The sequence below is a fragment of the Ambystoma mexicanum genome, chromosome 5q (genome assembly GCF_040938575.1).
Source record: "Ambystoma mexicanum isolate Mex_15411 chromosome 5q, UKY_AmexF1_1, whole genome shotgun sequence".
Lineage (NCBI taxonomy): Eukaryota > Metazoa > Chordata > Amphibia > Caudata > Ambystomatidae > Ambystoma > Ambystoma mexicanum.
The window spans coordinates 443075816-443147904 of record NC_090933.1 but is presented as its reverse complement, the minus strand read 5'-3'; positions in this window follow the sequence as shown (position 1 = coordinate 443147904).

Genomic DNA, 72089 nt, shown 5'->3' with positions numbered 1-72089 from the left:
GCTTACCTACCTTTGGAATACAACCCTACCAAGGTCCTCCAAGACGAAATTGCAAGCCTCACTCAACACACCCTCACGCAAGGTTGGATATGTGAAGATGAGAAGATGTTCTTGAACAAAACCAACCCACACATCCCAGCCTTCTATATCATCCCAAAGATGCATAAAAATCCAGAAAAACCGCCCGGTAGAACGATTGTATCGGCGTGCGAATCCCTCCTGGAACCTTTGTCCCTTTACACAGACTATTTTCTAAAACCTTTTGTAATCAAAATGCCCTCCTACCTAAAGGATACCACAAACACTATTAACTTACTTGACGACATCATCCTCACTACCGATAGCCTCCTTGTCACAATGGATGTCGAGGCTCTATATACATCGATACCACAACAAGAAGGTCTAGAAGCCATTTGTGACATCCTGAACACCAGAGAAGACTTACATTCTACCCCCACAAATTTCATCCTTGAGTGCACTAGATTGGCAATGTCTGAAAATGTCTTCCTGTTTCAGAACCAAATCTACAAACAAACTAAAGGTGTGTGTATGGGCGCTACTTTCGCCCCGGACATTGCCAATCTATATATGGCCCGCTACGAAAAGAACCATGTCTTCACGCCAGACAACCCCTTCCTAGGAAACATCTCATTATGGAAGAGATACATTGACGACGTGATTATTATATGGCAGGGGACACCTTTGGAACTACAACAGTTCCACAGTTGGATCAACTTAAGAAAAACTCACATTAATTTTACCATGCATTGGGACCACCACCAAATAGATTTCTTGGATCTGCATATCTACAAGACCGGGGATCGACTAAAAACTGAGTTGTTTCGAAAACCCACGGACCGCAACACTTTGTTGCACTTCCAAAGTTATCATCCGATGGGATTAAAGTACAATTTACCTTACGGACAATTTTTGCGTATACGAAGAAATTGTTCAGACCTGGAAAAATTCCAACAACATGCGGAAGGACTAACCCAACGACTTGCAGAGAGAGGCTATCCAAAAAAGGCCAACAACCAAGCCAAAAAGAGAGCCAAACATACACCTAGAGAAATCTGTTTGGAAAACAAACCGAAAAAAGATTTCGGAAGACTGGTATGTGTCACCACTTTTGGACCCTTGAGCCTATTGATCCAGAAAACCATCAAGAAGAACTGGCATTTGGTGAAACACCCCGGCACTCTGCACAATGTGCCATGTTTTGCTTTCAAGAAAAACAGAAATCTAAGAGAAGCTCTAGTACACACCTTCCTAGAGCCACCCCCACAAAAACAGAACACACTATGGGATTTACCTCCGATAGTTGGACATCACAAATGTGGTCAATGTGTGGCATGCCCTTTGACCCTACAAAAGAAATCTTTCGAACATGCACAAGTTAAATGGATAATGAAAGATTTTACAAACTGTAACACGAAGGGTGTCATATATGTAATACAATGCCCTTGTAAACTCCTCTACATAGGAAAAACCACACGTGGCATCAAAATGCGCATCTCTGAACATTGTTCCTGTATCAGGAACAAGGTAGCAGACAAGCCCCTAGTAGAGCATTTTATCAGTAAGAACCATAGTGATACTGATATAAGATGGTTTGTCCTCCAAAAAGTGAGACCAGCAAAGCGTGGGGGGGATCTGAACAAAACGCTGACCCAATTAGAACAACGGTGGGTCAACAGACTTAACTCGGTTCAGGCTGGTCTAAATGTGTCAGTTGAATGGAAGTCTTTCCTGTAATGACATGTGCCCAATGATTGACTATGAGCTATGAACTTCTTAACACTATGATCATTTTTCATTTCATGAAATGCAGAAGTCAGTAGACATTATGGCACTGTGTGTGTTTTTTTGGTCAATGTATGAAATCACCTACATGAAAAACTATACTTTCTTTGTTAATTCCAAATGTTTTCTGTCATTATGAAACTATGTATTAAGTTTCCAGGCGACACGCCCTAATTCTCACCCTCTCGGGCTGTTAGTAATACAATACAAACTGTCCACTTACTTAATTATGGTTTTTCTCTGCTGAGATTCCTGAGACACATACACATTTTGTGATCCATGCCACAACATATTGAAATGAAGTATTTTCGGTAATCACAACCTCATGGGGCCATTAGCTATGTTGTTTCAGAGTATAAAAAACCAATGCCACTCCGCAATGCTTACGGTTACCATGACAACTGTTTGTCAACAATATTATCTAAATTAACTTTTTAGACACACGTTGACACTAATCACACCCAAAATTGATTGAGCTTTTTTTGTGCCCCCCGGATGGAGCAGAATCCATCATTTTGTTTCCCACTCAATCCTAGGGCCATTCCAAGATGGCCGACATATAAATACCTACAGGGACCTAGCAACAGCGTTACCAACGCTTTGCAGTCAGGCCCCTGCAGTCTCATCTGTGACTCAGCAGCCTCAGGAGCTCCAGCTCGTACTTTTTTGCAGACAGGCTGCCCATGCAGCAACCTTCACAGGTACTTTAAAATAAACCCTGCACTTACGGCTATATATATGAGACAGTTGTTACTAGGTAACCACACTCACCTTGAGCCATATATATTTTTTAGCTGTGCAAGCCGTGTCTGTTTCCCACTGATACCACCCTGGATCAGCATTTTTCGAACTCCAGCGAGAGGTAAGACTTTTTTCCCTGAACTTTTTTTCATGCCTTTTTAAACGGGGACATGTTTAGCTTCAACCTCCCTTTGCTTCTCTCGTTCTCTGTTATTTGCAACAGGATCATACAGAGACCAGCCCATGCGGCTAGCAGATCTCAAATTTAGCACCTGTGAAATCTATTAACCCATAGGTAAGTTATGTGCTTTTTGATTTTACATCAACCACACGTGATTCACTCAAACTAAATAATTTTGGCTCAGACACCCCCCTGACTGTAGTCTCCTTCCCCTGCAGCACAGACGTCAATCTACACAGAACTCCGTCCTGATGAAGGCCGTGTTAAAGATGAGGCACACCTAGCCCACCTAGAAAGGCTGAAACACCTGGTGTAGACGCACTACTCCCCCCAAAACTACAACACATTAATGCTGTTTACGCAAGAAAAATAATTTTGTGTACCCACCATTGTTCTATGTGTTTTCCACAAATGTTGACTTGAATATGTACACTGTAATATGTGAATTTCTTGGCAAATCCTAATAGGAGTCGGGTTTGTTGCACACACACAATTTGGAGATTGTCCCAAAAAATGTTTTTTTGGCACTGTGTGTTGTAAATATCTTTCTGTTTTTTTGTCTGATTGTTCTGTTTTAGCAAACCATTTTGATGTCTTAATTTCTCTAAATGTTGGATTTATGTCTTTTTGCACACAACTCTAATATAAAAAAATGAGATTTATCTCTACAACATACTATTGAAGAGTGATTCCTTCCTTAGCAATGCAGAGTTTGATAATACATGTGGAGGTGTTGTTCTGAGCCTAGCATCCTTGGACCTATTCATTTGTATCTTTTGTTTTCCTAGTTAACCCTCCTGGGTAGAATAGGTTCCACACCAGGAGCCCTATTTTTTGATTCTTTGAGTTATTCTGCAGACACAGAAATCACAAATCTGTGCTTTACAGTGGAAGTGCTGGCATATAGTGTGGGCACCATCATGTGCATCTTTCACAGTGGCGATGGTGCCATATATTTGGAAACTGGTTCGGGAAGATATCTCGCGCTCACACCTGTATTTTAACACAAATCCTCTACAGTTTGTGATCAGAACAACATCAATTCAAAAAAATCTCAATATAATGAATCCAAAAATTAGAACTGCGGAAATTCTTCAGAAATGTACGTTTGAAACATTTTTTTGAAGTTTACTTACCTTCGTGCAGAGACACTGGACAAGAACAACCACAGAATAAGTCAGACAACACCACAGGTTTAAAAGAACAATCCAAGTTCTATCCTCCACCTGGCTCGACTCCCGTCAAGATCATAACTTTTGAGAAGATAGTCACCAAGACCATACTAGCTGGTTTTGAAAAAGACAACTTCTACAGCGATAACCTTGACAAAGAAGAAAGGATTGCTATGAGAAATTTGGAAACCGACAGATCAATCACAATCAAGCCCGCAGACAAAGGGGGCGGCATAGTCGTTTGGGATACCTCTGATTACAACATTGAGTGCCTACGACTACTGGGCGATCGAGAAGCTTACCTACCTTTGGAATACAACCCTACCAAGGTCCTCCAAGACGAAATTGCAAGCCTCACTCAACACACCCTCACGCAAGGTTGGATATGTGAAGATGAGAAGATGTTCTTGAACAAAACCAACCCACACATCCCAGCCTTCTATATCATCCCAAAGATGCATAAAAATCCAGAAAAACCGCCCGGTAGAACGATTGTATCGGCGTGCGAATCCCTCCTGGAACCTTTGTCCCTTTACACAGACTATTTTCTAAAACCTTTTGTAATCAAAATGCCCTCCTACCTAAAGGATACCACAAACACTATTAACTTACTTGACGACATCATCCTCACTACCGATAGCCTCCTTGTCACAATGGATGTCGAGGCTCTATATACATCGATACCACAACAAGAAGGTCTAGAAGCCATTTGTGACATCCTGAACACCAGAGAAGACTTACATTCTACCCCCACAAATTTCATCCTTGAGTGCACTAGATTGGCAATGTCTGAAAATTTCTTCCTGTTTCAGAACCAAATCTACAAACAAACTAAAGGTGTGTGTATGGGCGCTACTTTCGCCCCGGACATTGCCAATCTATATATGGCCCGCTACGAAAAGAACCATGTCTTCACGCCAGACAACCCCTTCCTAGGAAACATCTCATTATGGAAGAGATACATTGACGACGTGATTATTATATGGCAGGGGACACCTTTGGAACTACAACAGTTCCACAGTTGGATCAACTTAAGAAAAACTCACATTAATTTTACCATGCATTGGGACCACCACCAAATAGATTTCTTGGATCTGCATATCTACAAGACCGGGGATCGACTAAAAACTGAGTTGTTTCGAAAACCCACGGACCGCAACACTTTGTTGCACTTCCAAAGTTATCATCCGATGGGATTAAAGTACAATTTACCTTACGGACAATTTTTGCGTATACGAAGAAATTGTTCAGACCTGGAAAAATTCCAACAACATGCGGAAGGACTAACCCAACGACTTGCAGAGAGAGGCTATCCAAAAAAGGCCAACAACCAAGCCAAAAAGAGAGCCAAACATACACCTAGAGAAATCTGTTTGGAAAACAAACCGAAAAAAGATTTCGGAAGACTGGTATGTGTCACCACTTTTGGACCCTTGAGCCTATTGATCCAGAAAACCATCAAGAAGAACTGGCATTTGGTGAAACACCCCGGCACTCTGCACAATGTGCCATGTTTTGCTTTCAAGAAAAACAGAAATCTAAGAGAAGCTCTAGTACACACCTTCCTAGAGCCACCCCCACAAAAACAGAACACACTATGGGATTTACCTCCGATAGTTGGACATCACAAATGTGGTCAATGTGTGGCATGCCCTTTGACCCTACAAAAGAAATCTTTCGAACATGCACAAGTTAAATGGATAATGAAAGATTTTACAAACTGTAACACGAAGGGTGTCATATATGTAATACAATGCCCTTGTAAACTCCTCTACATAGGAAAAACCACACGTGGCATCAAAATGCGCATCTCTGAACATTGTTCCTGTATCAGGAACAAGGTAGCAGACAAGCCCCTAGTAGAGCATTTTATCAGTAAGAACCATAGTGATACTGATATAAGATGGTTTGTCCTCCAAAAAGTGAGACCAGCAAAGCGTGGGGGGGATCTGAACAAAACGCTGACCCAATTAGAACAACGGTGGGTCAACAGACTTAACTCGGTTCAGGCTGGTCTAAATGTGTCAGTTGAATGGAAGTCTTTCCTGTAATGACATGTGCCCAATGATTGACTATGAGCTATGAACTTCTTAACACTATGATCATTTTTCATTTCATGAAATGCAGAAGTCAGTAGACATTATGGCACTGTGTGTGTTTTTTTGGTCAATGTATGAAATCACCTACATGAAAAACTATACTTTCTTTGTTAATTCCAAATGTTTTCTGTCATTATGAAACTATGTATTAAGTTTCCAGGCGACACGCCCTAATTCTCGCCCTCTCGGGCTGTTAGTAATACAATACAAACTGTCCACTTACTTAATTATGGTTTTTCTCTGCTGAGATTCCTGAGACACATACACATTTTGTGATCCATGCCACAACATATTGAAATGAAGTATTTTCGGTAATCACAACCTCATGGGGCCATTAGCTATGTTGTTTCAGAGTATAAAAAACCAATGCCACTCCGCAATGCTTACGGTTACCATGACAACTGTTTGTCAACAATATTATCTAAATTAACTTTTTAGACACACGTTGACACTAATCACACCCAAAATTGATTGAGCTTTTTTTGTGCCCTCCGGATGGAGCAGAATCCATCATTTTGTTTCCCACTCAATCCTAGGGCCATTCCAAGATGGCCGACATATAAATACCTACAGGGACCTAGCAACAGCGTTACCAACGCTTTGCAGTCAGGCCCCTGCAGTCTCATCTGTGACTCAGCAGCCTCAGGAGCTCCAGCTCGTACTTTTTTGCAGACAGGCTGCCCATGCAGCAACCTTCACAGGTACTTTAAAATAAACCCTGCACTTACGGCTATATATATGAGACAGTTGTTACTAGGTAACCACACTCACCTTGAGCCATATATATTTTTTAGCTGTGCAAGCCGTGTCTGTTTCCCACTGATACCACCCTGGATCAGCATTTTTCGAACTCCAGCGAGAGGTAAGACTTTTTTCCCTGAACTTTTTTTCATGCCTTTTTAAACGGGGACATGTTTAGCTTCAACCTCCCTTTGCTTCTCTCGTTCTCTGTTATTTGCAACAGGATCATACAGAGACCAGCCCATGCGGCTAGCAGATCTCAAATTTAGCACCTGTGAAATCTATTAACCCATAGGTAAGTTATGTGCTTTTTGATTTTACATCAACCACACGTGATTCACTCAAACTAAATAATTTTGGCTCAGACACCCCCCTGACTGTAGTCTCCTTCCCCTGCAGCACAGACGTCAATCTACACAGAACTCCGTCCTGATGAAGGCCGTGTTAAAGATGAGGCACACCTAGCCCACCTAGAAAGGCTGAAACACCTGGTGTAGACGCACTACTCCCCCCAAAACTACAACACATTAATGCTGTTTACGCAAGAAAAATAATTTTGTGTACCCACCATTGTTCTATGTGTTTTCCACAAATGTTGACTTGAATATGTACACTGTAATATGTGAATTTCTTGGCAAATCCTAATAGGAGTCGGGTTTGTTGCACACACACAATTTGGAGATTGTCCCAAAAAATGTTTTTTTGGCACTGTGTGTTGTAAATATCTTTCTGTTTTTTTGTCTGATTGTTCTGTTTTAGCAAACCATTTTGATGTCTTAATTTCTCTAAATGTTGGATTTATGTCTTTTTGCACACAACTCTAATATAAAAAAATGAGATTTATCTCTACAACATACTATTGAAGAGTGATTCCTTCCTTAGCAATGCAGAGTTTGATAATACATGTGGAGGTGTTGTTCTGAGCCTAGCATCCTTGGACCTATTCATTTGTATCTTTTGTTTTCCTAGTTAACCCTCCTGGGTAGAATAGGTTCCACACCAGGAGCCCTATTTTTTGATTCTTTGAGTTATTCTGCAGACACAGAAATCACAAATCTGTGCTTTACAGTGGAAGTGCTGGCATATAGTGTGGGCACCATCATGTGCATCTTTCACAGTGGCGATGGTGCCATATATTTGGAAACTGGTTCGGGAAGATATCTCGCGCTCACACCTGTATTTTAACACAAATCCTCTACAGTTTGTGATCAGAACAACATCAATTCAAAAAAATCTCAATATAATGAATCCAAAACAATGTTTTATGATTTGTCAAAGAAAAAAACGACTTTTAATTTGTCAAAGAAAGAACTGCCGAACAGCCGACACGTGTTTCGACCCTAGGTCGTCATCAAGGCCCATTTGCAAATCTCTATAATTCTCCTATGTGGAAGTATAACAGATCACTCGATTATTCCTGGTCCTGAGTTATCAGTTCAATTATTCCAATCAGCTTTTAACGATTTAAACTTCTTGAAAGAATTCTTATTATATAGCTCAATGCTATCACCAAACTTTTTAACACATAAATGTGTATTTCATAAACAAAGTTCACCATTCAAGGGGTTCGAGTTGCAAAATATTTCTTTAATTTCAACTTTCTTATGAATTTGAAAATATCAATTTGAAAATTCACAAAATCTGTTTTAACACTCGGTGCAAAAGACAAACCTTTATTCAACACGGCAATTTCCACCTCTGTGAGGTGTTTGTCCGATAAATTAATAACCAAATTACATTTCATTGGTTCCCCTGTCGTTTCTTGGTGCTGGACCTGGTCAGAATTCCAGGACGACCCTGATCTTCGTCGGAGCTTCCACTCCCGCTTCCGCTTACCCCCTCTCCTGCCCCTTGTGTGGAACCTGGTATTGGTATAAATGCTGCTGGAGGTGTTGTGAATCTGACTTGTTTTTGATTTATGAATCTGATATTTCCCTTTTTGTGTCTCCGTATTTGCTCTAAAAAACCTTTGCCTCCATTAGCCACAGTATCAGTGACTTCTTTAGTGTTGTCTGAGAGTTCCATATTGTCTAAAACATCTTCCTCTGAATCTGGATCTGAGCTGGCAGGTGTAGAATTAAATGCACTAGCTCTCAATTGTGGTGTTATATTGTCATACTTAGGTTGAAAAGTATATACCCGTTGTAATCTATAATCTTTATCATCTCTGAAAAACTTTCTAAATTTTCTTAATTTAATGTCATCTTGATATTCTCGCAGGATTTCATTCATTTTCTCATAATTATTTCTTTTGTACTTTCTGCATTAGGCATACCTGTAATTTCTTCTTTAACTTTATTGATTTGTTCTATAACCCTCTTATGCTCTCTTGTAGCATGTGTTATTAATAATTCTAACATAGTCCTAGAACTTTGGTTAAGATTCTTTTCCCAATTTTCTGCCAGATCAGCATCTTCATCCTTGTCGAAGTTTGGGAATATCAAGATTCTCAGACCTCGGGGAATGATGTTATTTTCTAAATAATTTACTAAGGATGCATTCTCCCAATATTTATTAATTTCCTTTTTTGACAATCTTTCCAATTTAACAAATTTCTGTCTGAGTGTTTCTGTTGCAGTATAACTACTCCTAAAAGGATTGGATGTACTTCCCCTAGGTGCAAATAGTGCAGCTCTATCCTCATCCCTATTACTCATATAACTCGCCATCTCTGGTGGTGGATCTCAGCAAGCACAGAAGCGAAAATAACAAATTTCCAAACACTTGTGGGATCGCTATTAAGTCATGTGCGCTATTTACCACCAAAATTTTTGAAAAAACGGGTCGGCAGCAAGTGATATCTTACCCTCAAACTTCCCACAAAGTTTGTAGCAATAATAGAAATTGAAAAAACTGGTTCGGGAAGATATCTCGCGCTCACACCTGTATTTTAACACAAATCCTCTACAGTTTGTGATCAGAACAACATCAATTCAAAAAAATCTCAATATAATGAATCCAAAACAATGTTTTATGATTTGTCAAAGAAAAAAACGACTTTTAATTTGTCAAAGAAAGAACTGCCGAACAGCCGACACGTGTTTCGACCCTAGGTCGTCATCAAGGCCCATTTGCAAATCTCTATAATTCTCCTATGTGGAAGTATAACAGATCACTCGATTATTCCTGGTCCTGAGTTATCAGTTCAATTATTCCAATCAGCTTTTAACGATTTAAACTTCTTGAAAGAATTCTTATTATATAGCTCAATGCTATCACCAAACTTTTTAACACATAAATGTGTATTTCATAAACAAAGTTCACCATTCAAGGGGTTCGAGTTGCAAAATATTTCTTTAATTTCAACTTTCTTATGAATTTGAAAATATCAATTTGAAAATTCACAAAATCTGTTTTAACACTCGGTGCAAAAGACAAACCTTTATTCAACACGGCAATTTCCACCTCTGTGAGGTGTTTGTCCGATAAATTAATAACCAAATTACATTTCATTGGTTCCCCTGTCGTTTCTTGGTGCTGGACCTGGTCAGAATTCCAGGACGACCCTGATCTTCGTCGGAGCTTCCACTCCCGCTTCCGCTTACCCCCTCTCCTGCCCCTTGTGTGGAACCTGGTATTGGTATAAATGCTGCTGGAGGTGTTGTGAATCTGACTTGTTTTTGATTTATGAATCTGATATTTCCCTTTTTGTGTCTCCGTATTTGCTCTAAAAAACCTTTGCCTCCATTAGCCACAGTATCAGTGACTTCTTTAGTGTTGTCTGAGAGTTCCATATTGTCTAAAACATCTTCCTCTGAATCTGGATCTGAGCTGGCAGGTGTAGAATTAAATGAACTAGCTCTCAATTGTGGTGTTATATTGTCATACTTAGGTTGAAAAGTATATACCCGTTGTAATCTATAATCTTTATCATCTCTGAAAAACTTTCTAAATTTTCTTAATTTAATGTCATCTTGATATTCTCGCAGGATTTCATTCATTTTCTCATAATTTTTTCCTTTTGTACTTTCTGCATTAGGCATACCTGTAATTTCTTCTTTAACTTTATTGATTTGTTCTATAACCCTCTTATGCTCTCTTGTAGCATGTGTTATTAATAATTCTAACATAGGCCTAATGCAGAAAGTACAAAAGGAAAAAATTATGAGAAAATGAATGAAATCCTGCGAGAATATCAAGATGACATTAAATTAAGAAAATTTAGAAAGTTTTTCAGAGATGATAAAGATTATAGATTACAACGGGTATATACTTTTCAACCTAAGTATGACAATATAACACCACAATTGAGAGCTAGTTCATTTAATTCTACACCTGCCAGCTCAGATCCAGATTCAGAGGAAGATGTTTTAGACAATATGGAACTCTCAGACAACACTAAAGAAGTCACTGATACTGTGGCTAATGGAGGCAAAGGTTTTTTAGAGCAAATACGGAGACACAAAAAGGGAAATATCAGATTCATAAATCAAAAACAAGTCAGATTCACAACACCTCCAGCAGCATTTATACCAATACCAGGTTCCACACAAGGGGCAGGAGAGGGGGTAAGCGGAAGCGGGAGTGGAAGCTCCGACGAAGATCAGGGTCGTCCTGGAATTCTGACCAGGTCCAGCACCAAGAAACGACAGGGGAACCAATGAAATGTAATTTGGTTATTAATTTATCGGACAAACACCTCACAGAGGTGGAAATTGCCGTGTTGAATAAAGGTTTGTCTTTTGCACCGAGTGTTAAAACAGATTTTGTGAATTTTCAAATTGATATTTTCAAATTCATAAGAAAGTTGAAATTAAAGAAATATTTTGCAACTCGAACCCCTTGAATGGTGAACTTTGTTTATGAAATACACATTTATGTGTTAAAAAGTTTGGTGATAGCATTGAGCTATATAATAAGAATTCTTTCAAGAAGTTTAAATCGTTAAAAGCTGATTGGAATAATTGAACTGATAACTCAGGACCAGGAATAATCGAGTGATCTGTTATACTTCCACATAGGAGAATTATAGAGATTTGCAAATGGGCCTTGATGACGACCTAGGGTCGAAACACGTGTCGGCTGTTCGGCAGTTCTTTCTTTGACAAATTAAAAGTCGTTTTTTTCTTTGACAAATCATAAAACATTGTTTTGGATTCATTATATTGAGATTTTTTTGAATTGATGTTGTTCTGATCACAAACTGTAGAGGATTTGTGTTAAAATACAGGTGTGAGCGCGAGATATCTTCCCGAACCAGTTTTTTCAATTTCTATTATTGCTACAAACTTTGTGGGAAGTTTGAGGGTAAGATATCACTTGCTGCCGACCCGTTTTTTCAAAAATTTTGGTGGTAAATAGCGCACATGACTTAATAGCGATCCCACAAGTGTTTGGAAATTTGTTATTTTAGCTTCTGTGCTTGCTGAGATCCACCACCAGAGATGGCGAGTTATATGAGTAATAGGGATGAGGATAGAGCTGCACTATTTGCACCTAGGGGAAGTACATCCAATCCTTTTAGGAGTAGTTATACTGCAACAGAAACACTCAGACAGAAATTTGTTAAATTGGAAAGATTGTCAAAAAAGGAAATTAATAAATATTGGGAGAATGCATCCTTAGTAAATTATTTAGAAAATAACATCATTCCCCGAGGTCTGAGAATCTTGATATTCCCAAACTTCGACAAGGATGAAGATGCTGATCTGGCAGAAAATTGGGAAAAGAATCTTAACCAAAGTTCTAGGACTATGTTAGAATTATTAATAACACATGCTACAAGAGAGCATAAGAGGGTTATAGAACAAATCAATAAAGTTAAAGAAGAAATTACAGGTATGCCTAATGCAGAAAGTACAAAAGGAAAAAATTATGAGAAAATGAATGAAATCCTGCGAGAATATCAAGATGACATTAAATTAAGAAAATTTAGAAAGTTTTTCAGAGATGATAAAGATTATAGATTACAACGGGTATATACTTTTCAACCTAAGTATGACAATATAACACCACAATTGAGAGCTAGTTCATTTAATTCTACACCTGCCAGCTCAGATCCAGATTCAGAGGAAGATGTTTTAGACAATATGGAACTCTCAGACAACACTAAAGAAGTCACTGATACTGTGGCTAATGGAGGCAAAGGTTTTTTAGAGCAAATACGGAGACACAAAAAGGGAAATATCAGATTCATAAATCAAAAACAAGTCAGATTCACAACACCTCCAGCAGCATTTATACCAATACCAGGTTCCACACAAGGGGCAGGAGAGGGGGTAAGCGGAAGCGGGAGTGGAAGCTCCGACGAAGATCAGGGTCGTCCTGGAATTCTGACCAGGTCCAGCACCAAGAAACGACAGGGGAACCAATGAAATGTAATTTGGTTATTAATTTATCGGACAAACACCTCACAGAGGTGGAAATTGCCGTGTTGAATAAAGGTTTGTCTTTTGCACCGAGTGTTAAAACAGATTTTGTGAATTTTCAAATTGATATTTTCAAATTCATAAGAAAGTTGAAATTAAAGAAATATTTTGCAACTTGAACCCCTTGAATGGTGAACTTTGTTTATGAAATACACATTTATGTGTTAAAAAGTTTGGTGATAGCATTGAGCTATATAATAAGAATTCTTTCAAGAAGTTTAAATCGTTAAAAGCTGATTGGAATAATTGAACTGATAACTCAGGACCAGGAATAATCGAGTGATCTGTTATACTTCCACATAGGAGAATTATAGAGATTTGCAAATGGGCCTTGATGACGACCTAGGGTCGAAACACGTGTCGGCTGTTCGGCAGTTCTTTCTTTGACAAATTAAAAGTCGTTTTTTTCTTTGACAAATCATAAAACATTGTTTTGGATTCATTATATTGAGATTTTTTTGAATTGATGTTGTTCTGATCACAAACTGTAGAGGATTTGTGTTAAAATACAGGTGTGAGCGCGAGATATCTTCCCGAACCAGTTTTTTCAATTTCTATTATTGCTACAAACTTTGTGGGAAGTTTGAGGGTAAGATATCACTTGCTGCCGACCCGTTTTTTCAAAAATTTTGGTGGTAAATAGCGCACATGACTTAATAGCGATCCCACAAGTGTTTGGAAATTTGTTATTTTCGCTTCTGTGCTTGCTGAGATCCACCACCAGAGATGGCGAGTTATATGAGTAATAGGGATGAGGATAGAGCTGCACTATTTGCACCTAGGGGAAGTACATCCAATCCTTTTAGGAGTAGTTATACTGCAACAGAAACACTCAGACAGAAATTTGTTAAATTGGAAAGATTGTCAAAAAAGGAAATTAATAAATATTGGGAGAATGCATCCTTAGTAAATTATTTAGAAAATAACATCATTCCCCGAGGTCTGAGAATCTTGATATTCCCAAACTTCGACAAGGATGAAGATGCTGATCTGGCAGAAAATTGGGAAAAGAATCTTAACCAAAGTTCTAGGACTATGTTAGAATTATTAATAACACATGCTACAAGAGAGCATAAGAGGGTTATAGAACAAATCAATAAAGTTAAAGAAGAAATTACAGGTATGCCTAATGCAGAAAGTACAAAAGGAAAAAATTATGAGAAAATGAATGAAATCCTGCGAGAATATCAAGATGACATTAAATTAAGAAAATTTAGAAAGTTTTTCAGAGATGATAAAGATTATAGATTACAACGGGTATATACTTTTCAACCTAAGTATGACAATATAACACCACAATTGAGAGCTAGTTCATTTAATTCTACACCTGCCAGCTCAGATCCAGATTCAGAGGAAGATGTTTTAGACAATATGGAACTCTCAGACAACACTAAAGAAGTCACTGATACTGTGGCTAATGGAGGCAAAGGTTTTTTAGAGCAAATACGGAGACACAAAAAGGGAAATATCAGATTCATAAATCAAAAACAAGTCAGATTCACAACACCTCCAGCAGCATTTATACCAATACCAGGTTCCACACAAGGGGCAGGAGAGGGGGTAAGCGGAAGCGGGAGTGGAAGCTCCGACGAAGATCAGGGTCGTCCTGGAATTCTGACCAGGTCCAGCACCAAGAAACGACAGGGGAACCAATGAAATGTAATTTGGTTATTAATTTATCGGACAAACACCTCACAGAGGTGGAAATTGCCGTGTTGAATAAAGGTTTGTCTTTTGCACCGAGTGTTAAAACAGATTTTGTGAATTTTCAAATTGATATTTTCAAATTCATAAGAAAGTTGAAATTAAAGAAATATTTTGCAACTTGAACCCCTTGAATGGTGAACTTTGTTTATGAAATACACATTTATGTGTTAAAAAGTTTGGTGATAGCATTGAGCTATATAATAAGAATTCTTTCAAGAAGTTTAAATCGTTAAAAGCTGATTGGAATAATTGAACTGATAACTCAGGACCAGGAATAATCGAGTGATCTGTTATACTTCCACATAGGAGAATTATAGAGATTTGCAAATGGGCCTTGATGACGACCTAGGGTCGAAACACGTGTCGGCTGTTCGGCAGTTCTTTCTTTGACAAATTAAAAGTCGTTTTTTTCTTTGACAAATCATAAAACATTGTTTTGGATTCATTATATTGAGATTTTTTTGAATTGATGTTGTTCTGATCACAAACTGTAGAGGATTTGTGTTAAAATACAGGTGTGAGCGCGAGATATCTTCCCGAACCAGTTTTTTCAATTTCTATTATTGCTACAAACTTTGTGGGAAGTTTGAGGGTAAGATATCACTTGCTGCCGACCCGTTTTTTCAAAAATTTTGGTGGTAAATAGCGCACATGACTTAATAGCGATCCCACAAGTGTTTGGAAATTTGTTATTTTCGCTTCTGTGCTTGCTGAGATCCACCACCAGAGATGGCGAGTTATATGAGTAATAGGGATGAGGATAGAGCTGCACTATTTGCACCTAGGGGAAGTACATCCAATCCTTTTAGGAGTAGTTATACTGCAACAGAAACACTCAGACAGAAATTTGTTAAATTGGAAAGATTGTCAAAAAAGGAAATTAATAAATATTGGGAGAATGCATCCTTAGTAAATTATTTAGAAAATAACATCATTCCCCGAGGTCTGAGAATCTTGATATTCCCAAACTTCGACAAGGATGAAGATGCTGATCTGGCAGAAAATTGGGAAAAGAATCTTAACCAAAGTTCTAGGACTATGTTAGAATTATTAATAACACATGCTACAAGAGAACATAAGAGGGTTATAGAACAAATCAATAAAGTTAAAGAAGAAATTACAGGTATGCCTAATGCAGAAAGTACAAAAGGAAAAAATTATGAGAAAATGAATGAAATCCTGCGAGAATATCAAGATGACATTAAATTAAGAAAATTTAGAAAGTTTTTCAGAGATGATAAAGATTATAGATTACAACGGGTATATACTTTTCAACCTAAGTATGACAATATAACACCACAATTGAGAGCTAGTTCATTTAATTCTACACCTGCCAGCTCAGATCCAGATTCAGAGGAAGATGTTTTAGACAATATGGAACTCTCAGACAACACTAAAGAAGTCACTGATACTGTGGCTAATGGAGGCAAAGGTTTTTTAGAGCAAATACGGAGACACAAAAAGGGAAATATCAGATTCATAAATCAAAAACAAGTCAGATTCACAACACCTCCAGCAGCATTTATACCAATACCAGGTTCCACACAAGGGGCAGGAGAGGGGGTAAGCGGAAGCGGGAGTGGAAGCTCCGACGAAGATCAGGGTCGTCCTGGAATTCTGACCAGGTCCAGCACCAAGAAACGACAGGGGAACCAATGAAATGTAATTTGGTTATTAATTTATCGGACAAACACCTCACAGAGGTGGAAATTGCCGTGTTGAATAAAGGTTTGTCTTTTGCACCGAGTGTTAAAACAGATTTTGTGAATTTTCAAATTGATATTTTCAAATTCATAAGAAAGTTGAAATTAAAGAAATATTTTGCAACTCGAACCCCTTGAATGGTGAACTTTGTTTATGAAATACACATTTATGTGTTAAAAAGTTTGGTGATAGCATTGAGCTATATAATAAGAATTCTTTCAAGAAGTTTAAATCGTTAAAAGCTGATTGGAATAATTGAACTGATAACTCAGGACCAGGAATAATCGAGTGATCTGTTATACTTCCACATAGGAGAATTATAGAGATTTGCAAATGGGCCTTGATGACGACCTAGGGTCGAAACACGTGTCGGCTGTTCGGCAGTTCTTTCTTTGACAAATTAAAAGTCGTTTTTTTCTTTGACAAATCATAAAACATTGTTTTGGATTCATTATATTGAGATTTTTTTGAATTGATGTTGTTCTGATCACAAACTGTAGAGGATTTGTGTTAAAATACAGGTGTGAGCGCGAGATATCTTCCCGAACCAGTTTTTTCAATTTCTATTATTGCTACAAACTTTGTGGGAAGTTTGAGGGTAAGATATCACTTGCTGCCGACCCGTTTTTTCAAAAATTTTGGTGGTAAATAGCGCACATGACTTGATAGCGATCCCACAAGTGTTTGGAAATATATTTGGAAACAGCCAGCTACAAAAAAGTGCTATACAGGGCATGCGGACATACACTGTGAACCAAAGCATCATGATGAACGCATGCTTTTCAATGGCCATGCTGGCATATATTGCTGGCACAATCATAAAAGTGTTTTATAGTGGCAATGCTGGCATATGTTTGAGCACATTTAGCATGAAAAGGCTTTACAGGACCACCATCACATATATTGTGGACCAAAGCATCAAAAATATGTTTAATAAGGGCAAATCTTGAATACATTGTGGGAACTGTCATGAAAGTGTTTATAGTAGCAATGCTAGGATGTATTTGGGCACAGGCAGTATGGAAACCTTTTACAGTGACATGATGGCCTATAATAGTGATCAAAATATCATGAATATTTTATTTATGGTGGCCGCACTGGCATATGCTGTGGTCCCGTCATGAATGTGTTTTACAGTGGCCATACTAGCGTATGTTATTATTGGGGGCACAGACATAATGAAAATGTTTTACAATGAATACATCTATTGCATTCTTTCATGTTACTATGGCCCTCATTACGACCCTGGCGGAAATCGAAAATCTACGGTGCGATTATGACCCGTCACCGTAAAGTACGATGCCATTAGCGACACCGTAGTGAACGCCAACGCTAACTGCACCAAGTACGCGCACGCGCGCCATGCCAAACCGTAATTACCACCATGGCGCAACGGTACACGAATTCTGACCCTAGCGGACATGTACCTAACGCCATCAAGCATGGCGGAAAGTACCATTCCGCCATGGTGAGAAGTACGGCATCGCGAACCAACCGTAAACGGCCCTACTGAGTGCCTGTACACCACTCCCTGGCCACATTGCACAACTCCTCGTAGGTGCAATGAAGTCACACAATGCAACCAGTGAAATGTACAAGTCACCCATGCATGCCAACGAACAAATGAATCTAGGGGCTCTAAGTGCCTTGTGAGTGGCCATCCATATTTGCCATGGCACCATTGCCGCACTGATGCAGCACAGGCATGTGAAGGTTCAAGTACAGCAACATGAACTGAAATATGAGACAAACAAAAACAGCCCCCCCCATCGACTGACACCAGTGTAAGGCAACATTCAAAGCAGTATCCTGAGTGAGACTGCACCAGCCCTGTACTCCTGCCAGTAAACAAACCAACCATCAGCATAAGCATGTACCACACAAGTTGGCAGAGTGACTGAGCAGCCAGGCTCATCTCAAGAGGGGCCAATGGGAGCTGCAGGGCACAGATGGCACGAATACAGAAGCTATTCCAATGGACATGACCTCAGTCTCCCTCCAAGAAACGCACGCAAACACAGGCACCTGTGACCAGCCATATTCTGATAATCACATCATTCCACCAATCCACCTGGCTGACCGGCATCTGTTACACAAAAGCTAATCCCCCGCCCCTGAGCATGACATCATTAAAACAGTCATAATGGTAGCCCCTATCCCTGACCACACTGGGCTTCGTAGGCAAACGCGGCCAGTACCGTACCACGCAACTATACTCAGAAGCCGGAACCCAATGCAGATCTTCTCACAATACATCGCTCCACAAATAGGAATATGCTACATTACTTGCAAAGAAGAACGCTACACGGTTAATATCAGAATAGAAATTTAATGCACAACAAAATCACCAAGCCCATACAGCCATTAGGACATGAACTCCAAAATATATTTCATTATTGTGGGCTGCATCCGCAATAAATGACCAGCTTCTTCTTGTGTGACGCCCTGTTCCTTCATGGTACACAGGGGCTACATTCACGTTCAAAAAGGCAACATGGAAGCGCCTAGAACAACAGGGCCGTCCCATTAGGTAGGCACTAGTCCAGCTGAAAGGTCCATATGTTGCTCCTAGCCACTAGTACTGCGTAAGGGCATGTGGCCCATTGGCGATCGTCCCATAAGATCGTAATGGTGCTCCACTGATTAACACAAAGCAGCAGGTGTCGGGAGTAAAAGCCATCTGCAGGAGTGGCATACAGATGGCAGCGGCAAAAGGGGAGGAGATACCTGTCACCCAAATGAAATGAAAAAGAATAGTATGGGCATTTGAATTACTCACTTCAATGATCACACTAAATCCACAGCCATATGCATGCTAGCCCACTCAAAAGGATTATTCCCACCCAAAAATCACTTGCGAATCATAACTATAAAAATCGAGGTGAAAACACTATTACAAACGAGTGTTTGTGTGCATGCGTCTGTCAAAACAGAATCCATTAGATGGGATTAGTAACGTGCATAGACACAAGTGTTTGAAGGCGTGTCGAGACAGGGAGGGTTCAACAAGGGCAGATAGACGATGGTCCCACTATGGCAGCTCTGCATCACATAGCGCAGGGGAGGTGGATAGATTCCAAAAAGCCCTGTACATGGCAAACTCTCCATTAAATCATCTGTCCATGCATCCATACATCATTCCCTCATCCCGGAATGAAAGCGCCTGATTATTTACTCACATAACATGTGAAATTTCCATTGAGTCTGTGCGTTATGCAGTCTGCAAAATCCACTGTGCTCCAGCCCGGAATTCCAGTGTTGTGAAGTAACATGTATTTGGGAACGTCCTGCCTTATCGTCCACTACGCTATTGCGCATCCCATACTATTCATATCAATCATTGCATTCTCGCCATGGCCCCTGTCCCAAGGACATTAAACAATAGAACGTTATATTTGCAGTCAGACCTGTGGGCGTCTCCTCGCCGCTAGCTGAAAACCGAAAGCGCTGTCCTTCGAATTCCTCATTTGCAACATCACGTCGAAAAGGCATCTGTGACCGCTTGAAATCACAAATTCATCCATGTAGTGCGGCAGTGTGTGAAAATGGCAACTGGCTTCACTCACAAATGGGACGCCCCGCCCGTCGGTGAACCTCGGTACAGTGCTGCATGAGGGTCCAGCGTTAATCGAGTACTACATTCCACTGACCCTTCACAAGTTTGTTCGCGACTGCAAAGATAGTATGTGAAACAATGGGACCATAGCAGAATGAACATATGAACCAATATTTCACTGCCATCGGGATCAAATACATGATTGTAATAGCAAGATGCCATGCGTCGAATTGCAGCGTTGTGTGCGGGACGTGCTCGCCCAAAGGGGATTGCAGCTTGCACAGGTGGAATGAATCACCACAGGTGGAGGCTATACAGCCTGAAAACACATAAATTGCACACCCAACCCCCTCCCACAACCACACCCACTCCAAAATGCTACCGGCAGGACTAGCGATGTTGGCCCTGGGGGACCTGATAGCACTGCAAGTACTCCAACTTCAAGAATAAGACGAACACCAACTACTACAACAACCGGCCGCACAGAGGAGACGGAGGAGGAGGAGGAGGGCAAGGCAGGGCCAGCAAGGCCCACCAGCACAGCCACTACCACCACGCAGGCAGCCCGCAATCCCACACCTCCGAGCTCATCCGTTCAACTTCACTGCTGAGCAGATCCACACCCTCTACCGTTTGGACCGGGACACCATAACCGCCATTGTGGACATGACACACGCTGACCTTGTCAGCATGATAGATAGCCCAACCGCCATCCCACCCCTACTGAAGGTGGTGTCTGTACTCCACTTCCTGGCCACAGGCACCTACCAGCACACAGTCGGACAGTTGCATGGCATTTCACAGCCAGTGTTCTCACGGACACTATTGCAAGTGCTCGATGCCCTCCTGAAGCACGCAGACGACTACATCTCTCTACCACGCTCGGAGCAGGAAATTACGAACACAAAAGTGGGATTCCATGCACTTGGCGGCATACCGGGTTGCATTGGTGCCATCGACTGCACCCATGTGGAATTGGTCGTCCCACATGCCATGGAGGCCCAGTACCGCAACCGAAAACAATTTCATTCTCTTAATGTACAAATGGTGTGTGACTCCAACAGGATCATTACACATTGTTGTGCCCGATTTCCTGGATCAACCCATGATTCTATGGTCTTGAGGAACTCTACAATACCACGCTACATGGAGCGACACGCAGGGAACAGATCCTGGCTACTCGGTGAGTCTCATTTCATGCATGATAATGTGGGGTATGTGATGCGGCAATGACCTGGCAGGAAGGGGGGGGGTGCGTACGTAGCAATGTCATTCCACAAACATCCTTTATTGTCCACATACAGGTGATGCCGGGTATCCACTGAAGAGATGGCTCCTTACACCACTCCGGAACCCACAGAACCAGCATGAGGAGGACTACAACCATGCCCACTCACGTACCCGTGTAGTCATAGAACAGGCATTCGGCCTACTGAAGACTCGTTTCCGCTGCCTCAGCAGGTCTGGCGGGGCACTCCTGTACCGCCATGAGAAGGTTGCAAAGATGGTCATGGCATGTGTCATGCTACACAACATGTGCGTACGTAGAAATGTGCCCATGCCCCCTGACGCAGAACTGCAAGCACCTGAAGATGGTCATGATGAGGGTGGGGATGTGGCAGCACCTCAAGGAGTCCGCGAGGCACAGGAGGGCCGTGACATTCGTCAGATTCTCATAGATTCATGCTTCTAGCACTCACGCCTGGTGGCTGATACATGGACACGGGACTTGTGGCACTGTGTGTGTCTGGAACATGCACAATATGGACTGTACGCCTATAAAGGCCTCGTACACAAAGATCAATGTCCACACATCTCATTGGATGATCGTGCATTGTTTATCGCATATGTGAAATTATGTTACACACCCCATCGACCCGCCACCCAAGTGAGCCCAACACACCCCCTCCACCCTCCTACCTCCCCCCCGAACACCAGTGTCCAAAGATGCTCATTGTCAGTGGGCAGACGCTATTGCAAGCCCCCTCTCCGGGTATCAGGGGCACCCCTGCCTGTGGAGCGCAGGTTCCTCCCAGATCTACGTTGGGGGCTGCCCTGGACGGAACTTGCAACGGATGATGTCTCTGCCTGCTCACGTCCATGCATGTCCCTAAGGGTTTGTGAGAGCTCAGTGAGCACACGGCGCACAGCGGCAAGTTCAGCACATACGTCTTTGGACGTCGCATGCAGTTCCCCCCTCAGGCTCTCGGTGCTTCTCTCCATTTGTACTCTCAGGCTCTCGGTGCTTCTCTCCATTTGTGCCCTTAGTGTCTCTGTACTTCTCTCCATTTCTGCCCTAAGTGTCTCAGTTGATGTTTCTATGGCTGCCTTAGTACCCCCACATTCATCAGCATGGTCCTTGAGGAGCGTGGCCAGTTGCTGCTGTTGCACGATCACCTGGTCGAGGGACTGTTGCCTCTGCTGTGCCATGGCCATTTGCGGTGGTGTCACAGAGGGGCTAGTCACCTCATGTTGCCTTGCCACAGGGCTTGTGGGGGATGGCCAGTCGTCGTCTTGTGGGTGCCCCTGCGTGGTATCCTCATGGTGTACGCGATGAAACAAACCGGGGGATTGAGACAGGTCATGGATGGATCCTACATCGACATCCCCGTTTTCTGTGTCGGAGCATGCTGCCATTAATGCAGTGTCACCTATGGTGCTGCTGCCACCAGAAGCAGTTCCTTCTGTGGCATCCATTGGGGGGACCTGTGGTGGTGCTGTTGTGGGCATGCTGGCTGCTGGGGTGCCTGTTGATGTTCCCTCCTGTGTGCTGCCACTTGATTTGTGCTGCTGCCGTGTCTTGATCCGTGCAGCTGAGGTGGAGGGTCTTTGGCCGTTGGTCTTGGCCCTCTTTGCAGGTGTGCTGGTAGGGGTGTCCTGGAGCTCGTCATTTGAATCGGACCCTGTGGTGGAGTAAAGGAGGGCGAGCGTTATTAATGGGTCTGTGGAAATTGGAATGGCAATGTATCACATGCATTGGGGTGGTACCTGAGGGTGATTTGGGTCAGGGCCTTGGAGGTGGTTTCATTTTTGTGTGGATTGAGGATGCAGTTGTTTTGCAGCCTGCAGTTAGGGTGTGCCTGCTGCACGTGTAGAGGGTGTTTTCAGGATTTTTAATTATTTATGTATTTAATGTGAGTTTTAAAGTGCGCTATAAGGCCAATGTATGTGGACGTTCTCCTGGACATGTGTTTCTGTTGCACTATGTGGACACATGGTACTTCACATGATTGGACATTGTGGATTTAGCATTGTTTTATTTGGGCCACCTACCTGATTCTTAGGATGTATGCACTCCTTTCTCCATCCCACCGACTCCGTCTATACTCTCCATTCCAATGGTGGAGGCACAGATTTCTTCCCAGGGGGTCAACTTGATGGGTGATTCCGATCCTCCCCCGGTAGCTGTGGCAATGTTACGGTTGGCGGATAGTATGCTCCGTAAGCGTATCCGCAAGTCGTCCCATCGCTTTCTGCATTGCTGTGGGTTGCGGGGTGCGGTCCCCACCGCACTTACCCGCTGTGCCACCAGGGCCCATATGGCCTTCTTGTTCGCAAGTGCCGTCCTGGTCATTTGCGTCGAGAAGACGACGGCAGCATTCTCCTGGAGGGTCTCTGTGAGCACGGTGAGTTCCTCACGGGAGAAGTGGACCTGCCGCTTGCGGTCGCACGCTTTTTTCGCTACTTTTCCCATTTTTATTGTTTTCACTAGGGTGGATGACGGGTTGGGATGTGTCTCAGGGTAGTATTTTTTATGGTTGTGTGGGAATTCTGATTTTATAGGTGTACGGCGTGCTGTTTCCCGTTCCGGGACCATGTTTTTACTTCCGTTTCCGTATATTTACGGTCACCGTACTTTCCGATTGCCGCTCATTACGGTGACCGCTAAGATGGGTGGCGGAATTGCACCTAGGGCGCCGTACGACGGCGGTGAGGGGCGTTTTGGGGACATTTCCGCCATCGCGGACTTTGCACTTCCGCCATGGCGTAGTGCTCGTGCCCGATGGGTCGGAATTAGCCGCACTTTGCTCCGTCGTGCAATGGCGGAAACGCTATGGCGGTCAGGTCAGTCACTTTCCGCCAGGGTCGTAATGAGGGCCTATGACTTTTTACCAACATTTTCTGAAAAATTGTGATTTAAACCCCTTATTAGAAAACTTTCCTTAAGGGAGAATCGCCTAACCAGAGTAACTTTGTACGCGCTCCCATGCTATCCTCAGTCACTTATGCTAATTGAGAGTACATATTAATGCACTCTATAAAAGAAATAACTGGACGTTCTGACCCAGAAACATTTATAATGGAAGTGCCCCCTCATGACCTCCCAACACCCTCCACCAGAAGCTATGCCAGCCACATCCAAAGCAGGAATGCTGATTGAAAAGCTCCTATTTGCACTGTCTAGATATATATGTACAGCAATGAACAGTTAATACCAATAACACAAGTTCAACACATATTTTTTAATATTCATGTTTCGTTTTCGCTATTAGGTGGACCACCTTTATATGAAAATTATTTCATTCGAGTAAAAGATGTGTGATATGTGAGAAGGGACACAGATCTTAGTTTTGTTGTTTGATTATTGACTGCCCAAGACCATACTAATCCCTATGGCAATTCCCACCAACTACCTGTCCCCCGGCACCCCCCACCAAAAGCACACCTTCTGGTGCTCCTTTGGGATAGCTCTATCAATACATAGCAGCAGTCTGCTGAGTGTTAATAGCTTAATTGCAGCAATCGTCTTTTGCATCTAATACATATGCACAAGTTAAAACTGTTGGCTTTGTCAATGTTTGTTTTTAACAGGACTTCAGTGAAAGGAGCAGAGATAACTCAAGTGGCTGAAGGCACAGTTGGTTACAACATTTTTATTACACCAGCAAGAAACATTACTTTCCACAATGAAATAGCTTTTGAGCAAAAATAAATGACGATTGGAATCTTAACTCATATATTTACACCCTAATTGGCACATAAATAATTTGAACATGTATTATTATTATTATTATTATTATTATTATTATTATTATTAGTATTATTATTATTATTCCCATAATGAGAGTTATATTATTAATAGCAAATACGTTGCTATATGACCTTGTTTTCATATAGTGCTTACAGACGGGGTTTTTGCGTTTCCTATCCATGCAAATTGCTGTTGTTAATAATTATACAGAGTTTTAATGTCCCAATATGTACATACATGCACATTCATACAAGGCACGTATTCTTGATAGTGTCTTTTCTCAGAGAGAAAAAAAACACAATACTGTTACACCACCAGAAAGTGTAAAGAATGAATAAGAAAAGTACTACATTTACAAATCAAAAACAATAGTGTCACCTAAGTACCCAAGGGCTGGTTTCTAACCTTATAATGGCATTTCTAGCCTTATAGAATGACTGAACATCTTGCCCGCGGAGATAAACTGCTATGTTGCTGCATAACAGCGGGGACTCCATCTCTGTCGCACTTATCTATTTTCTGTGGAATGAGCGCTGCGTAGTAGGGAGCAGTTTATGCACGTTCAGCAATAATGGCCTCTTGTTTCCATGCTGTATCTTTCTACTTTCCAGGCGGTCCGAGTGGGTGCAAATAAATGGAACGGATTTTTGAAAAACAATTGATATGGCTTTCTCACACACTTACTAAATGTATAAAAAGGCAAATTATGACAAAAAACGGGGAAAAGCAGTGCACCTTATCATTGAAATCCATTGTTGATACAGTCAGGTTAGTGACTATTTTCAAAAGATTTGCCGTTATATTTGTTGTCATAAAAGGTTTGAAAAAACAGCAGTGCATTGTTGACTAAAGCGCCGTCAACGGTCGCTGGGGACGCAGCTACCAGTCGAGCAAACCACAGCAAGTCGCCACAATGGCAAGGCTGACACTCCTGTCGCTTTCTTGCTAGCACACTGTAGCAATATTTCATGTTTTTTATTTTATCATATTATAACCAGAATCTAAAATGTGGAGATTTAACAAAAAGCAAGACTGTACAACCGTGAAGGGGAGCAACCAGACTTGAAATGTTTGGAGGCGGGATGGAGGGAGGTAGGGAATGGAGGATGTGGGGGTCACAGAGGTAGTTTAGGTTTCCAATGAAATGGGAAGAGGCCTCTGTTTTTGCCACAGCTCTGATGAAATAGCGGAACTGAACATTGGTAAGTTACCAATAAAACCTAATTCAGAATAAGGATTCAAATTAGTGGCGGCTGGTAAATTCTTTTAAGTGCAGGGGCGGAAATATGTCCTCCAAATGTCACCTACGAGGGAGCCTGAACCAATCAACGGTAGTTCAGGGGGGGGAAGAGGAGGGTGTGTGGGTGCAAGAGCTTCCGGTCCTATGACACAGTACCTAACTTCGCACTCCTTCAATGTTCTTGAAGCAAACATCGCCATATTTTCTTTAATCTTTGATTCTATGATTGTAAAGTGCTCCATTGCTTCCCGAAGCTAGGTCCATGCTCAATAATAACCCTAATAATAATGTAATCCCATCACTTTGCCTCAAATCCGCCCCTGGACCTGATTCACTGGCATCTGTATTAACTATTTTCATGGTGGCTGTGCCCATACATTTCCATGCTGGCTGCATCAATACACGCCAGTATTCCTATATATCCACATACTCATGTTTTCTGTGTGCATAATGCCAGTAATGATACTACAAGAAAACATGTCCACTCTTGTTCTGCCAATATATGGCAGTATCCTCATGTAAGAATATACTCCAGTTGGCTTTAACATTCCACAGTATGAAAACATGCCCAAAATGGCTGCACCAAAACGCCAGTCCAGCTACATAATAACACTTATCATGCTTGCTTTATCAAAGATGCCCAATACAAAATGTCATGCCACATCAAGAAATGGCTAGACTAGCTGTACCAAAATACCAGTCTAGCCACGTAATAACACTTACATGCTTGCTTTATCGTACATGCCTGACAAAAACACCATGCCTGCCCCCTAATACACCAGCACCTCACACTCAAACATAATCACATTCATTATGATTACGTCTGCGTGCGAGATGCTGGGGGTCCCTTAGGGCCAATTATTTGTGTAGGCGCTGACTGGGGTCCCAGGGGACAGCCATGGCATTTTTTACTGGGCATACCTGCCCAGTTAAAACTGCCACCCCTTCTCCCTGGGACCTGCAGCACCTCACATGCACACATAATAAATTGTGTGCATGCAAGGCACTGGCGGAGCCAGGCATGGCATTTGTTACTGGGCATCTAGAAAAGATGCCCAGTATAAAATGGCATGCCTTGCGAAGCACTGGGGGATCAGAGATCATGCATGGCATTCCGTACGAGGAACTGGGAATCCCAGAAGATTGGCACAGCATTCATTATTTGGCATACCCAGTAGAAAATTCCATGCCTGCTGCCTGGGCCCTCAGCACCTCACATGCATACAATCAATATGATTATGTGTGTAGGTGAGGTACTGGGGGCCAGTGTGCAGGCACAGTAGTTTCTTTACTAGGCAGCTATAATAGATGCCAATTAAAAACATAAATTGCCATGCCTGACCCCCTGGGCCTCACACATGCACAATCAATGTGATTATATGTGTATGAAAGACACTGAGGTGTTCAGGGGATAGATATGTTATTTTTTACTAGGCATCTATCATATCTTCGGGCATTACTAGCCTATGACCTCTACAAACATATTCACTCTGAACCCCTAACTCTTCCTTAACTCGTCTGAACTCTTTTAACTGATAATCATCAAATTCCAACTACCACAGACCATTGAAGCATTCATTAAGCTTTTGATATCTCTCAGCTCCTGGCATGACTTACCCCACAATGCCTTACTAATGCTTTCTTCCATCAAAAAAAGTCTCTAATATCCTCACCAACCGGTAAGAACTCTCTCTCAATATCCTCCTTAACAGGATGTCTTGACAATCCGCTAGCCACCACATTTTTCCTGCTTGCTATATGCTGCACCTCGAACTCCAATATTTGCAAACCAGCAATCCATATTCTTCGCACTACTCCATCCATCCACCACTGATTAAACATTGCCACAAATGGTTTGTGACATGATCTAATCAAGAAGGAGCTTATCCCAAAAATAAGATTTGGAATTAGAAATGGTCCATGAACAAGCAAGAGGTTCCTGTTCTATGATACAGTACCTCATTTTGGACTCCTTCAATGCCCTCGAAGCAAACAGCACCTTATTTCCTTTCATCTTTGATTCTATGATTGTAAAGTACTCCATTGCTTCTCGAAGCTAGGTCTGTGCTCAATAAATACCCTAATCATAATGTAATCCTATCACTTTACCTCAAATCCACCTCTGGACCTGATTCACTGGCATCTGTATTAACTATGATTTGTAATCCTTCTATGAAACCCTTCAACACAGGTACATTGCCACCTTATTTTTTATTCTGTGGAATTCCCAATCACATTCTTGTGACCAACCAAATTGTACACCCTTCCTCATAGGTTCCCTTATATTCTTGGTATTACTTGACATATTCCGGACAAACTTAGAGCAATACTCAATCGGACCTAAGAACAACACAAGATCAGATTTATCGGTTGTAGTGGACATATCAACTATTGCTTTAACTGTACTTAACTTTGACAATTCATATCCCAACAAATCCACCTTTGTATAAACGTACACTTTTCCAAAGGCACATTGAACCTAGTACTTCCCAGTCTTTCCAATACATCTCCTGGCCTGCTACCATGTTCTTTGACAGCTCCACCCCAAACCAATATGTTATGCTGGTAATGTTTCACCCCATATAATCCATCAAATACCTTATGCATAATCTTTTGAAATACACTGGTGGCATACAGCAATCCAAATGACATCCTCCCACAGCTGCAAAATCCCTAAAGTGCTACAAAAGTAGTCAATTATGAATATAGCTTGACCTGATGATGATATGCCGATTTAAGATGCAACAATGAAAATAACTTCACTGCTGAAATTTCCAACACCAATTCATCTATCTTAGATAGCGAAAACCTTTCCACCACAATTATTCTGTTAAGCTCTCTCAGGTCTATACATATTCAAACAGAGCCACTGAACGCTCTCACTATTACTATGTGGTCGACCCACTCTGATACATCAGTTGGTACCATGCTCCCTACAGTTTGCAATTTCATTATCTCCTCTTCTACTTCCTTCCTTAACATTAATGGCACTGTTCTCATGTTTGCTACAACAGGTATTGTATTATTTTACAAACTGATTTTATGTATGAATCCCTTGAAATATCCTATTTTGCTGCCGAATGGCACCCCATGTGCTATTTCTATTGTTTCACACTCTTGACTTGTTCAGAGACTCTTCAGTTGCTGTGTATACTTGTTGAGCAGCATTAGTATCTAATGTGATTCCTAGTTTTGCCTGATAATTTCCTGAGGGTAAATTTTCCCTATAACTAGTCACTTGAATCATCACTTTGGTGCTCCTGTCTTGAAATTCTAGTCTTGCTTCCAGCTCACTAATTATTGTAATTCTTATTTTACCACATGACCCTAAACTCCTTTAACATAATAAAATGTGAGAGCAGATGCCAAGTCTTACTGCTTACAAGTGTGCAACCAGCACCACTGTCAAGTAACCGCAATCTGTGTGCCATTCACTTGGGTAATCGTATGTGGTTTCCATTTAGTTTAGTCATTAACAACATTGATAAGGTTAATTTATTCCACTCCTTCACATATACTCTCATCATCGCAGTCTAAATTTCCAACCTCATCCACCATGCCAACTCTTCCCTAATTCAATAATTTAATGGTGCCGGTGCAATCACGAGTTCTGCTCGCGGGTGCCGCACAGCCTGGCTGTCAGGAACCCGCGAGCAGAACTCGTAATGCGGCAGGACGATATGAACGGTGCCTGTGCCTTACTGGCACCATTCATACCGTCACCACAACCCTTATAATGAGGCCCTATGTTCGTAATGGAAAAAGGTACAAAAGGGAATTAACCAGTCTCTAGGGGCCCAAAAGGTGGACCAAGGGGACAGGATCACTCGGGGACGTCATTTCACCAAAATGCTAGGGGTAGCCGAAGTGACATCACATGCCCCTTGACCTCTAATGACACTACAGGAAGTGGTGTCATTTGACCCCGTCCCCAAAGTGACATCACAGGAAGTGATGGCATATGAACTTCAGATGCGTCGAACACCCGTGTTTCCAGATGCTCTAATTTCAGCAAGATATAAGAACTGAGGCTCAGAGGGAGGTGTGATTTGCCCACGATCACACAATTGTGGAATGTCATTTTCCAGATTCGACGTGGGGTCTATTTGTAAAACATACATAATGAAGTACTTGTAGCCGGGTAACCAACATCTTTAATGCAGGAAATAGTGTATGAAACATCTATAGATCAGTGGACACATAAGACGTCATTTATGTGTTAAACATGCCAAAAAAGCACTAACCTTGGAGGCGTGCACTCTCTGTTTACCCAAGAGCAAAATGCTGCACCAGCAAAGCTTGAAAATTAAATCATTGACTTAGGATTTAGTATCAACAAAATTCCCTGGTTATAAATACATCTATGAGTCAGCTACCACCTATTGTGCGGGTGTAAACTGAGGCCATCTGTATCCATATGCATCTATCTTTAAGTTATGTGATAAGCAACCACACGTTGTCCCCCATAAACGAGAGCCGAACATAACACCTTAATGTCCTAGGCTTTGATACATGACTCCTCTTCAATCTTTTTTAACGGGTTGAGGTGTGGGGAGGGAGGGGCTGCACTTCCCTCAAGAGTGGGGATCAATGAATCTATGATTTTCAGAGCTATATGTGCGAGGTGCACTAGTCAATGACCACCCCACCCCCCATGACTAGCCTATGAACGAAGTTTCCACAAAGCTGTTTCCAAAAAGGAGTTTGAGTGGGGAGGTTTGGGCCACGCCATGGCACCCATCATAGGTGCCAAAGCAGCACTCAAGCACTTCTCTCCCTGGTCTAACTCCTTATGTTCTCTCTTCCGTTCTCTCTCTCATTTACAGCCTTTACTTTAGCCTCTAGTCTCCGCTATATGCTGGAGTAACTTGGTGTAAATTGCTTTGCTATGTCACTAGTTGTATCACTGTAAGTTACATTGCTTTTTCTCTGTAAGACTGCTCCCCGAGGGGAACATGTTATTCCTGCCTGTAACCACCTTCTTGTAACTACGCGCCCAGATGCCTCAGGGCAAGGATGCACTTTACAAATAAAATAAATACAAATACAAATACTCTCACTTCTGAAACTCCATGTCCATCGCTAATTTTCTTAAAACAGTGTTGCACCCGAGCAGTGTTCTGGTCAAGTTTGCAGCCCTCTCAACCATTCACATCACACTTGAATGCATTCAAGGTGAGCAGAGCCCAATGTGAGAAACTCATGGTGACAACAAGTAGGACAGGCACAAGTGATCACAGTTCAAGGATGTTTATTGAACAATGAAAGTGGTATGTGGGTTGTAAAAATGCTTAATCTGAGCCTAAATCTAAGATGGGACAAGTGTCGACCATCAAATGAAAAATAAGGCAGTCCTAGTGCCGTCAAAGTCAAAGAAAAGGGCCCATACTAAGAAAACCTATTGCCAATTCCTTACGCTAAATACAAAGGGTGTGGGGTTAAGCTCTCAAGAAAAGAAAGAAGTGTTCTCAAATGATAAGTGAGGAGGCAGTAGCCTGGGTCTCCCTTTCTCATGTTTTCAGCACGGTGTAAGGTTGGAGCTTGGAACTCGTAGCACAGTATGATCTTGGGCTTCTACAGCACAAGACAACAGTTCCAAATGGCAGTTCTCAGAACTGTCGATGGGCAAGTCATGTTTCCTCTGAAAGTCTCTTGCCTTCCGGCCTGATGTGTTTAATCAATAAAACAAAAGTTCCTTTAACAAATGAAAGTTTGTTTCCAAAGTTCAAAAGAGGGTCATACTTTCACCCCTCGGATCCCTCTTCTGGGCTGACCCTTATATATCGTATTTTATAATTTCCGATAGGGTGACGGCTTCACCCCTGGGTCCCCCTCTTCTGGGCTGACCCTTTCTCAAATGGTAATCCACAGTACAAATAGGGTGATGGCTTCACCTCTTGGTCCCCCTCTTCTGGGCTGACCCTTTCTCCATTAGTATTTCTTTGCGTCTCTTATTCTTTTCTTCTTAAACTTTGGGTGATAGCTTAACTTCTTGAACCTCCCTTGTTCTGGCTCGGACCTCTCTTGACTGCTAGCCCTTGAGTGACGGCTTCAACCCTGGATCTCCCTCATTCGGGCTTGGACCTCTCTCGACTGTCAGTGTTAAGTTTAGCTTCACCCCAGATCTCCCTCCTCCCAGCCTGAACCCTTCTTAGTTCTCAGCTTCCCCTCTCCGGGTTCACTAAAGCCGTTTCAATTCCTTCTCATTTTTTCAAATGTTCACGAGATTCACATCCTTTTCTTTTACTCACAATGCAGGCACTTTCCTTGTTTTCAGCCAACTTGCATATGAAAGTCTTTCGATTGTATGGGCCTTTTGCTCGATTTTCACGTAAGACCACTTTGAGTTCCTTTGGTGGCCTTCCTTTGGCCTTCTGGTACATATAGTTTTTCTCATATGGGGCTCGACCAGAGTCTCTTGGATTAGCACCCACATGGTGCCGCTTTCCCTCTGCAGCTGGTCTCCCCTTCACAATCGTAACAGTTAATTCAAAGCTCAATAGCTATTGTTACCAATAACATTTCTGTGGATAAACAGACTCTATCGAGGGAGGAAACCAAACTCATTTTTTTGAGTAAAAGCCATGTGATTGGTTTAAACAAGCAATAGATTGGAATTTTTAATCGCTGTGTCTTCACGTCTTAGGCCACTCGAAATGTAGAACTGTTAAATGGCCTTTTGAATATGTTGCGAAGCAGTATCACTATATTGCGCCTTTTTGTATGTGGACATTTGACCCTTGTACTTACTATCACATTCCTCTATTGAAGTTTGTTTATCTCAATAATGCAGCTGTAAATGATGTACTGTGATGCTCCGGAGATCTGCCGAGTTCGAGCGTTAACTGAGGGGTGTGTATTTTCTTACGCTCTAATACTCACATCACGTGACCGCCACGTGATCAGGCGAGCATGTATATTATCCGACAGTACGGTGCCTGAGCGGTGGACGTGTTGATTCACAGGACCACCACGGCGTCCATCGGAGCACACTCTAGAGTAATTGAGGTAAGCGGGGCTACTACTAGTGCTTCTGTTAATGACGCGGTTGGTATCGGGACAGTACGTGATGATTCGTTCCAGTTTAACTACTCCGGCTTGCTTTCTCGTATTAACTGGTGTTCATGTCCCAGTTGGGGCAGGGAAGCTGCCTTTGGTCTTACGAGTGGCATTTCCGTGTTGATATGTGATTCGCCACTTATATGGAGAGTTATGTTGACCAGTTGAATTGAGCTTTTTTTCGGCGGTGATTAGACCCCCGCATGTGTTTGTATTTATCTTCTCATCTTTGTTTCCGTAGTAACGCCTACAAGCTTTGGTTTGAATGACACGGACCACAGTCCCGTTGTCGTCCGATGGGGCGATATCTGCTAGAATGCAGTTTCAATTTATTCACACACCGGGGAGTGTTATACCTTGAAGATTGAGGTAAGCCTAAGTAATACGTGCACGATTTTAGGGTGGATACCTTCCATTAAGGATGTTTTTTACCCTGTTTATATTCTATTCATTGAGGTTAAGATATCACCTTCATAGGTGGTAATTAAGATGTCTTCATTTGACCATCTCGTTACGGTTACAGATTGATTATATTCCGACCCTTTTGTTCACAGGTGGTCTATAATTGACCTCGGGGTATGCACTGATTCAACGGAATTGTGTCCATTTTCCCCTTCTTTTACGAGTGTGTGACACGACTAGCGCTATCAGCGTTTGCGTACTATGTGTGGGTGATTCTCACCGGTGGTACGGATTGAGATACCCATAGAAGATCCATTGTAAGTGTCTTTATTTGTGGCGTTCCAGCCCTGAGATCTCCCTCTCTCTCTTTTTTGTGCATGATACACTACTTGGTAATGGTTGGTGGCACCTCCAACTGGGGGAGCTACCCTATAAATCCTGGAAGTCCTGACATGTCACGTGGTGTTGGTGACGGTGGTATTATTTCGGATACACCAATTAATATAGTGTTTCCTGTAGGGTTCCGTATTCCGGTTCTCATTATCTTTGTAGTGGTAGAGGTAAATGTGGGGTATTCATAACCCTTTCCTACACCCCGTTTATTTATTTTTTGGTGCGGTGGTTGTAAAGATCGATCTAGAAACTCAAGCAATTAGCCTGATTTTTGTTGTGTTTTTATGTTTATATTCAGGTGAGCCCTGCTGGTGTAGTCTACATGTTCTCCTATTCTCCATTTATATTCCACCTGACCACGTGGGACCATAGTGCCCCTGAAGAATTTCTGTTAAACAAGATTTATACAGAAAGAAACATGTCGGGTTGGGGAGTGTACTGTTAATTGTAAACAGCTTTAAAGGAAACCAGCTTGAGTCAGAAGACAGTGTATTATTAAAGACTGACTCAGCAGTGAAAAATCTATGGTTCATATTAACAATGGACCTAATTTGTAATGTTGTATTTTAGTATGACCGTTTTTATAGTGATGAAATATCTGTTATAATCGAATGATTTGTTGAATGGTTTGTGTATGAATGCGGTATGGTTGATGTGTAGTTTATTGTGGTTTTAGATGGGAATGTTATATCGTACCAGTCCATAGATGAATTTGGTGGAGTGGCTGACAAATTTATTGACAATGACATTGATGACTATGTATATTTTTTATCATTATTTTTTTCAAACCTGTTAATAAACAATATTGAATCGTGTTTGAGTGTCGACTGGGTTGAATTTAATTTGCTCCATCCCAGCACATGGTATTTGGAAGACACTCTGTTTTACAGCTGTTTCTTTGTGCTGCCTAGACAGTGGTATTATGTAGACAGATAGATTGCACCGGCACTCACCACATAAACACAACAGTACTCTGACCTTCTATGTGAAGTATTTTGTGTTCTATCCAGGTCAGGTCACAGTACTTAGATATCTCTGTTATCCCCTGTCACTTCTGTATTTTGGTGTTTTTGCACGCCCTCGGTCCGTGGGATTTTTTCCTTCTTTACTTTCTCCACACTGGATAAATACCGCCGGTACTCGGCACTACGTTTGCATGTTTTGGACATTCCAGGTTGAATTTGTGACCATTTGTGGGTTACAGTGTTTATAGGTTCTGGTACATCATGGCAGCAGATAAAACCCACAGCTATGATGACAGATATGTGGCTGAATTACTGGCCAAGTCCTCATTATTTTCCAATGACGGGGAAAGTTCACCTCTGACTAACATTAGCAATTGGGATGAGCTTTTTCAACTTCGTAAGAGATCCATCCGCACAGAACTCCACGGTACAATTATGTTGGAGTATTTACGCAATGGTGTCTTACCACAAGGTCTAGTGGTGAGGAACGAGCCGCGATTATTCCTGGATAATAAAGAATTCATCATTAGGTGGAGTTATATTGCGAATAAGTGCAGACGGGATTGGTTAATTCTAATAATTTACACCGCAAAAGAGATGTCAGTTAAACAACTGGAAGAGTTAACTAAACTAGAAGAGGCCATTAAAAAACTGGTGCCATTGGAAGTATATACTAAGAGGCTGGATGAGATCATTCGTGAAATGAATGATTTCAAAGAATCCACTGTACGGGATCGTATTAGACGACTCAAGACCGATATCACTGATTTCTCACATGAAAAAGCCTTCCGTTACATTCAAGAGGGGTACGTGCCTGATCAACACTATGATGGGGCACCTAGATCACAACATCAAAAAAATGCGAGGTTTACCAACACCTCGTTCAGCTCACATAGTTCGGACGAAGACCCCTTCGCCCGTGGAACAGGTGGGAGACAGCAGAGACGTGGTAACAATCGTGGGCGAGGGAATACAAACAGACGCAGGTCTCTTAATACCCGCCCATTCCCAAGGCGGAGAGGACCCTCTGTCGGTTTTTTAGATCAGGACCTACAGAATTGGGATTACGAACCACCAGTGACGAGGAGCAACAAAGCCTATTAATTAACCTGTCGGCATATATTCCCACACCAGTTGAGATATCAGTCTTGGAAAAAGGGTTTGGGTTCGTTCCTACTATTGCCTACGACCGATTTGTCTCGAGGGTTGAAATTGAGGAATTATTTAGGAAAATACATTTAAAACTGTTTTTTCATGAGAATCCATTTGAGGATGAAGAAAGGAATAGTGGTTTGCATAACCGATCCTCTTTCTGCCCTCCCACTACGAGTCACAGTCCAGAATCGGTGGTATTTGAGAGAAGGGTTTTGACTGATCTGGAAACATTGGAACGCACACACTCTCCGTATGCTTTCCAAAATTGTTCATCGGCACAGAAAAAAGCTTTTGATTCCCTCAAAAATAATACATTAATAGTAATACGTAGTGCTGATAAGGGCAGCGCGATTGTATTGCTGAATCAAGAAGGTTATGTTACAGAATGTTTAAGGCAGATTTCGGACATTTGCTTTTACAAACCAGTTGAACAAGATCCAACGGGACGCCTGATGAACCTTATCACCCACAAAGTTGAGAAAGCTAAAGAAAGACATTGGATAACCCGGAAGGAAGCCGAGTATTTAGTGAAGAAGGATCCCAGTGTTCCTCTGTTTTATATCTTGCCCAAAATTCATAAGACACTATCAAACCCCCCTGGGAGACCGATAGTGTCAGGCACCAATACAGTGCTGGAACCTTTGGCTAAATTTGCCGACTCTTTCTTAAAAGGGTTTGTTAGAAAAATGACTTCTTATGTTCAAGATTCCATGGCAGTGATTAAACTGATTGAGAATTTACATTTCAATCCACATGAGGATATCCTTGTCACTATGGATAAAGTCTCATTGTATACGAAAATCCCTCAAGTTTCCACACTGGAAGTTATTGAAGAGTTGCTACTATTTAAACGCAACTCCAGTACGACACCAAATTCTTTTATATTATGGTGTACGGAGTTGGCTCTTACTGAAAATTACTTTCAGTTTGATGGTCACTTTTACCAACAGATCCATGGTACTGCCATGGGTTCCGCTGTGGCACCTTCTTTGGCGAATCTTTATGTGGACTATGTGGAACACTTGAGTGTCTATAGTGAAAATAATATTTTCAGAGACCATATCTCGTTGTGGCGAAGGTACATTGATGATGTACTTTTGATTTGGCATGGTGATCAAACTACTCTACTGGCTTTTTTTCAATGGCTGAATGGGATCAATCCCTTTTTGAAGTTCACTATGATTTTTCATAAGGAACAGATAGATTTCTTGGACTTAACCATCTTTTCCGATTCATCTACTAATCTGTTGGGATTAAAACCTTTCCATAAAACCACTGATAGGAACTCTCTTCTCCGATATGACAGTTTTCACCCAAAGGCTTTGAGGGATAATTTACCGTTCGGGCAATTTTTGCGACTCAAACGGAATAGCAGTAAGAAGGACAGGTTTGAGTGTGAAGCTTCCATTTTGAGTCACAACTTGATCCAGCGAGGGTATCCTAACAAGATTTCTAGAAGATCATTTAAGAGAGCATCAAATAACCATCGAGAGGCCTTGCTGGAATATAGACCTAAACCCAGTCCCTCTGAATCTGGTCCACTGGTCTTTGTCAGCACCTTTAACCATTTGTCTAATCATGTGGTCAAGATTATTAAGAAACATTGGCACCTTTTAGCACAAGCCAAAATACCTGTGGCCAGTCCACGATATGCTTTCAAAAGGGGACGTAATATTAAGGAGATGATGAGTAGGAATGACATTAGCAACAAAATTGATAAACAAATCACAATTACCCAACAGTGGGGGCTACCGAAATTACGAGGACATGCTCCTTGTGGAATGTGTGTATGTTGCCCCCTTACAAAACGGACCACTGAGGTTGACATTGGGCTTGCAAGACCTTGGACCCAAAGAAGGTTCTCTAACTGTAACTCTAGCTATGTTATATATGCGATCTGGTGTCCTTGCCACAAAATTTACATCAGTAAAACAGAACGCAAAATCAAAATCCGCATCAGTGAACACAGGAGTTGTATCAGATTAAGGAATTTGACAGCCACCATGGTAGGGCATTTTGTAATGCGGAACCAAGGTTGTGATGAGCTGAGGTGGACAGTATTGAAGAACTTTATTGTTACCAATAACATTTCTGTGGATAAACAGACTATCGAGGGAGGAAACCAAACTCATTTTTTTGAGTAAAAGCCATGTGATTGGTTTAAACGAGGCAATAGATTGGAATTTTTAATCGCTGTGGCTTCACGTCTTAGGCCACTCGAAATGTAGAACTGCTAAATGGCCTTTTGAATATGTTGCGAAGCAGTATCACTGTATTGCGCCTTTTTGTATGTGGACATTTGATCCTTGTACTTACTATCACATTCCTCTATTGAAGTTTGTTTATCTCAATAATGCAGCTGTAAATGATGTACTGTGACGCTCCGGAGATCTGCCGAGTTCGAGCGTTAACTGAGGGGCGTGTATTTTCTTACGCTCTAATACACACGTCATGTGACCGCCACGTGATCAGGCGAGCACGTATATTATCCGACAGTACGGTGCCTGAGTGGTGGACGTGTTGATTCACAGGACCATCACGGCGTCCATCGGAGCACACTCTAGAGTAATTGAGGTGAGCGGGGCTACTACTAGTGCTTCTGTTAATGACGCGGTTGGTATCGGGACAGTACGTGTTGATTCTTTCCGGTTTAACTACTCCGGCTCGCTTTCTCGTATTAACTGGTGTTCATGTCCCAGTTGGGGCAGGGAAGCCACCTTTGGTCTTACGAGTGGCATTTCCGTGTTGATATGTGATTCACCACTTATATGGAGAGTTATGTTGACCAGTTGAATTGAACTTTTTTTCGGCGGTGATTAGACCCCCGCATGTGTTTGTATTTATCTTCTCATCTTTGTTTCCGTAGTAACGCCTACGAGCTTTGGTTTGAATGACACGGACCACGCTCCCGTTGTCGTCTGATGGGGCGATATCTGCTAGAATGCAGTTTCAATTTATTCATACAGTGGGGAGTGTTATACCTTGAAGATTGAGGTAAGCCTAAGTAATACGTGCACGATTTTAGGGTGGATACCTTCCATTAAGGATGCTTTTTACCCTGTTTATATTCTATTCATTGAGGTTAAGATATCACCTGCATAGGTGGTAATTAAGATGTCTTCACTTGACCATCTCGTTACGGTTACAGATTGATTATATTCCGCCCTTTTGTTCACAGGTGGTCTATAATTGACCTCGGGGTATGCACTGATTCAACGAAATTGTGTCCATTTTCCCATTCTTGTACGAGTGTGTGACACGACTAGCGCTATCAGCGTTTTCGTACTATGTGTGGGTGATTCTCACCGGTGGTACGGATTGAGATACCCATAGAAGATCCATTGTAAGTGTCTTTATTTGTGGCGTTCCAGCCCTGAGATATCCCTCTCTCTCTTTTTTGTGCATGATACACTACTTGTTAATGGTTGGTGGCACCTCTATCTGGGGGAGCTACCCTATAAGTCCTGGAAGTCCTGACTTGTCACGTGGTGTTGGTGATGGTGGTATTATTTATGATACACCAATTAATATGGTGTTTCCTGTATGGTTCCGTATTCCGGTTCTCATTATCTTTGTAGTGGTAGAGGTAAATGTGGGGTATTCATAACCCTTTCCTACACCCCGTTTATTTTTTGGTGCGGTGGTTGTTAAGATCAATCTAGAAACTCACGCAATTAGCCTGATTGATGTTGTGTTTTTATGTTTATATTCGGGTGAGCCCTGCTGGTGTAGTCTACATGTTCTCCTATTCTCCATTTATATTCCACCTGACCACGTGGGACCATAGTGCCCCTGAAGAATTTCTGTTAAACAAGATTTATACAGAAAGAAACATGTCAGGTTGGGGAGTGTACTGTTAATTGTAAACAGCTTTAAATGAATCCAGCTTGAGCCAGAACACAGTGTATTATTAAAGACTGACTCAGCAGTGAAAAATCTATGGTTCATATTAACAATGGACCTAATTTGTAATGTTGTATTTTAGTATGACCGTTTTTATAGTGATGAAATATCTGTTATAATCGAATGATTTGTTGAATGGTTTGTGTATGAATGCGGTATGGTTGATGTGTGGTTTATTATGGTTTTAGATGGGAATGTTATATCGTACCAGTCCATAGATGAATTTGGTGGAGTGGTTGACAAATTTATTGACAATGACATTGATGACTATGTATATTTTTTATCATTATTTTTTCAAACGTGTTAACAAACAATATTGAATCGTGTTTGAGTGTCGACTGGGTTGAATTTAATTTGCTCCATCCCAGCATATGGTTTTTGGAAGACACTCTCTTTTACAGCTGTTTCTTTGTGCTGACTAGACAGTGGTATTATGTAGACAGATAGATTGCACCGGCACTCACCACATAAAAACAACATTACTCTGACCTTCTATGTGAAGTATTTTGTGTTCTATCCAGGTCAGGTCACAGTACTTAGATATCCCTGGTATCCTCTGTCACTTCTGTATTGTGGTGACAAAGCTTGCCACTCCTGCTATTGTCACTCAACACAACCTGGTTCTTATCAGCTCTCCCTTGACTCACCAGTTGTGATGAACCGCTTGGCTTTTGGCTTCTCTGGAGTCAAGGCTGCCACCACGGGCCTGGGAGTTTCCTCTGCTCTGCCTTATCAACATAGGCTGCTCCTTCTTACCATTGACATCTGCAGCATAACACTGGGGCAATTGTACATTTGTGATGTCATCTTTGATGTCCTGGGTGTTAGTCTTAGCAATGCACGGTGGTGGCGCGAGTTATGGTTGCTTAGCTTACCATAACTGGTGAATTTCAGGGTTTTTTCAGTTTTACTTGGAACCACAGCGTCCATTTAACAAAGTTTTTTTACTGAATTTCATAGGTTTTTAGTAGCGCAACTTAACCATAATGTCCCTTTAACAACATTTCTTTACTGAATTTCATAGGTTTTTAGTAATGCAACTAAACCATAATGTCCCTCTATCAACGTTTTTTTTACTGAATATACATATACATGAAGAGGGAAAATGGGACGTTCCCTTCCCCCGGTTCTCAGCCAGACCATGGCCTAGATCGTCACGGCCTAAGCACCCACCACGAGAGGAATTCGACCCACTCACAGATGCCCCAGACGTCAACATCTACCGTGGCCACGCCCCACAAATTGTCAGGGAAACTGCCCGTCAATCAAGCCACATGCTGGAACCTCTGGCGAAGCTGACATAGACCATATGGATCAACTCGACTGACCCAACAACAAGGAAATCCTCCATCGTTAGAGATGCCATGACGACATAGCCGACGGACGGTAACACATGTGCCACCATGCACACTGGTCATACCCACACCAATCTCACACAAAGAACTTACTCAATACCATGACGTAACGGACAGTTTACACACACTGATGCATCGTTGTTATTTTTCACGGAGGCTAAGCTACAGTTCCGCAGAAACGCAAGTCGCAAGAATGAGCTTGTGTACATGCTTTCAAATGCTCCATCGCTACTAAAACCACAGCAACACAAGGCACTTATGTATAAGGACCCCTGTCACCCACCGCGACCCCTGTATTGTTAATCAAATGCCGCCACCCATGGACCAGACCAGAGTAGGCCTTAGCATCAGAGTAGGCCGCAAACTCACAAGCCAAAGGCCCAGGGCAGCTTGGACAGAGCTGCACGGTGCTGATCATGCAGAATAAACCCCGACGAGGGCCTCATAGCCAAGGCCAAGAAGTTGCAACTTACACGCAGCGCGCCCCGAGCCAAGGTTACACCTGCTGCGGCTAACCGCCCCTCAGAGCTGAAATACAAATCAAATGCTCGTAATTCTGCTCCAGCTATGGTCTCACCACACGTGACCAGGCCGACCTGATGCGGTGCCAAATACCAAGGACCAGGAAAACTCTGGGGTCGCACGTTTGGGACACGACTGCAACAATGAAGTGACAAATTGGACACTGGCGGCGGTGAGAAAGAAGCGCTCCTGCAGCAAATGGCAGACCTGTCCATTGTCCACCACTGACACTTAGTTCCACATTGTTTCTAACATCAGGTACACTGTGAGCTGGGAACGACGATGGTCCCAGGCTTGGGGGCTCACAGATGAACCAATCAGGACACGGGAGGCTAACCACTGACGGCATCACAACCTAGCCAATCACCAACCTTCTCCATGTAGCCATTATAATGTAACAATTTCTAGGGACGACCCAAGCGTACCACCTGACCTCTTCTCTACCAACCACTAACTCATCTATATGTATCTATACTAACCCTATCACTTGGGGAGCCAACCCGAGGTGGCGTAAGATTTTGGGGGAAGTTTTCCCAGGTGACGCACAATGAGACGTCACACATGTAGAAAAAGGGCCTGCAAGCCCACTCTTGCTGAGAAGTGTTCAGATGATGTGTGATCTCAGAACCTATCCCTGACGTTTTGCCTAATAAACAGCAGTGACGCCTTGCTCTTGCTTGTGTCTCATACTCATTGGGGTCTGCGGGAGGAGTTGGGGCCTCCCTACCCGTGGTGGTCCGCGGACGTCCCTGCCGACCCCCGGGATATCACCCCAACAAGTTGGAGGCACTACTGAGATCTGTTGAGATCTAAACACTGAGGGAGAGGCAAGAGGGAAGTGCAGCCTGCGCCAAGGGCACCCGGCACAGTGGCCCCCTCCACCGTTGCCCCCTTTTGAGGACTACAGGACCATCGCGGAACTGCAAGACTACCGGACAGCGCAATCCGGAGAGTGGCTGTCGGGAGCCGACTTGAGAAGTATCCCGCCCATGGTTGTCGAGTGTCCAGACGTGGTCCAGACGAGGGGAGGTGGCAAGCAGATTAGGAGGGGTACCCGCAGCCAAGCGGCACCGGCAGGCGAGAGCCGATGTGAGTTTGGCACACGCAACCAGCAATGCAAAATTGTGCGTGTGGCTGGAGGAACTGTAACAAGGGTGGCGGGTGGCTTTAAAAGGTGCTCAGGAAGATTTTAACAATTGAGCGGCGGTTGATGTGAAAAGTATTGCGGGGCAGGCATGAGGGCCGCCTCGTATAGTATTGCAGAGTGAGTAGGGTGGGGCTTAAGGCACCCGCATGGGACTGGTGACTCATGCTGATTGGGTTTTGATCGTGGTCACCTGTTCAAAAGGGGTGTGTGGCATTCCTATGAGTTGACATTTTTGATCGATGAGTAGATGAGGATTCCTGTTGGTCGAGTGTGAATAGATGACGTATTCCTGGCTGAGATAGCTTGATTGTTTCTCGGTGCAGAAGATAGTGGGCTGGTTAAGTTCCTCGGCGTGGGAGCGTATCGCACGTGAGGCGGCGGCGCGTGTGCAGTCTACTATAATAAGTGAATAATGAATACTCCACTCCAGACGTGGTGGGAAAGACAGCTGTGGGGATTGTGGGGAGAAACATTGTAAAAAAAGCGTGCATATTACTTTCTTGTGTATTTGTACGTACCTGTATCCAACTGTCTTAGGCCTGGTGATGTCACCAATAGAGATGCATAGGATTGCGCGGTGCTTTCTGAATCACGGTGAAGGGAGGGGCGAAAGGGAGAGGCGGCCGCGCACAGAGAACGCAGGCCTGCCGCGATCCAGGGGAGACTACGGGAGGTGTTTAGAAGGAAATGGTGGGAGGGAGAACGGAAGAGTAGGGAAATTGTTGGTGGTGGAACGAGAAGGAACAAGGGGGAGGAGCTGACACATCGATTGAAGGCACGCTGAGTAGCGACAACGATGGAAAGGGCGGGATGGCTCAAACGCATGCTGCGCGGGTCACAAAGTCGCAAGGGGCTTCGCGTACAGTGGGCCAGAGGGGGCCCTAGCATTAGGAAGTGCAGACAAGGAAGGGACACAATAGAAAGGAAGGGAAGGCCGTGACGCCCAGCAAACAGTATTGTAATACTATTGCTTCCTTTGCAGCGGAAAATCGTAAAACCCCAACATATGGGGCCAGGTAACGGTGTTGGTGACAAAGTGAACATTTTAACAATGTCTGTGTATTATGGAGTAGGGGCTGGGCATAGGGTCAGCACACTAACAACACTGCTTCAACACATATGCGCAACGCTAACACTGCATAGAGATAAAATAGTTAAATATAGTATCAAATGGACACAAGGAACAGACAATAAGATAAGAATACCATGGCCGACCAATGGCAGCTTTGATATGTACACCCAACACTCGCTCTTAGTGTATCTACATAACACATATAAAGGAAAAAAGCTAACAAATCACCTAGAAGTTTTCAATCTCTGGAAGCTGTTCCAGGGATACGCACCTGGGGTGACGGGAATGTTGACAATGAAGGGGGTGAAGGAGGAGAAGGCGAAAGAAGAGGGCGGGTGTAGCGCGCCTCCAGCACATCCCAGCGAGGAGGAAAGTGAAGAAGAATCGGAAGGGTCATACCCAGTAGCAGTAGGGTCATGCCCATAACTAAAGGGGTAAAGAAGGAAATAGAAGGACTGTACCCAGTAAAAGAACTTAGAGAGGCGGCGCAATCCCAGTTGACAGCTGCAGAGGGGTATTCAAACCCTATGTTCAGCCCGCCGCCCTACGCACCAACGGATAGTTACCAAAAGGGGAGGGGCGCGGGGAGCGCTGTGGACGCGCACCAGGTACAGATGAACGCGGGAAGTGCACAAAAAACACATGTAGAATTTGCAAATGTAGGACCAGACAAATGGATAGCCGCCCAAGTGTTACTAAAACTATGGGGGAAACTAACAGAAGAAGAGGAAGAAGCGGTTATCAGGGCAGGAAAGGAGGAGGACCGAGGAGCACAAGGAGGGTGCGAGGCAAGTACAACCGAAGAGGGGAGGATGACAAGGGCAGAGGAGGCGATGTTGGAGGAAAAGCTGGCAGAATTGAGGGAGGCACGGAGTGTACTGATCAGGCAACTGGAGTAGGAGGAACGGGAGAAACAGAGGAAGAGGACAGGAGGTAAGACAGATAAAACAGAGTTAAACAAGCAAGAGCTAGAAAAGAAGAAGAAGGAGGAGGACCGCCTAAAGGGGATGGCGGAAAGGGTAGCACGCATGGAGCAGCGCAAACTTAGGAGGAAAGAAGAGGAACGAGAAGAAAACGACAAGGAAATGACTTCCTTTTCCTGTGGAAGAGGAAGATTATAGCAGAAAGCGCACGTAAGTATGAGGAAGAGAGGATACTAGAGAGTTTATCAGAAAAGGAAGGTGGAACATGGTATGAAAAGGATAGAGATATTAGGGCGCTTAAAGAGGTAAGTGACACGATACTGAGCGAATTTAGCAGGACAAGAGCGGGGGTAAGGGGCGAGGGGAACAAACAAGGGAACACGGAAATAGGAGGATCAAGCAAGGCACACGGGAGTAAGATGCATGCGAGGAACACAGAGGAAGCGCAGATGGCACAAACGCAGGGAGACGCGGGAAAGACAGGTGAGTACACTGAAATAGATCTAGAATCAGTAACAGTGGGGGGGGAAAGCATAACAACACGGTTGGCCTTCTCTCATGGATTTTGTAGTGAAGAAGAAGGGTCTTGCGAAGGACAAAGCGAGAGGAGCGGGGAAGGGCTGATTAAACTTTACATAACACGTACAGATTGTGGGTCATCATGGGAATGCAAGACAGAGGGAGGGGGAGAGGAAGAAAGGGTGAGCAAGGGACAACAAGGAGGCAGAGCACAGCGACCACTAACACCACAAGCGCAACACACGCCATATGTTAATAGGCTCAGAGACCTCCAAGGACGTAGAACGGAGGAGTTGACAATACCATATAACAAAGACCAGGTAAGTAAGCGGAAGGGACTTGGGGCCAGAAGAGAAAATAGGCTTACACAACACATTACTGACTTCATGGAGGAACTTTCTGACATGGAAGAGGATAGCGAATACGCACATATAACACCACGCAGACGCACACAAGGAGAAGTGAGAGAATACACACAAATGCCATTATTAGAGAGAGGGGGAGCAAGGCCGCAATACATTCCATGGAAACATGCGGATAAGGAAAACATTAAATGTAGATTGCCATCGTTGAGCGGAGGGGCTGGGAAATGGATATACAAAATGGAGAAACAAACTGCTGGACTAAAGTTAGCAGTGGGCGATGTAAAGGCGTTAATTTCTATATTGGGTGACGCAGCAGATGACATCTGGAAAAGGGCGGGATTCCCAGGGGTAACCATCAACAACACATCACATGATGGAGCACCATTTGCAAACTCCATACACGCATTATGGCAAGCATTGAGAATACAATACCCAGACACGTCAGACATAGGAGCAATAACATCATGTAAGATGCGTGAGAATGAGGACCCTGTCAATTAGATCCAAGAAATTCAAGAGAAGTGGCGCCTGGAAACACGGGAACTGTGGGACAAAACGCTAGCAATTCTTTACCATATACTGATACAGGGCCTCCCAGAGCCAGTACAAAGACAATTAAAGAAATTAGTGGGAATGGAAGCAAAGGCATGGCCAGAAATACAGCTAACAATAGTACACCATTGTAGGTTGTGGCAGGAGAAGGGAGAAGATGAAGCAGAAGGAAGAGGATAGGAAAGCAGAGGAGGCGAAATTAGTACAAAAGAAACCATCATAATATGCAATGGAGGGTGCACTAATAACATGTCCCACCCAAACAGTACAAGCACCAGACACGACACAACAGCACTCCATAGCACAAATTCAGCCAGCACAGGTAACAACACAACAAATGCCACTGTCACCACCATATACAGCACAACACTCCTATGCTCCTCAGGTGGGGGGCGGATACTCACAAATGGGGAACGGCCAAGTAAACAACTATAGTGGAAGAGGTGGGGCAATAAGAGGAGGAGGATTTGGGCCAACAGCACAACAACAAGGGGGAGGGTTCCGAGGGTACAACACATAGGGACATCAGAGGTACTCAGACAGCACTGGGGGTACCCATGGCAAGCACGAGAACCTCCAACATGCTGGACGTGTGGAGTGGTAGGGCACGTGTCATGCACATGCAGGGCAAGACAGGCACAAGATAGATGAGGAGAGCAGGGACAACAAGGATACAATGGGGGACAGCAGTATTACCAACAGACACAACAACAGATGGCACAAAATCAAATGCAACAGCAACCAATGCCGCCACAACTTCAATACAAACAGCAACAAATGACAATGGCACAACAACAACACGTTCAGACAGTACAACAACTAACACAGATACAAGACAGTAACTCACAACCTGCAGAGGAACCAATGCAACAAACACATTTGGGAAGAGTGACAATACTGGGTCACAACCCATACACAGGGAACGGACAATCACTCTGCCTCCAATAGGACAGCCCACAGACGTCCTTGCTGTGTCTCATCCTGTCGGTAACACCTAACCCTGCGGAGGAACCACGCATAAAGGCTTTTTAGTAGACACAGATGCAACTAGGTCTTGCATCAGGGAAGGGAAGTTTAATTTGCCAGGCGATGCCATGCACACTCAAGGATTCTCTGGGGCTAAAGGGCTGGATCCTTTTACTGATAACATCTCCTTAGCTGTTGGGGAGCACGACTTATCTCTACCATTGTTATACTCAAAGCAATCACCAGTAAATATTTTTGGAAGAGACATAATGAGCAGGTTGAACATGACTATCTATTTTACTGACAATGGAATAGTGTGCTCCACACCAGGCATAAACATGCTCACAGCCAGACACATACTACAGGCTTATTGTGGAAAGAAGGTGATAAGGGCAGAGCTAGTGTAGGGGGACCTCTTCCAATACGGGACAGACATGGCAATAGCGTGGCTACCAGGAATAAAGGGCAAGACATGGAGGAGACCAGCAGCATACCTCTTCAGGCCAGAAACACCCACTGACGAAGAGGAAGGGGAAATAATATCAGTGGACGTGGAGGGTATAGTTGCAAAAAGTGACTACATCGAAGTACACGCCCAGGATGGGGGAGGGAAGGCATGGAGAGCAGTGATAGCATTGGTAGAAGGATGCAGATTTACACAGGTATCAGATGAGGAACTATTTTCTGATGAGGAAGGAGATGGGGAACTGGCTTTTGACTTGAGTGTTTCCATTTGGCTGAAAGTAACACTCAAAGACGTAGCTAAAAAAATGGCAATGGCACTGGAAGCACCCTGCCCTACCATGGTACCATTTTATGAGGAACACTTAGCTGCAGTACCTGCATCGTTATGGACTACTAGTCCCTATGAAGTGGGTTGCATCAAAAGCATCGGAGGAGTGAAAATAAAGCTAAAGAAAGGGGAAATGCTGCCCAGAGTAAAACAATACCCACTATCAAAAGAAGCTAATGAGGGGATATATGAGACAATATCAGCCCTTGTAGAGAGAGGAATACTAGTACCATCATAGTCACCGTGCAACACGGCAGTGTACCCAGTGCGTAAGGTAAAAGGGGGGTCATGACATTTCATCCAAGACTTAAGGCCTCTCAACCACATTGTGGAAGCAGAGTACCCTGTTGCAGCCAACCCAGCAACAATACTTTGTGGGATTCCAGCAGAGGCATCACTATACACCGTGATCGACCTCAAAAACGCCTTTTTCTCCATTCCATTGCACTCTGATTCTCAAGACTTAACAAGTTTCATGTACCGCAACACAACGTGGAAACAAACTAGGCGGCCCCAGGGGTACTGTTTGTTTGTTTGTTTGTTTATTCATTTGTTATGCGCACCAGACTCGTAAGTAAAAGGGCGCTGCAGTATGGAGATGCAAAGCTTACAGGTTGCGAAATATGCACAGGATACAGTATTTATATGTTTACACAATATACAAATGTACAAATAGTACTGTGACTGTGAGTCACCATCCATCTTTAATAGAGTAATACAAATGGATTTGGGCAACATTGAGATGGAAAGCACGGTGCTGCAATATGTTGATGATATCAGCATATGCAGCACCACCGAGGAAAAGTGTAGGAGGGACTCAGTTAAAATGCTCACAGTACCAGCTGAGAAAGGATATAAGGTGGACAAGGAGAAACTGCAGTACTGCCAAGAACAAGTACTTTACATTGGACAGATCATTTCACAAAAAGGAATGAACATTGCACCACAAAGAGCACTAGCAACACAAAACACACCACAGCCGCAAACATTGAGAGAACTGCAGCAGTTCCTCGGCCTATGCAACTACTGCAGGGCGTGGGTCTTTGATTACAGCTCATACATAGGACCACTGCTCGAAGCACTCAGAGAGGCTCAGAGGGGGCAGAGGAAATTGGAATGGACACGGGAAATGACAGATGCGTTCAATGAATTGAAAAATGCTTTTTCAACTGCACCAGTACTAACTACCCCCAATTACCAAAGGGAATTCTACATCTTTTCACATTGTCAATCAGCAGTAATGAAAGCTGTACTGACTCAAAAGACTAGCATGGGACACAAGCCAGTGGCCTTTTACAGTGGCCACTTAGATCCTGTAATGATGGGACATTTCCCGTGCGAACAAATCCTAGCAGCCACAGCATTTGCTGTGAAAATATCATCTTCCATCACCATGGGATGCCAAACTATTTTGTATGTAGAACATGCCCTCTTTGCAATATTGACAAAACCAAAATCAACACTAACAACACAAAGAGCATCAGGGTATGAGATACGTTTATCGAGGCCAGAATTGACAGCAGTGAGATGCACTAATGTAAACCCAGCGCAATTTATAGCAGAGGAAGCAGTACATGGAGAATACTCACATGACTGCCCGGAAGCTATTGAGAATTACTCAGGAGCAAGGAAAGTAGAGGAAAATGTACTGGAGGGGGGTGAGGTTATGTACATAGATGGGTCATCAACTATTGACCAAAGTGATGGAATAAGACGAACAGGAGCAGCTGTAGTGCGACTCAGCGAACACTGGACCTTCGTTCCAGTAAGAGGTGTAAAACTTCCCCAACAGTACTCAGCACAGGCAGCAGAACTGGTAGCACTTATCTTGGCCCTAGAAGAAGGAAGGGACAAAAGAATAACAATATACTCAGATAGTGCATATGTAACATCAACAGTACACTCAGGATTAATAAAATGGGACAGGAGAGGATTTGGAGAGCTGGTGGTACTCCAGTACAGCATGCTCTCCTATTGGCCAGGTTAATTGAAGTAATTAATTACCCTGAAGAAATAGCACTTGTGAAGTGTCAGGCTCACTCCAATGGTGATGACCCAATATCAAGAGGTAATGAAACAGCTGATGCACATGCTAAATATGCTGCATATTTCGGTGAAATATGGATCTTCCCAGAAAAAGAAAAAGAAAAGGGGGTCAGACAAATGCTGATGAAGGATGGGTATACACACATCCCGGAGACACAAGTCATGGAACTGCAGGCAGCAGCACCTATGGTAGAAAAGGACCTTTGGGTAAAAAGAGGATGGACCATGTCTCCCACAGATGCACTATGGTGCCAGAAAAACACAGGAAAAGTAGTGGTGCCCCTAGCACTGCTAAATATAGCCCTGACCCAATTGCACCATCCCACGCATACAGGGAAAGAGGTAATTGCAGCATGAAAAAAAGAAAACTGGTTCTGCTCTGAGTTAAACTCACATGTTACTAATTTCATCAGTAACTGTCTTACATGCCAGCAATTTATGGCCGGTCACACGCTGCAAGTGATCAAAGGTACCATACCCCGGCCTGAAGGATCCTTCCTGCACCTCCACGTTGACATGATCAATATATGTCAAGGTTACAGATACATGATTGTAGTGGTGTGCCCATTTTCACGATGGATCGAGGCTGGTCCATGCTCTCATGCTGATGCATTCAGAGCAGCAAAATTTCTGGTAAGGGAGGTCTTCCCGAGGTAGGGGGTATGCAAAGTGTTACGGTCAGACAATGGCCCCCACTTCGCTAACAAACTGTTCCAACATGTAACTACTCTCTTAGGGATCAAGCATAAGTTTGCATGTGCGCACCACCCTCAAGCAAATGGTATATGCGAACCCCTCTACGGCCTCCTAAAAGAAGAAATAGCGAAAATTAAGCAAACAACCAAGAAGAGTTGGCTGTACTGCCTTCCTTTGGCTCTGTTTGAATTAAGGAACAGACAAGGATCAGATCACCACCTCACACCCCATGAGGTGGTGACTGGACATCAAATGCACCTCCCACTCACACCACCATCAAGGGCCACAACTGATTGTCAATCAACTAGTATTGTTTTTGGTAATGAAATGCACAAATATGTCTCTTCCTTGGTTACTAGTGCTGCTTTTATCTCTCAACAGCTTAAACAGACACAGAGCGGGTCGAAGAACGATCAACAAGGAGAAGCCATCGACGAGGAACAAGAACAGACAACACAGTGGACAGTGAAAGAAGGGGATGAAGTGTTACTAAGAAACTTTTGACGAATGTGGAGCAGTCCATGGTTCACAGGCCCCTACCTGGTTGAAAAAGTAGCACCCAGGGTGGTGAAGCTCAGGGGCAAAGAGGTCTGGACACACCTACACAACATCAAGCCCTGCAAAGCACTGACCCCCCTCTCCTCAGCGAAAGGGCCAACGCTTCAGCAACAACACCAGAAATAGCCACAGCTCAAGATCAAAACGCCCCAAAAGACACAAGTGACAAACGCCCCATAGGCCACCCCATGATTAGAAGGTCCCAACAAAGCAAATCGATTTAGCATTAAATAAACACTCCCCAGCCACCAGCCATTAAAGGACATTGACAAAGTGTATGTAATATGCACCACACTGTGTATACACGTGCATGCTCTCTTCTTTTTTGTCTCGCACATGCAGGAATTGCATATTGTTATTGTGATTGTAATAAAAAAGCAAAGGTACATGACAAAGAGAAACAGAGTCACTGCCCTGGGGTAAATGCTGCCCGCAGACGATGGCACCCCAGAAGCACTATCACACCAGTTTGTGTATGTTATAAAAGACCAAACTATCTAAAATTAAGAAGGATTTGTGTATATTATAATACATTCCTTATGGTAATTACTCAACCATTTCCACACCTCCATGAAGCATTACCAGCCCTACGAGATAGGAAGGTAAGGAAAGCGTGGGAAGAGCTTTTTGCCTGGGCATTTAACGACTACCTAATACGCAGGGCTTAACTAAAAAACACTAACAATAATAACGCATATTTTCAGAAATTTTCAGGCGGGCACCTATATCATCTAAAGTAACGCAGCTGCAGGACCGCAGCAAAGGTAAGAGTGGGAATGCCAGTGGTACTAGCAACTGTAATTAAAATGTCGCTATATTTTTCACCACTGGCCTGATTACTGCCGCTATTGTCTGGCAGGCATACTACGCTTTCAATGTGGCTGCAGTTCCCACTACTCATTTTTCACCCCAAATGCCCGCAAAGAGCACTGTGTCAGGTGGTACAACTAGCACGGGGCAAAACATTAAGAGGAACAAGCGTAGCATGTCTAGTGATGTAAATGGGGTGGACACATATCTCACAGAATCTGCACACGTCTCTAACAACATGTGGTATAAACACATGTCGAAAATTGGTAAGGATACGACAAAGGACAACTGCTATGTGTGTTCACTGATTCCCTACGCCATGAGCGCTTCCAGAACTTTTGTTGCCACAGAGGTACCTGCAAAAACTGCTGAATGCTTGTTATACCTAGCATTATTCCATACGAGAGGAAGATTCAAAGAAAAAGGGGCGACACTCCAGTGGAAATCAAGATCGACATACCCATATGAGAATGACTTTATCAAAACACTCCCCATGTATGATGACTCACGGCAGCAGACGAAAGGACTTAAGTACACAGCAGAAGCACCAGAAAAAGGAGAAACACAAGAGGTCACATTGGATTATCTACCATGCGAGTGGTATGCGAAAGAGGTTGCCGGTGAACCAGGATGCTGGGAAAGACCACTGATACTAATATATGGAAAGGTGTTCACAAAGGACGGATGGGTGGACGGAGTTGTGGGAAGCAAGATGCTGACATTGGCAAAGTCACCCATGATGAGAGTGCAAGAAGAAAATGGCAAGTGCTATAAAGAATGGACAGAGAGTGCTGCACTGGTGACGTGGTTAGATAAAGAAAAGGAACCAATAACAATACTCCCACTGACAGCACCAACACTGTGTTACCAGCACGATGGAGAAATAGACATTGGAACAAATGAAGGATGCAAGAGAGTAGTGAAGCTTCCTGAGGGAGGTGCAGGAACAGCTGTACTAATGGATCATTACTGGGCTTGTGGAGCAAGAGCATTGTGGGATGGAGTATGTACCATAGTACACATCAATGTACCATCACTAGTGGTGCCACAAAAGCATGTTAAATTGGAGAATTTCCCGAAAATGGACGAAGGAAATAAAAGAAGTAAAAGATCACTGAGGATGGTAGAAAGGAAACAAGGAAACAACACAGTACACTTGTTGAGAGTGAAGAGACAGGAGAACCATTGACAGGGAACTACCTGTGGGGGAAATCGGAGACAGCCCTGAGTGACATCCCACCAGCGCACAGATTATTCAGCAGATCAGCAATGTTCTTCTCCTCCATCATACATCCAGGAGTGCAAGCCTACGCAAATGCAAAATGGTTGCAGACCACCAGGGGGGAGCTCATGCTGACGATGAACTCCACTGTGAACAGATTTAATGCAATAAATGAAGAATTAAGATCAATCTGGATGGTAGCACTACAAAATAGATATGTACTGTACCTACTAACAGCAATGGAAGGAGGTGTTTGCACATTAATTTGAAGTTCGTGTTGTACATTTATCCCTGCCAACGATGAAGATAACGGTACACTATCGAAAGCAGTATCACAGCTTGCCCAGATGCATGCCAAAATGGAAGATGAAGCAAAGGGAGTGACGAAGGACGGCAGCTGGTTTTCCTACATATGCTTGTGAATGCCATCCTGGCTATAAGACGGCCTCAAAGTGATAGCAGGTTGTGTGATTTTAGGAATGGCGGCTATTATGGGGATGAAGGTGTGGAAGACAAAATCTAAGCGCACTGTTGAAGAAATGATAGGGATGCACGTTCTAATGCCAGCTGAAGACGACAAGAACGCAGACATTAACGTCAAGGAATGAGAACGACTGCGCCAACAAATAGTGAAAGCAGACTTGTACCCCCCATCAGTTAAAGTTGAAAATCCAAGAAACCCGAAGAGTTACGTTGGGAATTGGGTTTACTGCAAACCCGGTGGTGGATGTGTTTATATGTATTGGTCTTTTGAAGATCACATGGACAGATATGGACACTTGGCGGGAATAACAAAGGTATGGTGAGTAAGAGGACACAAGAGAGTGGATAATTTTGTGGTCAACAAGTCAACCAAAGGGGGGGGAAGAGGAAAAATGGGACATTCCCTTCCCCCGGTTCTCAGCCAGACCATGGCCTAGATCGACACGGCCTAAGCACCCACCACGAGAGGAATTCGACCCACTCACAGATGCCCCAGACGTCAACCTCTACAGTAGCCAAGCCCCACACGGTCAGGGAAACTGCCCGTCAATCAAGCCACATGCTGGAACCTCTGGCGAAGCTGACATAGACCATATGGATCAACTCGACTGACACAACAACAAGGAAAGCCTCCATCGCTAGAGATGCCATGACGACATAGCCGACGGACGGTAACACATGTGCCACAATGCACACTGGTCATACCCACACCAATCTCACACAAAGAACATACTCAATACCATGACGTAACGGACAGTTTACACACACTGATGCATCGTTGTTATTTTTTACATAGGCTAAGCTACAGTTCCACAGAAACGCAAGTCGCAAGAAGAGCTTGTGTACATGCTTTCAAATGCTCCATCGCTATTAAAACCATGGCAACACAAGGCACTTATGTATAAGGACCCCTGGCGGCGGTGAGAAAGAAGCGCTCCTGCAGCAAATTGAAGACCTGTCCATTGTCCACCACTGACACTTAGTCACACATTGTTTCTAACATCAGGTACACTGCGAGCTGGGAACGACAATGGTTTCAGGCTTGGGGGCTCGCTGATGAACCAATTAGGGCACGGAGGGCTAACCACTGATGGCATCACAACCTAGCCAATCACCAACCTTCTCCATGTAGCCGTTCTAGTGTAACAATTTCTAGGGACGACCCAAGCGTACTACCTGACCTCTTCTCTACCAACCACTAACTCATCTATATGTATCTACACTAACCCTATCACTCGGGGAGCCAACCCGAGGTGGCGTTAGCTTTTGGGGGAAGTTTTCCCAGGTGACGCACAATGAGGTGTCACACATGTAGAAAAATGGCCTACGAGCCCACTCTTGCTGAGAAGTGTTCGGATTACCTGTGATCCCAGAACCCATCCCTGACATTTTGCCTAATAAACAGCAGTGACGCCTTGCTCTTGCGTGTGTCTCATACTCATTGGGGACTGCGGGAGGAGTTGGGGCCTCCCTACCCCTGGAGGTCCGCGGACGGCCCTCCCGACCCCCGGGATATCACCCCGACATACATACTATGAATTTGATGGATCTTTACTACGATTCCCTTACTTTATATACATATAACCTGCTGAACCCCCTGTTAGTGATTTTGATGTCCGCGGACTGTGCGCATCTCCGTGGATGGACGCGGACAACATCAACACTACCCAAAAACTCAGGGGGTATCTTAGATTGTTCTATCATGCTATATGAACACTGAACAAGTTCAAAAAGCAGCACATAAACACATTGGACCTCATTACGATACTGGCGCTAAACCATGGCGCTATTAGCACCATGGTTGGTGCCGGTATCGTAACGAGTCCGCCAATGTTCAATGGGGAATCACCACCCCATTCCAAGGTTGGCGGGGCGGTAATTCCCCATTGAACATTGGCCCTTCCCCATTGGTCTAGTCCAGCCATTCAGGTCGGGTCCCGCAAAGGGACCTTGTAGTAAGGTGCTAATGGGTTAACGGCGCTGCAGCCTTTTACAGCGCTGTTAACCCATTAGCGCCAGGGTCGTAATGAGCCCCATCATTTGTAACAATAAGTAAGAAGTGCAACCTATATATGTAACACATCAACCATCCATTTAAATACCATGGGCCTCATTACGAAAATGGAGGTAATGAAAAAAGGAAAGCGGAATGGTAATAGTGGCATCGTTAATGGGTCAGGGCATTACGACCCGACAACCCGCCAATACCGGCACCGCCTGTACCATGCCCCCTCATACCGGCATGGCCGCATACACGCGCCCCTTCGGGGAGCAAATACCGGCATGCCGGTAATAGGAGGACATCACAACCCACACGGGCATGCAAATACCGACATCCCGAAGGCGGTAATCAGGAGCTGCACGATGGCGGCCATACAGGCATTGTGAACCACCCATAAACAGCAATCAGCAATCAAGCCAACTGCCACAGGTGCACACAATCACCACAGGTGGACTCAATGGAATCTGGCCCCGTATAAAAGGAGTACACCCACACACCACACCCCTTCCTACACCAAAATGCTACCACTAGCTGTTGCAATCATGGCGCTGGAGGACATGCCTATACTGCTACAACTACAGCAATTACAACTACAGCAGCAACAACAAGCAGCACAGAGGAGACGCAGGAGGAGAAGGAGGGTGAGACAGGCCCAGCAATTACCACCAGTGCAGCCAGTAGTACCTCGTAGGCAGCCAACAATCCCTTGCATCAGACCCAGTCCATTCAATCTAACCCCTGAGCAGATGCACACCCTGTACCGGTTGGACCGGGACACCATCACCACCATAGTGGACATGATACACAATGACATTATCAGCCTCATAGAAATACGCACTGCCATCCCCCCGCTAAAGGTGGTGTCTGTGCTCCACTTCCTGGCCACAGGCACCTACCAGTACACAGTGGGCCAGCTGCATGGCATTTCACAACCACTATTTTCACGCATGCTGACCCAAGTGCTGGATGCCCTCCTGAAGCACGCTAGCACCCACATATCCATACCACAGACTGCCCAGGAGATAGCCGACACCAAAGTAGGCTTCCATGCACTGGCAGGCATGCCCAATTGTGTTGGTGCCCTGGACTGCACCCATGTAGAAATGGTAGTCCCACATGACGTAGAGGCGGTGTACCTCAGTCGCAAGCTATACCACTCCATCAATGTGCAGATGGTATGTGACTCCAGCAAGATCATCACACATTGCTGCGCCGATTTCTCAGATCAACACATGATGCCAGGGTGCTGTGTAACTCCACGCTACCCCGTCACATGGAGTGACATGCTGGACCACGTGCCTGGCTGCTTGGTGAGTTGCCTAACTGGCCCATGGCAGTGCATCGGGGTAGTGATGTGTTGGGATGCGTACTCCACCTGGGTGGGAATGGGGGGATGCATACTCCACCTGGGTGGGAATGGGGGGATGCATACTTCACCTGGGTGGGAATGGGGGGGATGCATACTCCACCTGAGGGGAATGGGGGGATGCATACTCCACCTGGGTGGGAATGGGGGGGATGCATACTCCACCTGGATGGGAATGGGGGGATGCATACTCCACCTGTATGGGAATGGGGGGGATGCATACTCCACCTGGGTGGGAATGGGGGGATGCACACTCCACCTAGGTGGAATGGGGGGATGCATACTCCACCTGGGTGGGAATGGGGGGGTGCATACTCCACCTGGGTGGGAATGGGGGGGATGCATACTCCATCTGGGTGGGAATGGGGGGATGCATACTTCACCTGGATGGGAATGGGGGGATGCATACTCCACCTGGATGGGAATGGACAGTGATTGGAGAATGCACGCAGAGCTAATGACTCCTGACCTGAACCTCCCAACCCCAACATGACACATCATTGGCACACATCTGACCATTTACGTATATCAATGACCACATGTAAGACGCACAACCTGGCCATGTGTATGTCAAGCAATGCATGACTACACAGGATCCCAACTGTGCCAATGTGGCTAGTGTGACCATGCACAGTGTAGTATTCACAGCAAAAATGGGAGGCAGACATAGTCCTACAACCACAGTACATCCGCCTCAGCATGCATTATTTCACCCTGCATCATCTATCCAACGCCATCCAGACTACCTCACCATATGGGAGTATCAAATGCATCATAACAATATTGGTGCATACATACAGGGACATGTGCAGGTCCACAGAAAATAGCTGGGACCATGACTGTGTATCCTGAAGGTGGCAGCTCAGAGTGACTCACATAGACCTATATGTATTCTCTCGTAGGTGATGGAGGATATCCCTTGAAGCCGTGGCTACTTACCCCTGTGCGGAACCCGCGTAACAGCCATGAAGAAGAGTACAAACAGGTACATACCCGTACCCATGTTGTGATTGAGCAGACTTTCGGCCTGTTGAAGGCGCGGTTCCGCTGCCTAAGCAGGTCTGGTGGAGCACTCCTTTATGGCCCTGAGAAGGTGGCAAAGATAACCATGGCCTGTGTCATGCTGCACAACATGTGCGTCCAGAGAAATGTACTACTGCCACCTGACATTGACACGCATGCACCGGGTGAGGATGATGAGGATGAAGATGGAGGAGAAGCAGCACCCATGCAAGTACGTGATGCACAGGTTGGCCGTGCAATATGCCTATCACTGATTCACGAATACTAATGACACACAGGGACCTTGATAGATATGTGTCAGTGACACATTGTACACTGTGTCCATGTGGACATGCACACAGGGAATGTGGGGAGTTGGCCACTGTACACCATCAGACATTAAAGTGATACACATGAAAAGATGAATGTGCAGCCATTGAATTTTTTAACACAACAGGTGTATTTATATTAACTGAAGAAAGTGCAACCCCCATCCCCAACCCCCCAGTGAACTCCCAAAACCCCCCAGTGAACTCCCCCAAACCCCCAGTGAACTCCCCCAACCCTCCAGTAAACTCCAAAAAACCCCCAATGTACTCCCAAAACACCCCAATGTACTACCCCTAATACTCCCAATCACTGCCAACACCATTGCACCCACTCCCATAGTTCTCCCACACTATTTGCGGGACTTCTTGCTGTCCGGGGGCGGCATTTCAGTATGCCCCGCACTCCGCCGTGTTTGATGCACAGGGCTGGAGGGTCCAGAGGAAGTTGGGGGCAGAGGAAGCGGGTGTGGTAGATGGGGGGAAGCTGTGGTCATTTGCACGCCTGGTGCGGGTTGTGGCTGCTGCATGTGGAGCAGGATGGATGTGAGGACCTGCGTGATGGCCCCCAGACAGTCTCTCATCAACAATGCTGAGCTGTTCACGGCAGCTGTGTTGGCAGCTATGGCGGCTGTGTTGACGGCTATGGTGGCTGTGGTCCCCGCTATGGCCTGGGCTATCCCACCCCTCGTGTCCACCCCATCGGCGATCTATTGCCGGAGCAGGTCCAACATAGACTCCTGTCTGGTCTCCACCCTCGCCAGCCGTGCCTCAAGGCTGATGGTGGGAGCAGCAGTGGTCGAGGGCGCTGCCACGGGGCCTGCATTAGCAGTGCTGTCCTCGGGGAAGTGGCTCAGGTCAGAATTGTGCAAGCAGGGATCTGCACTGCTGCAGGTGGGTGAGGGCTGAATGTGGGGTGGGGGGGTGGGCACGGGGCTTGGGGAGTGGAGACACTCCACATGCGTCAGTCCTTCCTGATCCACAAGCTCCTCCACTGCATCATCAGTGTTGGTCTGTTGTTCTACGGCGTCGCCTTCCACTGGTGTGGGTGTAGGCAGCTCAGTGTGCATGGTGTCAGGCGCACTGGGTGTAGGAGTGGGCTGCGAGGCGGCCCCGGAGGTGGTGTTGTCGCTGGCTGTTGTCATTGGCCGGGACGTGGATGCCCTTGTGGTGTGATCCTGGCTGGCATCTTCTCCATCGGTGCCTGGGGGGGTAGAACAGATGCAGGGCATCGGTAATGGTGTTACATGCAAGATGCATTATAGGGTGCTGTGGACTATTTAATTTATCATGCATTCATATCTTACAGGTGTGTCACACAGGGTAGTATGAAGGGGCATTTTGGCATTTTCTGCATGGCAGGTGGCATGCTGTTGCATTGGGGTTTGTGTGATGTATTACATGGGCACGGTCCATGTGCGTTGGCGGTGTGTTGGTAATGGGATTGGCACTCAGCATGCATTTCAATGTGGCAGGGTGTGGCGCTCCATCTGGACAAGAATATGTTGATGTGTGTGTTGGGACATGCATTGCCTTGCCTATACTCACCACCACATCACTTGTGCTACGTCGTGGTTTCCCCTACAGAGATCTGCAGGGTCACTCACCTCCATCTGCAGTTGATGCCGCACTGTCTCCATCTCCCCAAATCCCTCGATGGACTCCAGATTGATGAACGTGCTTGCCGTCTCCTCCGAGGTGGTCAGTTTGGCAGGAGAGTGGGGACCCCCGCCTGTAGCCATGGCCTCCCTCCTGTTGCTTGACAGGATAATGCGAACCCTGAGGCGGAGGTCAAACCACCTCTTCTTGCAATCTGTCACTGTCCGTGGGGTTGTTCTAACAGCGCAGACCTTGCGGGCTACCTCCTGCCAGACCTCCTTTTTGTGCTGCTGCACCTCACGCTTCAGGTTCTGCTCATTTATCACTTCAGCATGTGCATCAAGGGTGTCTGCAAGCATGTTCAATTCTGCATCAGAAAAGCGCTTTTTCCGCAGGCGGGGGGGGGGGGGGGGGGTAATCTTCAGGGTTGCCTTCGACATGGTGAGAGTTTTGCCACTGGTCTCTCCTATAAACAACTGGTGATTTGGGAGGATTGCAATGGATTGTGTTTTTAAAAATGGCCACCGGTGCATTTCCCGTTCCGACGCAATGACGTTACTTACCGGTCTGGTATTACGAGCCCGGTATTAGCATGCTGTTATCATCGGGTCGGTATTAAGGGGTTCCTCCTAGGCAGAGGCGGTATCGGCGGGTCCCGTGATGGCGCTATCGGGGGGTTGGAGGGCCTTTAGCGGCATGGGGGTTCGCGCATGCTCGCACACTCGTAATCACCCACTATTAGTGGCGTCATACTAGCACGGACCCGTTCGTACCTCCATGCCGGTAATGACCCCGTTTTTACCCGCTCTTCTCGTAATGAGGCCCCAGGTGTACTAAAATGGAATATACCAAAACAAAAAAGATATTCTTCCAGCATAATTACCTCAAAGAAACTGCACAGCTAGGAGCAACAGCACACCTACACAACAGTAAGAACACAACTTGCCAGAAACTAGTAAGTAAACTTAATTTTTCTTATATATTTCTAAACTTTATATATTTGATACACTAAAAGTAATAAAAAAAATTTACACAGAAATGTCCAGTACTTTGGAATGGCTTGAAGACAATTTCCCACCTGAGGAAATGTCTGAAGACAGTGATACTAATGGTAGACACTTCTCTGTATAACAAAATTAATAATAATTAATTTATGTGTACTTAACATATATATATATTTTTTAACAGACCATACAAACATTGAAAATAATACAGCAAAGGAGACATTAGAAAATACTCTACAGCGCATGGAACAAAAAATGAATATGCTTATGGAAAATGTCAATCTTTTGAAACATTTTGTAGAGGACCACATAAAAGAAAACATTAAATATCATTGTCCCACATGCACCTGTTCTCCCTCTCCATGTCCCAGTCCACTATCCCCAAACCCTCATCACCAAGAAAAACGTTATGATGAGACTTCCATCCCTTCATCCCCTCTTATCGATCCTCTCCAGACCCCTAACTCCCCTGTATTTGTGTCGGTTTCTGCTTCCCCCGCTCTTTTCATAAATGTTATATTTGTATATAATAATAAAATATTATATGTGTTGTTACTTCATTCCTTTGTGTCTTATTTTGGCGGACAGCGCGGGTTTCAGGAATGTCCGCAATTAACCCAAATGGGGGTGTCCTGAGGACACTATAACTGTCCGCACTGTCCGCACTGTCCGCAATCAATATGGAACTGTTCTTAGAACACGCGCGGTGTCCGGGATGTCCATAATAAACCAAAATGGAGGTGTCCTAAGGATACTATACCTGTCCGTACTGTCCGCAAGCAAAATGGAACGGTTCTTAGAAAACACGCGATGTCCGGGATGTCCGTAATTAACCAAAATGGAGGTGTCCTAAGGACACTATACCTGTCCGTACTGTCCGTAAGCAAAATGGAACTGTTCTTAGAACACGCGTGGTGTCCGGGATGTCCGTAATAAACCAAAATGGAGGTGTCCTAAGGACACTTTACCTCTTCGTGCTGTCCGTAATCAAAATGGAGGTGACCTTAGAACACACCCGGTGTCCCGAATGTTCGCAATTAACCCAAATGGAGGTGTTCTAAGGACACTATGCCTGTCCGTACTGTCTGTAGAACATCTACGCACATGGGCACCACACACATAAGTCCTACGAACATCGCGCCTGCCCGTAACTGTGCATCTCACTTGTGTCGCACTAATAATTAGTTTGAGGACCCGAGCACTGTCCGTAGAACATCCGCACGCATGCGCACAAATGTTCCTGTGCATTTGGTGTCCTGCGGACACCCGTTTCCTTCGCAGACGTGTTTGCGAGGTCATCATGTGACTGCACCCACGCTAAGCGTGTGTCCTGAATTACGGACACTGTCCGGGTCCACAAACATTTTAAAAGTACTTTTGCAGCAGCGCCAGTTACGCCCCCAAGAACGCCTCTCGCGCAGGGAAAAGCCATCAATATACCCAATCCAGCGCAAAGGGCTGCGCTAACCCTGTACCAGCACGGCAAGCGGGCTACGTGTATCACTGGGGTGCGCGGGAAGTACCTCACGCGATTGGCCCCGTGTGAGCAGGGTACGCGTATTTCAGGGGTGCGCGGGAAGTTCCACAGGCGATTTCTGCAGGGTACGCATATCTCAGGGGTGCGTGGGAAGTGCCACACGCGATTTCAGCAGGGTACGTGTATTTCAGGGGTGCGCTGGAATTTCCACACGCGATTGGGCCCGTGCGAGCAGGGTACGCGTATCTCAGGGGTGCACGGGAAGTGCCACACGCGATTTCAGCAGGGTACGTGTATTTCAGGGGTGCGCGGGAATTTCCACACGCGATTGGGGGTACGCGTATCTCAGGGGTGCGCGGGAAGTGCCACACGCGATTTCAGCAGGGTACGTGTATTTCAGGGGTGCGCGGGAAATTCCACACGCGATTTCATCATGGTACGTGTATTTTGGGGTGCGGGGGAAGTTTCACACGCAACATCAGCAGGGCACGTGTATTTCAGGGGTGCGCGGGAAGTGCCACACGCGATCTCATCAGGGTACGTGTATTCCGTGGTGCGGGGGAAGATTCACACGCGACATCAGCAGGGTACGTGTATTCCAGGGGTGCGCGGGAAGTTCCACACGCGATTCCATCAGGGTACGTGTATTCCAGGGGTGCGCGGGAAGTTCCACATGCGATTGGGCCCGTGCAAGCAGGGTACGCGCATTTCAGGAGTGCGCGGGAAGTTCCACACGTGATTCCATCAGGGTACGTGTATTACAGGGGTGCGCGGGGAGCACCACACGTGAATTGCACGTGTGGGTCCTCCCAGGTGTTCCTTCTACACCCTCCACGGCCCCTGCAGTTGGCTCACACCACAGGGGCCTACCCTGCACATGTCCTGCAGGCACACCATCCACCATGGCCATGACCCCCAGCCAACCCACATGTCAACTTGCACTACTGCCCACCAACGCATGTCCCCCTGCACCCCCAGTCACCAGGGGCACCCTCCACCAGGCCCCCACCCATGTCTCCCAGCACCCCCACCCCCCAGCAGTGCAGGGGCACCCACCACCAGGCCCCCACCCATGTCTCCCAGCACCCCCACCCCCCAGCAGTGCAGGGGCAGCCTCCACCAGGCCCCCACCCATGTCCAACTCATGTCTCCCACCACCCCCAACCCCCAGCACTGTGGGACACCTGCCAGCAGGCCCCCACCCATGTCCAACTCATGTTCCCCACCACCCCCACCCCCCAGCACTGTGGGGCACCTGCCAGCAGGCCCCCACCCATGTCCAACTCATGTTCCCCACCACCTCCACCCCCCAGCACTGCGGGGCACCTGCCAGCAGGCCCCCACCCATGTCCAACTCATGTTCCCCACCACCCCCACCCCCCAGCACTGTCGGGCACCTGCCAGCAGGCCCCCACCCATGTCTCCCACCCCCCACCCCCCAGCAGTGCAGGGGCAGCCTCCACCAGGCCCCCACCCATGTCTCCCACCACCCCCACCCCCCAGCCACCAGGGGCAGCCTCCACCAGGCCCCCACCCATGTCTCCCACCACCCCCACCCCCCCAGTCACCAGGGGCAGCCTCCACCAGGCCCCCACCCATGTCTCCCAGCACCCCCACCCCCCAGCCACCAGGGGCAGCCTCCACCAGGCCCCCACCCATGTCTCCCACCACCCCCACCCCCCCAGCACTGTGGGGCACCCACCACCAGGCCCCCACCCATGTCTCCCAGCACCCCCACCCCCCAGCAGTGCAGGGGCAGCCTCCACCAGGCCCCCACCCATGTCCAACTCATGTCTCCCACCACCCCCACCCCCCAGCACTGTGGGGCACCTGCCAGCAGGCCCCCACCCATGTACAACTCATGTTCCCCACCACCCCCACACCCCAGCAGTGCAGGGGCACCCACCACCAGGCCCCCACCCATGTCTCCCAGCACCCCCACCCCCCAGCCACCAGGGGTACCCACCACCAGGCCCCCACCCATGTCTCCCACCACCCCACCCCCCCAGTCACCAGGGGCAGCCTCCACCAGGCCCCCACCCATGTCTCCCAGCACCCCCACCCCCCAGCCACCAGGGGCAGACTCCACCAGGCCCCCACCCATGTCTCCCAGCACCCACACCCCTAGCCACCAGGGGCAGCCTCCACCAGGCCCCCACCCATGTCTCCCACCACCCCCACCCCCCATCACTGTGGGGCACCCTCCACCAGGCCCCCACCCATGTCTCCCACCACCCCCACCCCCCAGCAGTGCAGGGGCACCCACCACCAGGCCCCCACCCATGTCTCCCAGCACCCCCACCCCCCAGCAGTGCAGGGGCAGCCTCCACCAGGCCCCCACCCATGTCTCCCACCACCCCCCCCAGCCACCAGAGGCACCCACCACCAGGCCCCCACCCATGTCTCCCACCACCCCCACCCCCCCAGTCACCAGGGACAGCCTCCACCAGGCCCCCACCCATGTCTCCCAGCACCCCCACCCCCCAGCCACCAGGGGCAGCCTCCACCAGGCCCCCACCCATGTCTCCCACCACCCCCACCCCCCAGTCACCAGGGGCAGCCTCCACCAGGCCCCCACCCATGTCTCCCAGCACCCCCACCCCCCAGCACTGTGGGGCACCCTCCACCAGGCCCCCACCCATGTCTCCCACCACCCCCACCCCCAGCAGTGCAGGGGCACCCACCACCAGGCCCCCACCCATGTCTCCCACCACCCCCACCCCCCAGCAGTGCAGGGGCAGCCTCCACCAGGCCCCCACCCATGTCTCCCACCACCCCCACCCCTCAGCCACCAGGGGCAGCCTCCACCAGGCCCCCACCCATGTCTCCCACCACCCGCACCCCCCCAGTCACCAGGGGCAGCCTCCACCAGGCCCCCACCCATGTCTCCCAGCACCCCCACCCCCCAGCCACCAGGGGCAGCCTCCACCAGGCCCCCACCCATGTCTCCCACCACCCCCACCCCCCCAGCACTGTGGGGTACCCACCACCAGGCCCCCACCCATGTCTCCCAGCACCCCCACCCCCAGCAGTGCAGGGGCAGCCTCCACCAGGCCCCCACCCATGTCTCCCACCACCCCCACCCCCCAGCAGTGCAGGGGCACCCACCACCAGGCCCCCACCCATGTCTCCCACCACCCCCACCCCCCAGCAGTGCAGGGGCAGCCTCCACCAGGCCCCCACCCATGTCTCCCACCACCCCCACCCCCCAGCCACCAGGGGCAGCCTCCACCAGGCCCCCACCCATGTCTCCCACCACCCCCACCCCCCCAGTCACCAGGGGCAGCCTCCACCAGGCCCCCACCCATGTCTCCCAGCACCCCCACCCCCCAGCCACCAGGGGCAGCCTCCACCAGGCCCCCACCCATGTCTCCCACCACCCCCACCCCCCCAGCACTGTGGGGCACCCACCACCAGGCCCCCACCCATGTCTCCCAGCATCCCCACCCCCCAGCAGTGCAGGGGCAGCCTCCACCAGGCCCCCACCCATGTCCAACTCATGTCTCCCACCACCCCCACCCCCCAGCACTGTGGGGCACCTGCCAGCAGGCCCCCACCCATGTCCAACTCATGTTCCCCACCACCCCCACCACCCAGCACTGTGGGGCACCTGCCAGCAGGCCCCCACCCATGTCCAACTCATGTTCCCCACCACCCCCAACCCCAAGCACTGTGGGGCACCTGCCAGCAGGCCCCCACCCATGTCCAACTCATGTTCCCCACCACTCCCACCCCCCAGGACTGTGGGGCACCTGCCAGCAGACCCCCACCCATGTCCAACTCATGTGTCCCACCACCCCCACCCCCACCCCCCAGCACTGTGGGGCACCTGCCAGCAGGCCCCCACCCATGTCCAACTCATGTTCCCCACCACCCCCACCCCCCAGCAGTGCAGGGGCACCCACCACCAGGCCCCCACCCATGTCCCCCAGCACCCCCACCCCTCAGCCACCAGGGGCACCCACCACCAGGCCCCCACCCATGTCTCCCACCACCCCGACCCCCCAGTCACCAGGGGCAGCCTCCACCAGGCCCCCACCCATGTCTCCCAGCACCCCCACCCCCCAGCCACCAGGGGCAGCCTCCACCAGGCCCCCACCCATGTCTCCCAGCACCCCCACCCCCCAACCACCAGGGGCAGCCTCCACCAGGCCCCCACCCATGTCTCCCACCACCCCCACCCCCCCAGCACTGTGGGGCACCCACCACCAGGCCCCCACCCATGTCTCCCAGCACCCCCACCCCCCAGCAGTGCAGGGGCACCCACCACCAGGCCCCCACCCATGTCTTTCACCACCCCCACCCCCCCAGCACTGTGGGGCACCCACCACCAGGCCCCCACCCATGTCTTCTAGCACCCCCACCCCCCAGCAGTGCAGGGGCAGCCTCCACCAGGCCCCCACCCATGTCTCCCACCACCCCCACCCCCCCAGCACTGTGGGGCACCCACCACCAGGCCCCCACCCATATCTTCCAGCACCCCCACCGCCCAGCAGTGCAGGGGCAGCCTCCACCAGGCCCCCACCCATGTCCAACTCATGTCTCCCACCACCCCCACCCCCACCCCGAAGCACTGTGGGGCACCTGCCAGCAGGCCCCCACCCATGTCCAACTCATCTTCCCCACCCCCCCACCCCACAGCACTGTGGGGCACCTGCCAGCAGGCCCCCACCCATGTCCAACTCATGTTCGCCACCACCCCCACCCCCCAGCACTGTGGGGCACCTGCCAGCAGGCCCCCACCCATGTCCAACTCATGTTCCCCAGCACCCCCACCCCCCAGCACTGTGGGGCACCTGCCAGCAGGCCCCCACCCATGTCCAATTCATGTTCCCCACCACCCCCACCCCCCAGCACTGTGGGGCACCTGCCAGCAGGCCCCCACCCATGTGCAACTCATGTTCCCCAGCCAACATGTCATCACAATCTAGATCCCTGGTCCCTATGGTCAGCCTCCAAATGCAAAACACCCACCCGAGTATTGCATCCACCCACTCATAATTTGCAATTACATCACAGAACACCAATTGCAAGTTCCGAAACAAACACATTTCCCTCACATACACCCAATGGGTGTCAGTGAATCTCAAAACACATATCATGAAATGCATGAAACCAATGAGATACCACACATTGAAGTTCACCAAAAAAAATATGTATTAAAGGAAACATAAGTAGAATAAAAAATGAAGAAACAGAAATGTGAATGTACAAAAATTGAAAGAAGCATGTCCGTGAAAAAAAGCTAAACCAAAAATAAAATTCCAAAGTAATGTTGTCCAAAGTCAATGTCCACAAAACAAAATCCAATGGGAAATAAAAAAGAAAGCCATTGCTCCATGGTTAAAAAGTGAAAAAAAAATACAATCCAAGAGTGAACTATGTACATGCGAACAAGCCAGGGTCCATTATCCCAACAAAAGAAAGGAAACCTATCTAACTACACTAACTAATAAAATAAACTATATACAAAAATGTGGCCAATGTCCGAAAGGTCCAAATAAAATCAAAACAAAAATGAAACCTAACACTACCTACATAACTATGTACAAGGGCAGCGGGCTAGTTTCACGGCTCACTTGTGGAAGTCCCGGGCCAGGGCATCATCGAACTCCTCCTCAATGTCCCGGAGGCGGTCCTCCTCCATGGCCCCGAGGGTCCGCAGGGCCGTCGACGTCTCCACCTCCAAACCCCTGCGGATTGCCTCGAGGCACTCGGCCCGCCTCAGGGCCCTCCGCATGGAGTTCTCCGCCCTGACCATTGTGAGCCGTGCCTCTTCCGCCCGCTGCCGCTCCGCATCTATGGCGTGGCCGAATCGCTGCCACACGGAAGACACTCTCTGTCCTGGGTCCTCCTGCCCTCCGGCCGATGCCTGCCCCTCCGATGTTGAAGGCCCCGAGCCTTCATGGCTCCGACCACGTTGCTGCTGCTGCTGTGCCTCTGCCCGTGCACTGCCTCCTGCTGCCTGCACATCCTCTGCTGGCTGGGGTGCAGTCGTAGATGTGGCCACCCCTGCTGGACGTCCGACTCCCGACTGTGGCAGGGATGCCTCCTCCACCAACCTGGCCGCACCGTCAGAGGCAGCTCCACAGGGCACCCAGGTGACTGATGGGTGGGAAGATGGCACAGAGGATGACTGGCGCGTAGGGGGTCCAGTTGAGGAGGGGGTCGTAGCAAGCCCCATCAGACGGAGGAATCCGGCCTGGGTGACCTGTCCCAGCAGGCTGACGTGGTCAACGAGCCATTCGAGATGACGTGCAGTCTCTTCATGAAAAGACTGCAGGTCACCTTGCATGGCCCGTTGACGCAACGCCACACCAGCCAGGACAGGCTCAACCCAGACCTGGATAGCCACATCCGCAGGCAGAGGAAGGCCAGTTGACGTGAGCTCATCCCCTGCCTGAAAACGGGTCTGGACGTAGGCATCCCTGCTGGTGCAAGGTGATGCAGGGACAGGATCAGGGACAGGATTGCACACAGGCACCTCTGCGGCGGCCTGTGCTGCCTCCTGTCCCTGGTCCTGCACTGCACCACTAGCACCAGTGGGATCCCCACCTCCAGACCCCGTCTCTGGTGCTTGCACGGCCTCCTCCTCCACCAAACCCCCCACCAACCTGGATGACTCCGTGCCATCTTCCCCTGTTGGGCCCTGTGGGGTCCCAGCTGCCCCTTCTGCTGCCGAGGAGTCCAACTCCAACCTCCGCCTCTTGGACCTCCCCCGGCAGCTGCGGCCTGGGACGCGGCACCGGACTCCTCACTCCCCGACGAGATCACAACATGGGAGGGGAGCCGGGCCTTGCGTCTCCGGCTGGCGGTGGGATCCCCGCCGCTGTGCTCCACAGCACCTTCTCCGCCCTCTTCATCAGTTGACGCTGCAGACAGGGAGAAACAAAACACAGGAATCAGGGCACTGTACAATGGACACATACACACATGACAGTTGTACATGAGTGGCATTGGCAAACCTCAGACATGTCATCACAATCCCCAAAACACATGTCATTACAACTCGCACACATGAGCCATACCACCGCCATATCGCAACTGCCACCACCATCCATACACATACAACAGCATGAGCAGCCAAAGGTGAGCCAGACATCACATGCAACACAGGAAGTGCACCACACATGTACACACACCACCACACTTGCATGCATGTGTACACCTCTGCCAAGTGTCGCAGTGTTCAGACGGGCATCCATGTCACATCTGCCAATCAGGCTTCCACATACCGCTGTCACATGCATCCATGTTGCATCACTGTTGCACCCTTGTCAAATACACACACATGCACATGTACACAGTGCTGATACATGCAGCCAAAAACAACATACATGCGTGACATCACGGACATGTCTACTTACATACACATTCATCCAAACATGTGTGCCCACACAACTGCATTTGGCATGCAAGCCTACACACACAAGCACCATCCATGTCTCACACATTCCAGCCCTCGCATGTGTCAGCCTCATGGCCCTGTACACCCCCACCCATACTCGACCCCATACAAACAGATGTGCAACCTGCACACTACTGAATAATCACCACACGCACTGCTCACAATCAGGATGCATGTACACTCACCGCTCGACTCCAGACGGGTCTGCCTCTCAAGGACCTGGACGTGGAGCGCTAGGGATATGCGTTCCAGTACCCTCATCTGTTCTTCCGACAAGTGGCCCCGGCGCCCCTTGGCATCCGCTGCCTTCAAGAGGCGCCGGGCCTTGTTCAGGGTCCTGGACCTGAAGTCCTCCGAGCGCTTCTTGACATGTTGTAAGTCGCGGACTGCCATCCCCTCCACGTTGATGGCAGTCACGATGTCAGTCCAGATCCGAGTCCGTCCTTCCTTGTCGGCGCGGGAACTTCCGAAGAGGGCATCATACTGCCCCAGCACTTGCTCCACCAGGACACCAACTTCGGTGGCACTGAAGCTGGTGCCCCTCTGCCTCTCTGGCCGGTGGTTGTCAGTGGTCCCAGATGGTGTTTGCCCCGACATGACAACCCCAGAGGCAGGAGTGGGTGGGCAACTGGGTCCTGGGGCTGGGCTGTGGAGCGATGGAATCCCAGTCGGGAGTCTTCGGTTCCAGCAGGGGTGGTCACAGCAACAGCACCCCTGGCTGAAGTGCAGGCAGCAAATGGCGGGGCACGTGGGCAGCAGGCAGTCAGGCAGCAGCAGATGGCAGGTGGGAGCGTGCTCGGGGCTCTGTGGGGCAGTAGTTCGGCCTTCTGGGCAGGAGCGTGGTCTTCCGTGTGCTTACGCGTGGCCAGCTTGATACGGAGTGATTTGGCACGTGAAAAATCTGCACGTCAGCGTGTAATTCGAGTAAAGGCCCTTAGCACGTAAGCGCGTCTGCACGCATACGCATTTTCATTGGACAGAAGGCCCCTCAAGCGCAAGCGCCACTGTGACGTGACGCGTACAGACGTGCATGGGCATTTCAGCGCGCGTGAAAAACTGCACGTCCGCGTGTAATACGAGGAAAGGGCCCATGCGCATAAGCGCGCGTGGAAAACTGCACGTCCGCGTGCAATACGAGGAAAGGGCCCATGCATGTAAGCGCGCGTGATAAAGTGCATGTCCGCGTGTAATACGAGGAAAGGGCCCATGCGCGTAAGTGACTTGACTCGCGCGTGTGTTTCACTCAACACGGGTTAAAGGTGAGCGGGCCCAGCAGTTCGCTGTACGTTCCTTTCGTGGAGACCGACGTGTGTTGCTGCTTCCTGTTGTTTCGCGCGCCATCACAACTTCACAGCTGTCAAGGACGTATCTCTTCTTTTGGCGGGGGTATTGGCTATGTGTGTTTTTCTGCATCGCGCTAGTCAGACGGTGAGTCGCACACGCTCTTTTTCCCACTGCGGGTGCCCCTGTGTATCGCACCCATTTTCGATGTCATAGTAGCCTGCGTGTCCCACGCGTATGCGTTATTCGTGTTACTGGGTGCCACCGCGTACTGCGGGAGGTTGAATCCACGCACGTAGGCTTCAGGGTTGCGTGCACGGTTTTACGGCAGTTTTGGGGTGCCTGAGCGTTGCGTGACCCGTCACCACATCACCGGGGTCACATACAGCCTTGCAGGTGCAGGGGGGCTGTTAACATCTTGCTTCCCACCCCCT